The 61998-nt window shown below is 37.2% G+C and overlaps 2 protein-coding genes across 4 annotated transcripts; both read left to right on the top strand.

Moving 5' to 3' along the window:
- Positions 1–19807: 19807 nt before the first annotated feature.
- Positions 19808–45016, top strand: klhdc3 (kelch domain containing 3). Its single transcript, XM_077495607.1, has 11 exons — positions 19808–20055; positions 22109–22325; positions 22891–23067; positions 24283–24398; positions 24645–24716; positions 25611–25824; positions 25954–26040; positions 27528–27636; positions 38896–38969; positions 40793–40871; positions 42163–45016. The coding sequence occupies exons 2-11, from the start codon at positions 22172–22174 to the stop codon at positions 42227–42229; spliced, it is 1149 nt and encodes a 382-aa protein (XP_077351733.1). The 5' UTR covers positions 19808–20055; positions 22109–22171; the 3' UTR covers positions 42230–45016.
- Positions 42293–58791, top strand: npas4l (neuronal PAS domain protein 4 like). 3 transcript variants are annotated; one of them, XM_077495604.1, is made up of 10 exons: positions 42293–42431; positions 48789–48909; positions 50664–50827; positions 50896–51041; positions 51116–51218; positions 53773–54031; positions 54110–54219; positions 56194–56335; positions 56879–57981; positions 58060–58791. In XM_077495604.1, exons 1-10 carry the CDS (start codon positions 42395–42397, stop codon positions 58062–58064), a joined length of 2190 nt encoding a protein of 729 aa, XP_077351730.1. In that variant the 5' UTR covers positions 42293–42394; the 3' UTR covers positions 58065–58791. The 3 variants fall into 3 exon arrangements, with proteins under 3 accessions (XP_077351730.1, XP_077351731.1, XP_077351732.1); XM_077495605.1 differs by lacking the exon at positions 42293–42431 and adding an exon at positions 45876–45936; XM_077495606.1 differs by lacking the exon at positions 42293–42431 and adding an exon at positions 48459–48643.
- The last annotated feature ends 3207 nt before the right edge of the window (positions 58792–61998 follow it).

The following is a 61998-nucleotide window of genomic DNA, read 5'->3' as shown; positions in this document are numbered from 1 at the left end:
TAAATAATAATACTCTTTAGACCCCATCCAGTATGATGTAATCACACAACACACCAACTCTGACTCTTTCAGTTTGAGGAACTAAATCTGGGTGTAGACAAGGCTCTTCTGAAGAGAGTATCTGATGCGCTAGTGTGCTCTGTCTGCCCAGAAGTGAGAGTGAAGCCCACAGGCACCAGCCTTATTCTACCTCCATCTACAGCAAACAGTTGTCGCGCAGGTTCTCGAGCAGCATGGAGCAGAACCTCCTGTCACTCATCTCCTCGAGCCTGCGAGCGGCTGGCAGTTGCTGCACGTGTGAGGCCAATAGCAGCCAAGCAGATGCTGACCCCCCCCGATTACCACTCCGAGATGGCAGCGCACATGTCGGGCTGACTGATTGGAATGTTTGGGGTGCGGTGCTTATGTAGAAACAGCGGGGGATTACTAAGTAGGGCAGAGAGCAGAGTAAATATTTGCGGGGAGGAAAAGAGACAATCTTACAGCTGATGAAAACTTTCCAAAAAAGGAAATCTCACTTTTTGCTACTCTGCTCTCTGACTTAGCGACTTAGTCATTTGGAGGCTATCATTCAGCAAACACTGCGATTGGCTGGCAACCAGTCCCGGGTGTACCCCGCCTACTGCCCAAAGCCAGCTGAGATAGGCTCCAGCGCCCCCCGCGACCCTTGTGAGGAATAAGTGTTCAAGAAAATGGATGGATGGATGGATTCAGAAAATAAGGTGACATCAACAGAAAAACTGCCATTTTATGTTTACTTTGGGCAAAACAGTAGCCAAGAAATTAGCATGTCTGTTCTAAGGTTTAGAGTTCAAATCTTAATTTACTCCTGTGGGGCAATTTAGTTTCGATGCATATTGTCCCCGCATCATTATGTCCTTGAAATCATTTTTTTAAACTGTTATTTTGTCCAATCAATTTTTACTTTTAAAACAATCCTGAACAATTGTATACAGTCTTCCCTCGCTATAACGCGGTTCACTTTTCGCGGACTCGCTGTATCGCGGATTTTTTTTTAAGTGCAATTTTGCATATTTTTTTACAGTAATATACCCATTTTATAAAATTTATGAAGGTTTGAACATTGTCAATGTTTGAACAAGAGAGAAATGTGAGAACATGTAAATGCCTCAATGAGAAAAGTGTATAAATTGTGCGGTCGGGGATTTTTAGAGCCTTAAAACATTAATAAGAGTTGTAAAACATAAAGCTAACTACTTCGCGGATTTCATTTATTGCGGGTATTTTTTGGAACCTAACCCCAGAGGAAAACGAGGGAACACTGTAACATCACATTGTGGTTGCTGTACAACATAAGTTGGAGATTTCCGTGTTGACTGTATTCAGGTTTCCATCCACCCATTTTTATTCGAATTTTTAAGAAATGCGACAATAAAACTGAGTGGAAACGCTAGAAATTAGAAAAAGGGCGCAAAATTTGAATGAAACGTTTTGTGAATAAACGCCCGGATTCACGTCGCATGTTTTGACCGGATATTACGTCACAAGCGTTTCTAGTCTAAAAGCGAAACGGGGCGAAACAGAAGTCTTTTTTTAGAATTAACTCATTCACTCCCGGCCATTTTCACTGAAGCAACCCCTTTACTGGATTTTGACTGCTTTTGCAAGGCCCACAGAGTATTGTATTCTATTGCTATAAAACATGGAATCTACCAAAAGAAAAACTAGCATCTCTTCTTTCATCAGGGAAAAAAAAAGTTATATTTCTATCTGTTTCCGTTTTGCAGCAATTAGCATTAGAAAATAGCTAAGTTTCATCCCAAATCTGTTTAAAACAGTGGGGAAATGTTTTTTGATCTCTTATACTCTTCTGCCACCTGCTGGCTGTTTTTGTAATAACTACCATTGATTCAAGCATTTTCTTCAGTTCCGAGGCTGCATCAAAGCCTTCTGTATGATCTAGCATAAAAAACATTTTTTTTTTTTTTTAAACGTATAAATACGTCTTTGGGAGCAAATGAGTTAATTACATCATTGCACGGCACAGTCGCTTCTTCTTCATCTTCTTTAAAATAACTGGTGGATCACATCGCTATGGTGTATACCGCCACCTACAGCGGCGGAGTCCCCTCTCAATATTTGCAAAAGAAGAACAGATGGAAACGGCCATAAGTCGCATGTCCGTTTAATGCATTTTCAGTAAATTCGCTTAAAAATTTGGAAAATATTGGATGGAAACCTGACTCATGACAAGACAGTTAAAAGTGAAGAATTTTTGTGGTCCTTCACTGGTGAAATTTCCTTGCTTAGAACAGATCCTGTGAAACAACGGGAAGCACTATGTGCTCTCAAACCAGACATGGTCACGATCCCCGAAGTTTTGAAATTATAACGTTACATTATAAAGTTGCTTAGGTGCCCTAACTAGCCATACATGATCTTAATTTTATAGCAGCAAGGCTGTAGTTGATTTTAAAGTAAGTTAAAACACAAGAATGGGGACAAATACGCCTAAAACAATACTGAGGTCTAACCATGCTGTTTTTCACTATTTTTATTCATTGTTCACTAAATATTGTTTTACAACATATTATGTTTGCCTCAGGATAAAATATTAATACATTTTACATTCTTTAGCAGTAATAATAACAGTTTAAAAATAGTTTGTTTGTTTTTATTATTGGGAGAAAGCGCACATGGATTGTTCTTATATGTCACAATTTTTAAAACGGGATGTTTTTTGGGACTACCTTTAAAAAAAAAAAGTGAAATTTGAGAGTATACCCACTTCTCCAGGGACCCCTACACACTGTAGCCTACAAAGGACTACAACCATCACCCTGCAGCAGGCAGGGCACACATGACTGCTTCGCAGTGGACATGGTAACTGACGCTTTAGAAAGAGATCTGGTTTCACTATGAAGTCATCTCGGGAAGATATGGTTTGGTTGCAGATTAAAATCAGAGATGTACATTCTTCTGTGAACGGGGGGGACTTACCATTAGGTAAACACAGGCCTGAGGCCCCATATACAGTATCCATATTGCTGGTGTCAGGCCGACAACTCAGAAATCACTATTCGGAAAAATCATATTTTTCCAAAAACCTATATAGGTAATTCCGGGTGTTATTTAAATTATTTACCAATCTAAAGTATACGAAATGGCTTCCTGTCTTTGAGGATGTAATGTTAATGGTTGAACAAACACACCATTTTTGGGGTCTCCTGAAAAGTGATTTTGGAGGTTTGAAGATTTACACCTGATGTCAGCAATATACTGTAATTTGCATTACTTTCATTGGCAACATTTCCAACATGATTTTGGCAGCATTCTTTTTAATACTATTCTAATTCTAGGTAACATTTGTCTCCCGGTTAGCACATTTTCCATATAAACCTGGAAAATCTGGTTCAAGACCTGAAAGCAAACGTCATGACATTTCCTTATTTTATTGCACCGCACGCCTTGTACTTGAGCCTGTAAATATTTAGAGAGGATGGAAAGTTGTTTGCTTGCAGAGACACTGTCAGATAAGATTCGAACCAGGTGTGCTATCTCTCCCAACCAATTCCGATTAGGCTACTGTAACACCTTCCTTATGTTGTTTACTCTGGAAGTCCTCCCTCGCCACAGATCTCATTCCTATGTGGAACTCCGCAGCCTAAATTCACGAATGATAATTTAAACCTCCGCTCTGATCTGGGAGGCTTCTGTCAAGGTGCCATTTTTCTTCATTGGGGGCTTTGAACCTTTCAGCGTTGTCTGATGGCTGATATCACTGCCGCCCAAGTTGATAATAAAGTCCTGATGCGTTCTCACCACAGGCCTTGTGAGATCTTCTTCCATTTTCCTCGAGCCACTAAGTACGACTTGGAAGACATGTCCGGGGGTGATGTCACCATGACTGCCCGCATGAAAAGAGAGCGATAGCTGCGCTGCGGCTGCATGAGAGGAGAACGTGCAATGGCGCTAGTGAGGGGGTCTGTACTTTTCCACTTGCTCTATGTCATCACAAAGGCATGATCGGCCTTCTGGTCAAATTTCATCACAGATAGGAAGATCGGTCTCGGTTCATGATTAGACTAGATTTATTTTAAAACTTGTTGGAAGAAGAAGTGGGTTGTAAATTAAAAAAAAAAATGACAGTGAAAGAGCAAAACCTCGATAGTTGAAGTCTCCACACTTCAGAATTTGTCGGCTATGAGGCAGATGTGCTAACCGCTATTCCATTATGCCGCCATGCTGCATTCCATAATTTTTAATGACTGTAATATGGGAAGACCAAAACGAAAGACATTTGTTTTCCAAAGGACAAACAACGGTACATCTGAATTGTGAAGTCATGCATTTGTTCCGACGCTTATCAGTGTGTCTCAACAGCTTAAAATTCCTTAATTCTTAGCTCACACATCTCAATCCGCATCTTGACAATGACCTTTCACACGCGTTGCCTGCAGGCGGTTGTAATTCAGCTCAGATATTTACAACATGCGCTTTTATAGAATAATTGTAATATTTTGTTTTAATAGAATAACGTCAGCTGCAGTTTATGGAAAAAGGAGAACACAAAGTCATTACAAAAGTTGCACGTTTTACGATACTGTCTTTCTTTCTTGCCCACTTTAAATATATTTGCTAATGATATAACTTCTTACAAATATGCAGGCCTGAAGATGTGTCAGTATTTTTGCTCTAATGAGACTACATGATTATCAGTTGACGTTAAATCTGCACACTGGCGGTACTTTGACTATCATTGGAGTCCTGATTCACATTTCTTCAAAACATGTCCACTCTTATCGCACAAAGACTCAAGTATTGAATGACATCAGAATCTGATGTCATTCAACACTTGAATTGCATCTGATGATCAGATGCAATTCAATGCCAAGTTAGTCACTGTTTAGGAAGCAAAAACTGCCAGGATCATCTCATAGCGGGAAAAGACAAGCAGCAACAATGCAGTACTTCGACATGACGCGTACATTTATAATCGGTTCTCCTGAGTCATTCTCTAAAAAAAATTCCACATCTCTCCATCCGTTTTCTATACTGCTCATCCCGTTCAGAGAACTTCTGACTCGGGGTGAAAGGCAGACTTCAGGTCACCAGTCAATCACAGAGCACGTAAAGAAAACATTCACACTGTCATTGAGAGGTAACTGAAGCCATGTTGCCTTCACTGTAACCATTACACCATGTTTGACTGCCAAAATGTTCAACTTTCATAGCACATTTCTCCATAGCAACTTTAACCTGTTGCACATTAATACAAGTGCCAAACTGGAGAGTTTCTTTTTACATCAAGACTTACAGAGTTTACTCTGTGATGTACATTCTTCAATAATAAATTAATGTTATGGTACTAATTAGCCAGGTCATAGATGTGTATATAGTACCATTGTATTACATTATTCCTCAATTTATTCCATTTATGTTTTGTTGCCATCACTTAGACCTTTCTCTCGTGGCTTCAGAACAAAATGATGGACGCTACTAATAATAATAATTTACTTTATATGCTGGAGAACTTTTCTAGATTTGCAAAAATATGAATAAACTATATAACTAATATAATACAATTTTCCATAAAACATTGTGGTAAATAAAGGTAATTCAATTTTTGAGACAAAATTGTTTCTTCCACTTAGTGCTCTGTCTATGTCTGATTTACGAATATTAATGATCCTCAAATAACTGTTTTAAAAATGGTCATCAGACTATAGTTTGCTCTTGTTTTGGTTCTGAATGTGGAGATAGGATTGTCTAGTGGGAGATAGGACCGAGGCCATCCCAAAATCTTGAAAATCCCAAACAAGTTGCCTTGGAAAATATAGAAAATTGCTTATTTTCTTGATTTCGGTGTTTTTGTTTTGTTTTGTTTTTATACAAATTAAAATCGAAGAATTTCAACATGGGTCTTGCATCCTTCTATTTTATTATAATCAGGACAAGTGTTAAAAAAAATAAAAATAAATAAATAAATAAATTCTGACTTCGCACTCAAAAGCACTTAGGGAAAAATAATCTGAACTAGGGCTGTGCAATCACTCACAATTCAATTACAATTTCAATTACTACACTCCACAATTAGAAAGTCGGTATAATCACAAACAAAAATAAATATTATTACTACTAATTTTGAGTTGATTAAATTTATATATTTGCGCCTTTTTTATTTTAAAATGACAAATTTAATAAATCTAGTTTGGTCCAAAAGAACTTGCATAATTATAGTGTTTCAAATAAATGTATTTGTCCTGTGGGTGGCAGGTGGTGTCTGGTTGGTGCTGGATTTCACTTTGCTTCATCGTTCTTTCCTTTGATCCTTCCTCTGGTCTCCTGACAACTTCACGACTCTGACGGGACTCTGAAGTATCCGGTTAAGGTGAAGGGTATGTGATTTTTATTAGGTTTCGGGTGAATTAAAGAGCACAAACTCAAGCACGCTCACACACACGCACACACAGAGCAGTGATGATGACTGTTGAATTGGTAAGATTACCGAATGAACAATCCAGAGCTCTCTCAAAAAAAAAAAAAGAAAAAAGAAATGTCTGAATATTTTTAAGTTCAAACATTTTCTTGTTTTGCACAAAAAGACAAACAAATAATCGTCTTAATCATGATTTCAATTATTACTAAATTTGTATGTTTGCGGAATAAAAAAAATAATAATTAAAATTCGGGGGAAAAAAATATTACCAAATTAATCGTGATTAATATTTTCTTCCTAATTGAGCAGCTCTAATCTGAACAAAAGAATACAAATTGCAACTCTTTATGCACAAAGTAGATTTTTTTTTGTTTGGAAATTTACTCTCCCAATGATGCATGAACACTAAATGAATATTAAATGAGCAATAACATTGTTTTTTTCTTGGCTGTACACCAATATTATATTCTACAAAGATGATGAATAATTCCTTTTATTTGATTGATTTGCTGTAATTTGTAGGTTAAAACATCAAACAGTAACTTTTTTTTTTCTGTTTTTGGCACAAGATATGGTCTTTCAAATCAGTGTTCAGATCAGGGACATGCAGATACTTTTCTGTGAGTTTGGTTCCAAGAAAGCCTCAGGTGGCAGTTGGGCTGGCGGGATGAGGTCACACCGCCATGTAACAGCATTAGTTGCCATGGCGATGGCGCTCCAGCAGCAGGAAGCAATCTTGTCATATCAAAGGCCCGAATAACAGAAGACGGCTGTGTCTTATTTTTACTCCTCTAAAAGGTATCAATCACCTTGAGCGAGCGTCTTAACCTTTACCCTGTGATGTCATTCCAACGGAAGGTTGGCTGCCTTGAAGCCTTATTGTGGAAGTTGTGTTGACCTGCCGCAGTGTGATGAATTAATCACATGAACAGACTCTAATCTGCAACCGCGGTCTGCCTGGAGCGTATTACTTCACATCTGAGTCACTCCACTTTGCCAAGGCTCGAGGATTTTTCATGCAAAAAACAAACAAGAAAGGGTTGAAGCGGAATATATTTACATTGACAAGCATTTACACGTTCACGTATAGTCATGACATCTCTGTCCAAATAACTCATGTGAATTTGCTTTCTGCGAAAGGAAGATTAGAAGCAAGCCAAAGTACATCTTGACTTAATGTTTTCGGTGAGGTAATTCTTCTCTGTCATCTTCTGCGTATGGGGTCAAAATGAAAAATAAGTAACAATTAACACATCGTTTTGAAATGTAGTTTGTATTGGTCAACACGTGATATCTGACTGCAGACGACGACTCATCAGAGCATGCGGATTTAATTTAAAAGAGACAAATAAATGGTTGCTCCTTTAAAATACAAGGTGGCCTCTGGGGCATTACATAACACCTCGGACCCACCTGAGAGTCGGACTTTATTTGTTTGTCTCACTCATGTCACCTCCCGTTAGTGGAATGGATGAGCTCATCGTTGACAGCAGGCTGAGGAATGCGTACTTGTCGACGTGTAACTTCAAATCACATTGTGACAAATTGAGGAAAGGCTGTGACAAAGCACATTTAGTTTGAAATAAGACTTTTTATTATAGTTGTTAATAACATCTTATTACCATGTTATAGGGCTGTACAATTAATTGAAATTCAATTACAATTTCAATTCTTACACTCCACAATTACAAAATCAGCATCATTGTAAAAAAAAAGATTATTAATACTATTAGTTGTTTAAATGTATACATTTTCACCTTTTTTACATTTTAGAATAATGTATTAAATTTGGTTTCATCCAAAAGGAACTTGCATAATTATAGTGTTTCAAAGAATTGTATTTGTCTTAATATTTTTAGTTTTATTTTTTTAAATTTACATTTTCTTGTTTTTGTACCAAAAAATTAATGATTGATTCAAGTTTTTGCCAACATAAATAAATATATATTATTATAAATATATATTATTATGAATTCTGTTTGGTCCAAAAGGAACTTACATAATTTTGTGTTTCTATGCTTTAATTGGTCTTAATATTTTTAAATGCTTAAACATTTTTCTTGTATTGTACCAAAATCGTTTGACTAATCATGATTTCAGTTATTGCCAAAATAATCATGATTATTATTTTTTTCCATAATCGAGCAGCCCTACCATGTTATGACTGTTATTACCTCACCAGGTGTGCAAACGTCTTCAAGTACCCTTTTCCTCACTTAATTAATGAATATTTGTGTAACTCTGCATACAAAAAAATACAAAAAAAACAAACATGAATAAATAAATAAACCTTTTACCTTTCTTGCATTTGGTGGATGTAATAAATTTGAATTACTATGGTCAAATAAGTACTTGCTGTCTACTTTTAAGCCATTCTCTGTTTACACTCTTTTTATATACTTATTTAGAATGTGATCAAGTGGTTGGCAATCCAAGTTTTGAGGTTCGGATTTGAACGCGGTTCCAGACTTTTTTTTACTGGTGTTTTCATGTTCTCATCAGGTTTGAGTGAATTTTCTCCAGGTATGCCTGCTTACACTCACATTCCATAAACATTCTGTGTGACTGTCAGTGTGAATGTTTTTTTTATTTTAAATGTGGTTTGTGATTGGCTGGGGATGACTCCAGTCAGTTCACCTTGGACCCTAATTATGGCAAGTGCTATGAAAAAAGACATGAATTTATTCCATGCGTTTAACATTATCAAGTAGCCGGATTAGCCTGCCAACAACATAGACTAGATCTTTTTTTCAAATGTTCAAAAGAAGGCTGCATTTTCAGCAACATCATAACAAACAGATATTAAAATCAACTTTTTTTTTTCTGTGTACCCTACACAAGTCCAGCCAATGGAATGCAATTGGAATGTATCCTAAAATGCTTAGCTATGAATATTTACACTTACAGATATAAAGTAAGGTGAAGTATCATCAACAGCCGGTATGTGAAGTTGATTACAATGTTGTTTTAGTTAATGAAAACTAACGAAAAAACTAAAACTAAAATTCAAAAAACGAAAATGCTTTTCAAAAAAAGAAAACTAACTGAAACTACATTTTAGTTTTACAAAACTAACTATAATTATAGCAAAAACGTCCTTCGATTTAGTCTTTGGTAATTATCACTGCCTTTGACAAGTATACTTTGTATTTTTTAGAGCGGTGCTAAATGGGGGCGAATCTGATTATGTTCCACTGTAAATATCAAACCTGGAAACAACTTTACTGATGCCCAACCACCGGTTAATGACATCATTGCCCCATTTTATATGAAATAAACACAGTTAGTCCATGGGAGAAATGGCTGTATTTTGGCAAATCTACATTTTTCTACTGTCAATTATAAAAGAACGGGACAAGGCAAAAAGTAGGGAGTCTATTCTGTCATTTGGTAGATTCGGTTTACATATAATTATAGAATGTAATATCATGTGGGTATTGAAAATTTTAAATTTTCTAAAATGGCTGGCAGTGAATGAGTTAATTTAATGCATGAGCCTTTGGGGGTGATTTTAAATGTGATTTTAAGTCGATTTATTTTGATATTAACCTGTAAAAGGACATTTGGAAGGGTGTCACACAGAAGTGACGTCATCTAGCAGCAGCCAATAGAAAAGCACCGTCAGATGATGTCGCTCCCATGGCGTTTTTCAAATATTGCGCACAAGTAATACTCATTAAAATAAATAAATAAATAAATAAATAAAACTAATACTGAAGCTAACTAAAACTAGACTAAAACGAAGCATTTATTAAGTAACTAAAACTAATTAAAATGAACAGAACCAGCTTGTAAACTAACTAAATTTAAAAAACAAAACTCCAAACTAACTAAAATGAAAAATTCCCAAACTTTAATAACTTTGGTTGATTAGAAATGTTAACTGTCAAAGCAACACAGTTGGATGAGTCATCACACAAGGTAAGCAGTACACTTAAGACTGCAGAATACCGTACAAAGTACGATGTATATAGCGACAGAGCATAATGCGAATGTGCACACGCAAGTGTCGTTAGACGGCACGTGATAAAACAATTGGCTTTCAAACAGTTGTCACGCGATCATGGAGCAACGTCCCAACTGTTTAGGGGGAAGGAGGGTGAGGTGCGGCTGCCTTTGGGCAAAAATAGAAAGTAAGCCACATAATTAAAGTCATTCAGGAGAAAATGCTACCAGTTGTCTCTCCTGTTGCAGTCAATCTGAGAGGCTCGGGCGAGTCTTGTGTGCAAGGGTGCAGCTATAAAAATGAAATGGACCTTGAAAAGTAGAGGAAATGTAAAAACGATTATTACATGGAAAAAAGTTGTCACAGCCTGAAAGTACCGTATAATGATAATGCACGCATTATATTCAATTTGGCTTAAAAGCACTTTCTTGAGCCTATTTGCACTTTGAAATTGACACACAAAAGTATTTTTAATCTCTTAATGTTGGCTAGCGGGAGAGCCACAAAACGCACCGCATACACTAAACAACTGTTCCCAAGTATGCACATAAACTACAAAGATGACAAAACACAGAGCTGCATTTGTATGTTTAATCGTAAATGGGCTGCATTTATTATTTTCACCACAGAGAATGCTTTTGAATGTCTTACGATGTTACGTCACACATACTGTATTCATACACGGACAGGGACATTTGCAGACTACTTGCCTTGAGCTTGGTCTTGGTCCATTACTAAACTCAAACTTTCAGTCCCAGTCCATGTACAGTAATACTTAAAATTTTACATGTCAAATGTAAAATAACATGAAATCATTCATTGTAACTGTAAAAACGCACAATATTTCTGTTCTTTTACAAAAAAACTCCATTACATATAGTGATTGTTAAAGTACGTTCACAAAAGTATCGTGATTTCCGAAATATTTGTCTTATTTAAATAAATAAAATGTAAAATTCAACTTTAAAACCCAGAAAAAATGACAAAAATTATATTTACTGAGAATATCTTTATTGACAGACTTAAGTCCATTAAGAACAATAAAATAATACAACAAAATACAAAAAAGAGAAATTATTTGAGAAATTATTAGTAGTAAAAATTCACAATTTGACCATAATTTCTTTGTGAATTGACTTTTTTTTTTAAGTGAAAATAACTACAATTTCTGTAATATAAATTATATGAATTATAGATGGTAGTATCCATTGTATTAACATTTATTTTGAAAGGACATCTAATGATATGTTGGATTAATCATTTATTAAAACTCATTCGCTGGCATCCATTTTCACAAAAACCATCCCCTTCACTCCCTGCTGTTTTACTGGATTTTGACTGATTTTGCAAGGCCCACAGAATATTGTGCTCTATTGCTATAAAAACATGGAACGTATCAAAAGAAAGGTTAAAGTCAGGAAAAAAAGTATATTTCTATCTGTTTCTGTTTTGCAGCAATCAGCATTAGAATATAGCTACATTTAATCCATTTTCACAAATCTATTTAGAATTGTGAGTAATTGAGCTTTTTTTTTTTTTTTTTTTTCAACATGGCCCTGGTTGAGCTCCTTTGCTTTGCTGCCACCTGCTGGCTACTTGTGTAATAACTGCCATCTCTGCAACCGTTCTTTTTAGTTGAGAGGCTGCATCAAAGCCGTCTATGCTCTAGCATGAAAAAAACAAAACAACGTAGAAATACGTCTTTGGGACACTTAAAACATTAAAAAAAATATATATTTATAAGTTATTGGGAGCAAATGAGTTAAAAGATTTTCAGTCCATGTCCTTGAAAGACTTTCCTTATGAAGCATAGCTCGTTGGTTCATAGGTAATTTAACGCATACAAAACTGCTGCAAAGTACAAATTTCTCCTAATTCTGCACTACTTAAGTTAACCTCAAGCAAGAAAACGAGCAAACGCGCATAGCAATCTTCATCTTAAGAAACTCACAAAGAGCTGTGTTCATTAAATAAGCCGCGAATTAAAGGAAAACGCATGATTCCATCATCTGGCCGCAGAATTAGATCATGTTCTATGACATCATGCTGGACCGCTTGTAGCTGTTGACTTTATCCAGCTATTGCGGAAGTCAAATCAGAGCATTTAACATCCTGGGAATATGTCTGCACATTCACATTCTGTAGCTCCGTGTCCTTTTGTGTGATCATATAAACAGATCGTGGCCCTGACTGATACAAGCCCGACTGTGTTCCGCAGCAGGAATGCTTACCTTATTTTGGGATTATGCAATGGAAAGCCTGAACGTGGGTGAGTCGTCTCAAGAGAGGGTTGCTACATATATATATATATATATATATATATATATATATATATATATATATATATATATATATATATATATATATATATATATATATATATATATATATATATTAGATTTTGATTAATCATGATTAATCGCTTAAATATAAAAGCTTTTTTTTTCTCAACATTTTTTTCCCACCAAATTTAAAGAGCACCCGTTGCGTTATTTTTTTCGACATTTAATGTTATGATGTCTTCAAAATTGTATATCCACTGCACACGCTCATCCTCTTTTCCTAATCAGTTAATTACTTGCATAATTTAAAAATGGGGAAAAAATGACCCCAATAGTTTGACATGAACAAATATTCATACGCAAATATTTATTAAATCCTTAACTTTAATGCATGCAGTTATGATTATTGCTTGAACACAGCCTGCGCTACCTTTACCATAACCATCTTCTAATGTGTGTTAATACATGATTAATGCGGTCATTTTTTGTTATGAATTAATTAGTTAACACTTTAACTTTGACAGCACTCGTATGTATTCTTTTATTTAGTAGTTTATTTTGTACAATGGTCGTTGTGCTGCTTACAATCACAGCAGATAAAGATTAGAAGGAAAAAGTCTACACGCTATATTTTTCACTGCCACAAGGCATTGCAAAGCTCTTCCATCATGGTTTCTGCCCACAAAATACCTCACAGCAGTTGGTTTTCGCAGTTGTTGTTGACGCAGAGCTATCCTGCAGTTGGACAACTCCTGTTCACCGTGTCAGTCTCAACAACAGACACACACCACATGTGATAGCTATAAAGTTGTGAGGCACGCCATGAAGCAAATGTCAAAGCGTGTGGCACAGCGGGGTCACAAGGATGACGCAATGTGTGCAAACGCTGACAGGTGTTATGATAAGCAAAGCCTTTTAAAACTGGGAGGCAATGCATACTGATTCAACATTTGCATTTTTGAAATTGTTTGAATGGAGTGTAACAATTTATCACAAAAAAAAAGGCCAGTTTTATTCATACATACATTTTCTATACCACTTCTTAGTTTGTTATTTAAAAAATGTTTACTCTTAGTTTAGTTTTAGTTTTAGTATTAGCTTCTTTTTTTTTTTAAGTGTATTACTTGTGTGCAATGTTTAATAAACACCATGGTAAAATGAAAAAAAGTAACACAAAAGTCAAACACGCAAAATTGTCGCCTAGCAGTGACACCATCTGAAGGTGTGATTCCATTGGCTGCTGCATAATGATGTCACTTCTGCATGACACTTTCAAACGTGCTTACTCCGCTGTTGGTACCAGATGTGATCGGGCTGCCAGATTGAATTGGTGTCGCCTACCGATGATGTCACGCGACAGGATTGGCTGGAAATCGTCCGTTTGCAATTGGTCGATAAAGTTATATGGAAAAAAACTGACGGTCTATGTCAAAATATTGGAAAGCAAATATTAAATATTTCATTTAAATAAAAAAAAAATGAATGGACTAAAATTGTAAAAACGTAAATAAACCTAAGAATATAAAAGCAGGATATAATTTAAAAAAAAAATAAATAGATTGACGCACCTTCGTGCTTGCCGGTGCTAACGAAATGCGCGATTCGCTACAGGTTGGTTTCTTTTTTAGCTGTTCACAAATCACAATACATCACAAAAATAGTCTTAATGATAATAGGAACACATTAACAATCTAAACTAACAATATTTGTCACATTTCAGGGAATTAATTTCTGTATCTTTTATTCAATATATCTTGCTTTTATAGTCTTAGGTTTATTTACGTTTTTTACAATTTGAGTGTGTACATTTTGTTATTTAAATTACATCTTTAATATTCTTATTTCTTTCAAATATTTGACATCAACTGGATAATTTCCAGCTAATCCTGTGGCGTGTCATGTTCATTAGACGACCCCATTACGATCTGGCAGCCTGATCACATCTGGTACCGACAGCGGTTAATATCGAAATAAATACACTTAAAATCACATTTAAAATCAAACCCAAAGGCTCGTGTGCTAAATTAATTACCGGTAAGAAACACTAAAATCAAGGACCCTTGAGTGACTTTTATGAATTTAATTATTTTTTTAATTCTTGATTTTAAGTGTAAATATTGCTCTAAAACTGAGTCCATTTGGTCCCACTTTAAATAGAGTCAACTTTACTCTACAGAATTTACTGACTATACTACTGTTTGATATGATTGTGGCTGGTAGACACTAATAATTTGTCAAAAAGCAATTTTTGCTTCTGGGATACAAAGCAAGAATTGAATGGGAAGAAAACCAATAAATCCATTGAAAAATATTGAAAAATACAGTTGATTACAGTGAAGGGAGGAATCATAGTACTTTAATTCATTGATGAGTTATATGCTGATGTAATACTAATTATGTAGCTAGCTATTACCGCCATCACCATCCCGCCTACACTCTGCAGTGGGAACGTTAGCCAGATGACAGTTTGCTGTTCCAAACAGTCTAACAGAAAACTGAACTGAATTTTGGTGGAAAAATGGCTTTGTCCATCCATTTGATTTTGCTCTTGTCTTCATTAAGGTCACCAGCCAATTCCATCCTTCATAACATGAAAAATATAGAATCTTCATTTAACCTGACATGCATGTTTTTGGAATGTGGGAGTTACCAATTGCCTGGAAAAAATCCACACAAGCACGGGGAGAACATACAAACTCCACATTGGAGTTGAGATTTGAATCCAGAATCTCATAACTATGAAGCAGACTGGCTAACCACTATTCTTCCAGTTTTTTGTTTGTTTTGTTTGTCATTTAGAACGGGGTGTCCAAACTACGGCCCGGGGGCCATTTGCGGCCCGCCGTCCATTTTTCAGTGGCCCGCGACATATGCTAAAAATGGCATTTGATTCAGTTCAAATAAAAAAAAAGAAAAAATGTTTGGAGATGGTCAAAGTAAGAAGGGAGGGTATCGAAAAAAAGGTGCCATTAAAGGTTAGTAGTTAACTAAAACTAATAGAATAGAAAAACACCTTCAGATGACGTTGCTCCCAGTATTTTTTAAATACTGCACACAAGTAATACACATTAAAAAAATAAATACAAAAAAAATACTAATACTGAAACTACCAAACTAAACTAAAACTAAGCATTTTTTTGAAAGAACTAAGCTAATAAAAACTAACAGAACCACCCTGAAAACTAATAAAAGCTAACTAAAATGAAAAATTCCAAAACTATAATAACCCTACTGCCATATTACAAATAATTTGGTTTATATACTGTAGCATTTTTCTAAATATGCAAATATGCACAAATAAATTATTTGTACAATTTTTAGGACTAAACACAATTTCTCTTCATAACATTATGTGGCCCTTGCGTCCTTCTGATTTTCTGTATGTGGCCCTCAAATGAAAAAGTTTGGACACCCCTGATCTAGAACATCTGCAAAGTCTGTTGGAATACATTGTGGTTCTCCATGACCCTTTCAAGTTTCTTAATATACTTAAGATGAAAGTTAACAATAACAGTGTGTGAATGCCTCTGTATCAGTTCCCATATCATTAAGATAAATGAGGCTTACATGGAATAGGTCAAAAGCAAAGCAAGTGACCCAGACATGATCGTTACACTTGCCACATCCCCCAAAAATTTTGGGACTTCTTCCAGACAATAACATCATCTAAGTGCAATTGTGTAATATCAACACTGTGAGAAAGTACTGCTGTGTAGACACGTTTGGGGAAGTTTGAGTGATCGCGGTTTGTATAAGCTTCTTTGTGTGTATTTTAGCAGTCACGACTGAGAAGCCTCTTTATTTATGTAGACTCAGTCTCATTCACCTAAGATCTTTGCGGCTCTCCATCTTTCGTATGTAATCACCTATGAGTGTTCAAAGTAGCAGCTTTTGGCAGCTGTCGCTTTGCACAGTCTGGCCATTGTGCATGACATGCAGCTGGCACAAAATGCCTGCGCACAAACGCATCCATCAAAGTGCTCCTAAAGAGGATCAAACTGCGTAGTGATGCAGGTCAGTGGCAGCTGTAATATGTTTTCTCAGAGCCATAATCCTTGGACAAGTCTCTACTTTCACTGCATTGCAACATTTGAAAACAGGTTGATCAGTTTCAACCGACCCTAACGTAATCATTGCTTTGCTTATTCAAAATTAAATGCAGGGTGTGTCATATGTCTTAAGATATGGAGGACCAAAACTGAAAATTAAAAATAAATACATGGCTAATTAAATAAATGAATAAAAGTGAAAATAAAAACATATATATATATATATATATATATATATATTAGGGGTGTTAAAAAAAAATCGATTCGGCGATATATCGCGATACTACATCGCGCGATTCTCGAATCGATTCAATAATCGGCAGAATCGATTTTTTTTTTTTTTTTTTTTTTTAGGATTCACACCTTGAGCATGGAAGAATGTTATATGAACGGCACATTAAGCCTTAATATTTTTATTTTAATGCTGTTCAAATGTGAAACAGATTGCAAACTGTTTGTGTACAGTGGCTCACGGTTATAAGCCTCAAGTTTTAGATAAATATATTCATACAAATCTTACATGTACAAATTTACTGATAGTATTTTCTAAATTTGAATGGAAAAAAATTGCAACAATCGACTTATAAATTCGTATCGGGATTAATCGGTATCGAATCGTGACCATTCGTATCGGGATTAATCGGTATCGAATCGAATCGTGACCTGTGAATCGTGATACGAATCGAATATATATATATATATATATATATATATATATATATATATATATATATATATATATATATATATATATATAGTAGGGGTGTGAATTGCCTAGTACCTGACGATTCGATTCGTATCACGATTCACAGGTCACGATTCGATTCGATACGGATTAATCCCGATACGAATTTATAAGTCGATTGTTGCGATTTTTTTCATTCAAATTTAGAAAATACTAATCAGTAAGCTTGTATGTAAGATTTATATGAAAATGTATTATTTATTTATCTGAAATTTCAGACTTATAGAGGTTGTAATCTGTTTCATGTTTGAACAGCATTAAAATAAAATATTAAGGCTTAATGTTCCGTTCATATAACATTCTTCCATGCTCAAGGTGTGAATCCTATAAAAAAAAAAAAAAAAAAAAAAAAAAAAAATCGATTCTGCCGATTATTGAATCGATTCGAGAATCGCGCGATGTAGTATCGCGATATATCGCCGAATCGATTTTTTTAACACCCCTAATATATATATATATATATATATATATATATATATATATATATATATATATATATATATATATATATATATATATATATATATAAAACAACTATAACTAACTTTTTATTTACATTTCTACATATATATAAACGGATATAAAAAATCTAATTAAAAAATTCCAAACAAAAAATAAATGCAAATGGAAATATGTTATATAGTTATATATTTATATTCATTTTTTTAATTTCAAAATAAATATAAATGGAAATAAAAAATCAGTCATAGGTTTTTTTTTCATTTATATTTATTTTTTTGTATTTCATTTTTGAATTTTTTTTCTATCAGTTTTTATTCTTACTTTTATTTATTTATTTATTTATTTATTTATTTTTAATTTTGTCAGTTTTGGTCCTCCATATTCAGATGTTTTAAAGCTTAATAAAAAAAAAAAACTGTTAGTAGCAAATAAAAGTCCTACTTTATGTTAATTCTGATGAATTCACTGAACCACAACCATAAAAGGTGGACATGAATACCAAACCTAAACGTCAGTTCTTCATTTAATTAGCAATTATTAGGCATAAAGGAAAATGTATGAGGTAATGCTAGACAATGAGAGCAGTGTTAGAAAAATGCTCCATCACTGATGGGAACAAATACAGCGCATTCAATATGAACCTTCTCTGAGGTTATCATGGTTGTAAAGTCTAGAATAAACTGTACTCTGATTACTGACAGCTTCACGATTGATGCTTGGAATAGTCTATATTCCTGGCACTTATTATATTTTTATGAATAGCTGAAGTGGAATGCTCAACAGTGTGTGATCCAATTGGAGCTTCTACTTGTGTTATTTGCCCAATACTAGAAGAAGCGTTATGTTACAGCTACTCAGTAATAGTTGGAAGTGCTACCATCCTGCAAAACCTATGATCAATGATTAATTGGTGGGCGCCCTCTATTGATTGTCATGAGAAACTGCTTCTTCTCCACAACACTTTTTGCACTTGTCAATTTTTCATACTACAATTATAGAAACATTTTCGTAAGGGAAATATTATGGAAATTAAAATGCTTTTTTATTTTTAAACTGAAACTAACTGAAACTATATAAAACTATAGTGAAAATATCATTTGTTTTCAATTTTGTCAATCAGCATAATACATGTGCTGTCCAGGTTAATTTTAAAGGTGTTTATTTCAGTATTGCTGTGCCCGTAGCTACAGAAAAAGGAAGTTTTTTTTTTTTTTTTTTTTTAAGTTGACTCACATTTATTACACAATACTTTGTGACAATTTTTTTATATATCTTCCATTTGACAAATACTCCATATACAAAACAACTAATACTGAAACTAATGAAAAGGAAACTAAAACAAAACAGTTTCAAAAATATAAAAACTAACCAACTTGCTTTAAAAACTAATGAAAACCAACTGAATTTTAAAAAATTCAAAACAAAATTAAAACTATTCAAGATGCAAAAAACAAACAAACAAACAAACAAACAAACCGTAATCCATTACAGTTAAAGAAAGAAAAAAACAAAACAAAACAAAAACCTACAGGTAACTTCAGGAAAGGTTGTTTGACCAACTGAGAGTAGCCGAGGTCTTTACTGCCGTTGCTAGCTCTCTCTTTGCATAAAACATGTAATCCTGCAAAATAACAATAATCCACATTTTTATTCAATGTAACTGTAATCTGATTATTGTTATCCAAAAGTAATCAAGTTACATAACACACCCAACGCTACTACCGAAACATTTAGTCGTACTGGTTATGATGAGGTCCTTAGAATAAAAAAAATAAAAAATCTTCCATGTAGGGGGGGTCCCCGGACCAAATAAGTTTGAGAACCTCTGATACGTGTCTTATGATGACATAAACAAACAGCAAATAAGGAAATAACCACATTACATACAAACATGGGGCCTGCACATGTCCTGTTTGTTTCCCTTCCCGATGAAGTGAACAAGTCAGTCGGCAATGCACTGTGAGAGCAATTAACATTCTCAGAGGCTGTGCCTTACCAGAATAACTGTAAACCGGACGAGTAAGTAGGCAGTTTCTTGCAGTCTCAAGTCACATGAATGCCATGAGCGTGACTGCTGTGACATGAGTTAAACGACAGGAGGCGCAATGTCCCCCGCCGACAAGTCATAGCGTCCAAACACATCAGTGCACCGCCTCCGACTCTGCTCCAAGGTAGCTAAACTATACTTACTATTACTAACATTGAGCATATAATGGCTGTTTTGGCGTCCAGTGACCCTCCTTACCTCATATGCAAATAAACGCCGCTGTTGCAACTCGTGTCATTTCCTTGTCGCTTCACAGCCATGCGCTAAATAAGGTAGCGTAGATTAGCTTTAGCCTAGCTTACTCGCAAGAGTCCACATACTATCACTTGAATGTGGAACAAGATAACGATAAGCTCGTCAACCACCTGGCTGTCATTCACAGATATGACAGTAAAAACGTAATGTTAAAGCTAACTAGCTGGACACGAGGTTGTGCAAAGGTATGACTGCTCTGTGCCACTGAGTCTAATTAGCTAACAATGTCCCTAAATCAGATACATGATCTCCTGTGACATTTTGGATGGTGGACTTGTTTCACCACAATTGGTCGTTCTACATAAACATACTGTACTTGACAGCACATACTGACATGCTGTTGTGCAAATCCAGTGTTGCCTTAACTTACTATGTGCAAAGACAGATGTGTCTTTTACACAGCACTTGTACAAGTATGTGTGATGAACTCAAAGAATCGTGGCCAAGATCTAGGGCTGAAAATAGATAGGGTCGCTTAGGGATGGTGTATAAGAACAAACAAAGGTTGGAGGTCAGCAAGAAAGTGGGTCATTGAACAGGATGGGGTGAGAGTGTGGGCTGCTAAATGTTTTGCAATTCTGGGTCTCCCCTTGGGGTGGCATGCCTCACAGTCCTGAGCGAGGGGGTTCAAGCCTTCCATCCGGCCTTCCTGTCTAGCGTTTGCATGTTCTCTCCGTTGCTTGTGTGGGTTTTCTCCTGGTACTCCAGTTGGCTCCCGCATTCCAAGAACAGCCTTCTTATTTAATTCAAAATTGTCCATAAGTGTGAATTTGGGCAGAGAATCAAAAAAAGAATTGTGAAATATATATATTTGTCAAAAACACACCAATGAAACTGATCTGGAGCAAAAAAAATAAATAAATGTTGTCCTGAACGTAATATTTTGTTGCACAACCTTTTCAGGCCAACGCTGCGATCAAGCAAATCCTGTAACTCAATGAGTCTTGCACCACGAGAAGTATTTTGATCAACTTCTCGTGAGCAAACTGCTTCGGCTGTTTCACATTTTAAGGGTGTCTTTCCAAGACTGCAAGTTTCAGCACCTTCTACAGATGTTCCGGAAGAATTAGATCATAGGAAGTCACGTCAGAATTGTAACAGTAAACCACGAAAAAATGTTATTTATTTATTTATTTATTTATTTATTATTTTTTAATAAATTGCCATGCTGAATAAAATTGTATCTGATTAATTGATGGAATTAGCAATATAATATGATAAATGTATTTGATAGTGGCATCTTTATTTGCAAATATCAATTATGTGAACACTATTTAGCATCATTACTTAAAAATTGTTTCGATTTACGTTGTCATTTTTCTCGACGCAGCAGTTTGTTTATTTTGGGTCTTGCCTACCTTTCTCAAATACGCAAGAGTAAAGTAGTTCACTGTGTTGTTTTATAGTGTTCATCCTTTGTTGTACTGTTGTGTAAAAAAAATGTAATATTTTTCTATGTTCATCTTTTTCATTTAGTTTCAAAAAATGTACTTCATATGTTGATCAAATGTTGGCCTACTCTCTGCTTTATAGTTTTCAGGACAGATGCTTTAAAATTGGGAATTAAAAAAAAACAAAACAAAAAAAAAACTACTCATAACAATCTAAATTGGGCAATATAGGATTTTTTATTTTTTTGTTGTTGCCATATTGCCCTACTTCAACTTCAAATTGTATTTTACACCACACAGATCCAAGATACTCTGTGCTTGATCCAGCCCAAGCACATGACCGAGCCTCCCTATGTTTTACAGTACCCGGCAGAAAGACGAGCCTTAGGTGTACCCACATAGATAATACAGGGGCTTGAGAGCTTGTCAACAAAGCTCACAACTCCTAGTCCAATATGAGTTCTTTATTTGCCAACACTGTTGCCAGGAGTTTTTTGTTTTTTTTTTAAACTCCTCCTTTTGTGTTGACAGGTTTAATGGTGGAAATTGGCCTGATGTGAAGTGATCGACTCCACAGAGGTGCAGGCGAGGGGAATGTTGCGCTGGTCGGTCCACCTTGAAGGAGGGCCACGGAGAGTCAATCATGCCGCTGTGGCTGTGGGGCACAAGGTCTACACTTTTGGGGGATACTGCTCCGGGGAGGACTATGAGACACTGCGTCAGATTGATGTGCATGTTTTCAACACTGGTATGTAAGAGCAGCGTAACCACAAACTCTGGGCTACCGTTGGTTGCAACTTTGTGTGTTCTTTTTTTTTCTTTTTATTTATGCAAGTCGTCAAGTTTGAACTGAAATGTATTTTGAAATGGTGAAAAACAGTTTCCATCAATGAATGAGATCCACAACACTTGTCCAGTACCACGTGTGGTAAACAACCTTGGCTTTATAACTGCCTGGAGTAACTTGAGCCTTCTTGTTAGGGATGTGCTAAAATATCAGTCAGTGCTAGCAAACATTCATGAAGATGCTGTTGGCTCATTTGAATTGGAAACGAGAACATCTCAGTTATTGGTCCATTCTTTTATCAGGATGCTTGCTCTGTGAGTCTTCCCTTTGATGTCAGTTCCCACCTTCTGTCGTAGACATCTGCAATATTGTAATTGGTAAAATATACAGGAATAGAACAGCAAAGCAAACAGAAATAATACAGTTTAGTAAAAATGTACCAACTTCCATGATCTTGGAGTGTAACAGATGTCAGTCCCGCATTCTGTTACCATATTATTTAATTCTCAACTATTTTATGCCATAGTGTCCCTTCGCTGGATGAACTTACCCCCAGTGAGGCCCGTGGGACATGAACGTGCTCGTGAAGTGCCATACATGCGTTATGGTCACACGGCAGTGCTACTGGATGAGACCATCTACTTGTGGGGGGGACGGAATGACACTGAAGGGGCGTGCAATGTGCTGTATGCATTTGATGTCAGTAAGTAGATACTATTCCAAAATATATATTATATTACATTACATTACATTATATTATATTATCCATCCATTAGGGCTGGGTATCGATTTAAATTTCCTCAATCGGTTCGATTTCAATTCACAAGCGTTCAGTTGGATTTGATTTAGATTTTTTTCCGATTCCATTCACTTCAGTTCAATTTGATAATGATTAATTATGGCACATCAATTCTTCTTAAATATCAAGAACATGATTTAAAAAACAAAACAAAAAACAAACAAACAAACAAAAAAAAACCTCCACAAACATTAAATTTCAAATAAAATTTTGAAGAGGCAGTAACTGGTTAAATGATATATTTAGTAATGAAAATAACCCATGTTATATTAAGGGATACTTTATTTAGCCATTTTTGACAGTCAAACATTAATATTTTGTCTGTAATTAATTTGATACTTTCATTATTTTTCATGTACAATTAGTACCTTTAAAAACACATTTTGCAATTTGCTGTCGACTGGAAAATGACATCACTAGGGCTCAGGTAACCAATCACAGCTCAGCTTGTGAATGTCGCATAACCAAACCTAGAAAACAGGTGAGCCCTTGTGATGTAATTTTCATTCAACACAAGTTGCAAAATGTGTTTTTAAAGGTACTAATTGTACATGAAAAAATAATGAAAGTGTCAAATCAATTATAGACAAAATATTAACTTTTTATTGCTCTAATAGGCTAAAAAAGTGAAGTATCTCTTTAAGTGTACATATATGAATTAAAAAATTCTGAATTGTATTAAAGTGCAATAAGTCAGGTCTTTCATAGTGTAAGAAAATACTTTTGAATTCATGTGAACAGTAAATTTCAAGAAAGCAGTAAGATACAAAAAGAATTCTATCCATCCATCCATTTTTTTGACCGCTTATTCCTCACAAGGGTTGCGAGGGGTGCTGGAGCCTATCTCTGGGCGCTATGCGGGGGACACCCTGGACTGGTTGCCAGCCAATCGCAGAAACAGAATTCTATTTTCTTGTTAATTTATAGGTCGATTATCGATTATTCGTTGTTTTTTTGTTTTTTTTAAACCCAGCCCTACCATCCATCAATTATCTGAGCCGCTTATCCTTATATTATATTTTGGCTGACTATACACAAGTAGACCATATCTTTGCTTACTTCTTACTAGAGGTTTGACTTAAGTGCTGAAAATTAATATAAGCAATCCCTTTGTTGTAGATACCCACAGATGGTTCACACCCAAAATTTCTGGGACTGTTCCAGGGGCAAGAGATGGCCACTCTGCCTGCGTTCGTTTGAAGGCGATGTATATATTTGGAGGATACGAGCAGCTGGTGAGTCTTTTTGTCTCGCTTTGTTTTGATAACGGAAATCATCTCAAGTGAAAGGTGCTTGTACAGAAAATCGACTTGGACAAATCACATGCCACCAACATGAAGATGAAAGTTTAAATTAAAAATTACAGTATCAGTTCAGTAGGCTTATAACTTGTTGGTAAGTTGAGTTCAGTATGAATTTTGGGTGGTCACACAGGTCACAGGTGAAAATTAAAGTAATTAATTTCCTTTCCTGCTATCTAGGCTGACTGCTTCTCCAATGATATCCACAAGCTGGACACCACTACCATGCATTGGTCTTTAATTGTTGCCATGGTGAGTTAAAAAACAATCAGGTATTTTTCTATCAATAATTGAAAATCAGGGCGGCGTTAGCTCATCCGTTAGGACTTGGAATATTCAGTATAATCTTCAGTTGAATTTCCCTCTGATGAATTGTGAGTGTAAATTAAGTGCATCACAAATGATATATTTGTTTAGTTAGTGAGCACTCTGAAGAAGCCTTAAAATGCTGATTAAAGGGCATGATTATTCCGCTGGTTTTCTAGGGACCGGTCACAACTGTAAATTCCCTAAATAATGTGCATTTCTTCCTCGAGTTTTGACATACATGAGCATTCTAACGAGAGGACAATCAGCATCTTAATACCATACATCTTATCTGCAGGATGCACAGTTCAGAATTGTTAGAGTGAAGTGCTATTACACAGTACAAAATGATTTTAATATACAACTAGGCCATTCCAGATGTTACATAATATGATGAATTGATAAATAAACATGACAAGTTGACAGCATTTGTATTTATGCTGAGTGTATTTTTGAACATAGTCTTACTGTGTAATTCAGCTCACTGATTTACCATCCACACAATTTTATTCCCTTTTATTTAAAATTCTATGAAACCGGATTTAACATTATTTCAACTTCTATATTCCAGCTGCTATATACTCTTTTTTTTTTTTTTCCCAAGTCTGACTATGCAGTTTTTGTTTCTTTAATGTCCATAAGGTGGCACAATTTCCCTTCGTTTCATCCCAGTGTCGAGGAAAACTACAAGAGATGTAGTGTTCAAAGATTTAAATCAAATTTGTCAGAATTTATTTATTAGGGCCCGAGCAGTGGGCTATTGTTTTTGTAGGAATGATTAAATATTTTATTTAGTACAATTTTTCTAAGTAATATATATATATATTTTTTGCCTTCCAGGGCGTTCCAGCAACCTGGCGGGACTTCCACTCAGCAACCATCATCGGGACAAAAATGTTTGTATTTGGAGGGCGAGGAGACCACTTTGGTCCGTTCCACTCCAACAATGAGATCTACTGCAACAAGATAGAAGTGTTTGATACGCAGACCAACACCTGGCTGAGCACCCCCCCAATAGAGGTGTTACCTGATGGACGCAGAAGTCACTCAGCTTGTAAGGACTTTATTCAATGTGCCGAGAACTGGACTTCTATTTAGCTGCAAATCTTATGTTATTAATGCAAATGTTATCTTCACGTTCAATGGCTAATTTAGTTTTCTTTTCTTGTCTGTGCATATGTAGTTTGCTACAAGGGAGAGCTGTACATATTTGGAGGATACAATGCCGATTTGGACCAGCACTTCAACGATCTCTGGAAATTCAGTCCAGGTGATGCTTTTTATCGTTCTCCGACAAACACAATTCACATGTTTGTTTTTCATATACAATTGTGTGCCCTTTACAGTGAGGATTTTCAACGATGGCTTTTCAAGCTTATGTTGACCGACAGTTTCATTGTTCTTAGCTGCACAATGCATAGCAGGTTATATTCAGTGTGCTATACATACACTGGCAGTTTTGATATGAATAGAACAACTAAGGTCTTTCTTGACTAAATTACATGTCTGCTGTGGCAGTCATTAAATTTTGTATTGCACCACTAGATGGCAGTACTACTACTGTATTTCCAATCACATTTAACTTAGTAGGTCTTAATGGTCTGGTGCTATTCGACATGTGCATCAAAGTCATTGCAGCGGATATAGTGAAGACATTCATCATAAAGTGGAGAAAGTATTGCCACCAAGGGGGGTGCAAAGTGTGGGGCCAATGGTGTGGGGTGGCCCAGGCATCCACCTGAGGAGAGGAGGGCCATTCTTGTTGTTGAAATCCATGTTAGGTGTGTGTTTTTGTCTTCTTTTGCGCAGAATGAATTGCATACTGTTTGTTTTTTTTTCATTTTTTTTATTTTTTGTTTTATTTCAGTGTCAAGTTGTGATAAAGTTTATGCTATGTGATAATGTTAAGCTACTTAATGCAGTAACCTAATTTCATGTTTTGCTGAGCATGTGTGTACACTATGTTCTATCTCTCAAAGCATAGTCTCCCCCAGGATTTATTTCATCCCTAGTATGTACCAAGATGGTGAAATGTTTAGGGGTAATATATTAAAATATTCAAAAAAAAAAAAAAAAAAAGATACTTCAAACAAGCTTAAAAATATATTTATTGACATATTTTGATTGATTCATTATGCCTCTTAACCACAACTATCTTCAAAGTGAACCGTTTTAAGATGGATTGCCATTGTGTTCACTTTTGTATAGAGATTTACAATTCTAAGAACAGAAAAACAGCTAATAAAACAAAAACAAAAAACAATTTGACAGTGCACAAAATTGATTTTGTTTCAGTTACTGTTTATAGCTGTCAGAAAATAGCCCAAAATGTTCAGCATTGTTTTCCAAAGTAAAAACAGGTGGTTGCAAATGTCTTGTTTTGGAAAGAAAAAAAAAACAACACTTTGATAATCACTATTAATCAGACTCCTTTAATGGAAGACTACATAAATCTGACAATATTTACTGTTGAGAGGTTAAAATTCAGAGGATTTGGACAATTTTAAAGTAAACAGGTAATTATTAAAAGAGTTTCCGATTAATTTGATAATTGATTATTTTCCAATTTAATTGTTGCACTTCTACACCTAAGTACATTTTGAAAGTTGCATCAAAGGAAGTACAATATTTATGGTTAATGTAGGGCAGGAAGTAGAGATGTATGTGTAACGTGTCAAGACTGTCCAAACCTTTTGTTTCCCAAAATAATAATCATCATCCTCAATGTGTTCTATTTGTCATGTTTAAACTGTACAGAAGCCTTTTTATGGACGAAACTAGAACCCAAGGGGAAAGGCCCATGTCCACGGAGACGACAGTGCTGCTGCATGGTTGGAGATCGAATCATCCTCTTTGGAGGAACCAGGTAAAGCAAACATTTAAATAGTTTGTTACATACCGTAGGTAATGCTTTGCATGTCTTGACTAATCATGATTTGATATAAAACCTCTCACTGCATGAAGTAGGTGCTGTACACATCAAACTACCATATAATTTTGTAATATATTTTTTGATTAATATTTTACATTGACCAAAGCAAATCTGTATGACATTATTTTTTTTTGTAAATTATTATTATTATTATTATTATTATTATTATTATTGTAAATACAATAAGATAAAGATGAAATTACTACAGGTATCGCTGTTTTAAATATTTTATTAAACTAAAGTTAAAAAAAAAAAAATCTAAATCATGCAGAAACCTCTTTGTTTCTAATGAGTGTTTGTTTTCCTTTTCTGGAGGAATGACTGCGCTCTCTGCACTACATGCCAATGTGATGGTCTGGCTCCTGTAGACGGTAGTCTGGGACGATTTCATTGGTGGTCATAAGGCAGTAATGATAACTGCTAAGATGCCACTCTGCTTTTGCTAGACCAGTAGCCAGTGGAGTAATGAGGTAGCTAACGGCTTTTAGATGGCCCGGCATAGTCGGGACCTGGGCTATTGTTATCACAAGGCTGAGTTATCAGCCAAAACCCCACTGGGAAAATCTGATAGTGCAGATGGGGAAGGTTGTGGATAAGAGTCCTCTCAGCCCCACTACGTCTACAGGCCCAAAGTCCTTCAGACCTCAAATCATGATATCTCAGTCTAAATTGCCTTTGTATCATATGGTTTAATTACTGTACAGCTTAGATTACTTACACACAAGGACAAAATTGTTGGTACCTCTCTTTTAATGAAAGAAAACCACACAATTGTCACTGAAATATCTTGAAACTGACAAAAGGAATGATACATATAAATTTTCTGCAAATTAATGGAGAAAAAGATGAATTGGAGTTCAATAGAAGTTTTAAAAAATGATGGTACCTTTAATACAGTATTTTGTTGCGCAGTATTTTGAGGTAATCGTTTCTTTCACTTTCTGTAGCTGTAAATGAGACTTCTGCATCTGTCATCAGGTAGTTTTGGTCCACTCCTCATGAGCAAACTGCTCCAATTGTCTTGGGTTTGAGGCTCAAACTTTGAGCCCTTCTTTGGTTGAATAAAATTCACTTTGGCTCAAACAGCAGCAGATGATATGATCTGATGCTGATACATCTTGCCCTTGGAGTACTACTTTTATGGGGCGGCATGGCTCAGGTGGTAGAGTAGTAGTCCATAGGTTTTGGGTTTGATCCGACCCTTGTGACTGTGTCTTTGACCGTCGCTTGGTATCTCGGCTCTTTGGTCATTTGTGTTACATGTTTCTGGATGTTGTTTTGTTCCAAGGATGTTTCCACTCAACTAATATGAAATCTTTTTTGAATTGAGAAGAATGTTTTGTATTATATAGTGTCAAACTGTGATTTGCCTATATAGCTCTGAATATGTTTAAGCCTTGGCAAGGGTCTTGGACTCTGAGTATTGCTGTTAAAAAGAAAAAAAAAATCTGTTGTTCCAATCTTGCTTTATTGGAAAACATTGAACAATATCAGCGAAATAATACAAATGGGTTGTTTTCACTGCACATGAAGTAGTTCTCTCAAATAAAAATGAAAATCCTAGTCATCTCAGCAGAAGAGGACAGTGGCTGACTTTTTCAGACCTCTAAGGAGGGAGATGAGATTGGTTGAAAAGATCAGTTTATTTATAAGGGATCGGCTGATCCCCGATCTTCTAAAATTAAGGAAATCGGGGCCGATAAATCGGCCAGCCAATCGATCGGTGTACCCCTATTTTTAAATTGAATGAGAAATATTTTTCGCAACTAAAAACCGTTTTACGAGAAATTCTGTCCCTTGTGTGAGTAGAATGTGGGCAACTGTGTTGGAAAATTGTTTTGTTTCCTCTGGATGTCCGTGTCCCCTGGATTAGCCCACGGTGGATTTCACAAGATTCTTTAATTTCCTGTTGATACCAGATAGGGTTTAAGTGGGTAAAATAAGTTGGCCTGTGTGGTTGAAATTAGTACAACGGTGAAGGATGTTAGTAGACCAGAGGAAGCTGTCAAATGCCACAATGACTCCACAATCGTTCATTTGGTCTTCAAATCAGTGGCTTCTCATTTTGGTCACCAATATTTAGTTTATTTTATGTCTGGCGCAAGCTGTTGTTGTTACTGTACAAATAAGTGTGATCTTTACAGTCCCAAACAAGTTGACCACACAAGTTCTATTGACTGACATTGAATGTTTGTTTAGATGAGTGCCTGTAAGCTTCTTACGCACAGGAACTCCCATAAGCACGAGTACACACATAGTAAGACGCACACTAAGTGGTTTCTGACTCATTCGTTTGTTTTCGTTCTCATATATTATATTTTTTTGCCATCAAAATTGTTGTTGATTTTTTAAAAATTGTATTATTATTTGTGTTATATGGTTGTAGAAAGGTATTTCTATTTACTTAGTTAACTATTAAAACAATTCTGTTTGAAAGCGTCTTGGACCATGTTTGTCTTTACATGACCTAACAACAGGAGGGCAGTTAACAGGCCTAAAAAGTTATTGGGATCTGTCTTTATGCAGCTGACGAATGCTTGCACAGGCTCCATGAATTATGTGCCGGACACCTTGCTTGTTTTTTTTTTTTTAATTTATTTATTTTGAAGTCCCCTCATTTGGTAGGTCGACCCAAGGAAATTGTGTTCTAATTTATGGCTCACATTTTGTTTTCCTGGGTTGGTTGTGTTTTCAGACTGATCTTAAGCAGAACCCCTCTGTTGATATTTATTGTCAGTCCTAGATTTGTGTGGGCATAATTTATTACTTTAGTGAAGTATAATAAAACTCTGCAGCTCCCAAACCATACAGCTTTCAAAGGCATTTTAATGTGTGAAGTTGCGAACTGTTTAGTCCGAGCTAAATCCAGTAGGAGAGTAGTTGTATATGCTGTAATTATGATGATGATGATGACAGTGATAATTATAGAGGTAGATTTAGACCCCAAAAATCATTACCGGTAATTCAGGTTATTCTGATTCAATATGGTTTCATTTTATACTGTCCTTACTTAAAGAAATATGTGCATTGTCTCTATGAGTGACATGACTGGTGGCAATCTTTTGAGTGCCACTTACGTCAGTGTAAACAGGCATACTGAGCTCCAGAGAGGCGTGAAATTCTGCCCCATCTCTGATTTATGACCTGCGGGAGCATTCTTTCTCACGGAGTGCAATTTGATCTGCCCTCGCCACCTCTGCTACACTCATTTGCTGAGACCTGCTCATTGCCCCACGAAGGACGACCCATGCATGACTAACTCCACCTGCACTGACCTTCACCTACGAAAGCAATTAACTGCATACGGTCCAAAGTAAAACATCCGGTATTTTTAAACTCTTTGGAAGTGAATGAACGCACTCCAGCTTTTTTTTTTTTTTTTTTTTTTTAAATTAAATAGAACTTTGCGTGTCACACCTAAGTTGAGTTCACAACATGATATGGCATTGCTAAAATACAAATTATTTTAAGGCTGGGAACTGAGCATCATTTGAGGGGTACAATGGGACATGGGACAGATTGGCATACTGTGAGCAAACGATTTCAAGCTGTTTGGGGGGGGATCTGTGCTGGTCACAGTGAAATTTTGTTCCATAATTCCAATAAATCACTGACGTCGGGCCAAACAAAACCTTGTACCTCCAAAATTGTCACATTTCAGGAGACCCCCAAAACAGCAGGTTTGTTCATTCATGAACATTGCATGATCAAAGAGAGTAGGGGTGTGAATTGCCTAGTACCTGACGATTCGATTCGTATCACGATTCACAGGTCACGATTCGATTCGATACCGATTAATCCCGATACGAATGGTCACGATTCGATACCGATTAATCCCGATACGAATTTATAAGTCGATTGTTGCGATTTTTTTTCATTCATATTTAGAAAATACTAATCAGTAAGCTTGTAGAGTGTAAGATTTATATGAAAATGTATTATTTATTTATCTGAAATTTCAGTCTTATAGAGGTTGTAATCTGTTTCATGTTTGAACAGCATTAAAATAAAAATATTAAGGCTTAATGTGCCGTTCATATAACATTCTTCCATGCTCAAGGTGTGAATCCTAAAAAAAAAAAAAATCGATTCTGCCGATTATTGAATCGATTCGAGAATCGCGCGATGTAGTATCGCGATATATCGCCGAATCGATTTTTTTTTTAACACCCCTAAAAGAGAGTAAGCCATTTTCAACTCTTTCTATTGGTCAATAAGTACCGGTAAAAATAATGTGTGGACTTACCAGAAGTGTAGATTTTTTTTTTTTTTGGGGGGGGGGGGAATATATCGAATAATAATAATAATAATAATAATAATAATAGGAATTTTGCCAAATTGTGACTTAGGGTGTTTTGGCCCGACGCTAGCGACATATTGTTTTGATGTGAAATGTAAGGTATTATCTGTGCTCTTAAATCCTTCAAGATTACTACAGTCATTTGTACGTGAAGCACCCCAATCTAGGGCTGCTTGATTCTGAAGAAAATATTAATCAGTCACAATTATTTTGGTAATAAGCTAAATCATGATTAGGGCGTTCGTTTATCATAATTTTTTGGTACAAAACAAGAAAATGTTTAAACGTAAACAAATATTAAGAGAAACAAAATTCTTTGAAACATTATGCAAGTTCCTTTGGGATGAAACAATTTTTTTTATTTATTTATTTATTTATTTATTTATTTATTTATTTATTTATTTATTTATTTATTTATGTATTTATTTATTTATTTATTTATTTAATTTTTTTTACAAATATGCTCATTTTATAATTGTGGTGTGTAATAATTGAAAATGTAATTAATTACACACTACCCCAAGTGCAATGATCTGATCATCTTGTCTCAACACCTTTGGGGGAACCCACTGATGAATTGTATTTGAACAGAGTCTTTAATTGTAGCATCGGAGCAGTTTCATAGATTCCATTCTGATATTGACAAATTGATTTTATTCTTGAAGCAATTACACTAATTGTTGGCACTGAATAAGGTAAGCAGTATAGAAAATGGTTTAGACAGAACAAAGATCTTCTAGTGGTATAAAAATCTTAGCATTGTTTTCAAGTTGTTGGCTTATACGCTTCTGGTTAGAGATTCTATGTCGTTGCTGAAGAGTCAGCTCAAGGGAGACCACATAGCAGGTAATCTCACTTGTAGCCAAAACATCCCAGCACAAAACCTCTTGTTTATTCCACCAAAATCTCGCCATGATATTTAATCTGGCTGGAATTTTACTAGTGAGTTTAAAACGGCAATTTGCTGAGCCAGTGATTTCTGCCTTGTTCAGTGATCTTGTTTTGCTGATCAGGAGGTCAAAAGCCTGGTGCCTCGATATCACCGATAATACCATTTAGCACCTTATCAATGGCTGAAAGGCCTGCTGTTATGATAGTCCAGCTGGCTAAAGTGTAGCTTATCACCATTGAACCTGATAGTTCAAATTTTAGACTAAACACTACATGGGACTTAGTCAGTTGACGATTGAACCTTTTTTTTTATTTTTTATTTTTTTGTCACCAATGTATTTTATAAAATACTAATGACTCCGTGTCAAAATGTTAACTTTGAATTTAGAGTTGAACAATTCTTGGCCAATACAGCTGCACTTGTTGCTTGCTGTTTTAACATGTGCTGCTGAGACACTTGGCTCCATGAATTATCAACTCCTTAGTTATACACGTTGTCATTCGCTCTTCAGTGTCAATAGGTTGGGTTGCAGAGGTTTCCTTTTAGCAATTGTCAGTCTGCTTGTGTGTTTGTTTCATATGCCTGAGATAAAACTTGTCAAACAGCGAGGTGACCTGAGATGGATTTGGGGCATCTCGCACGTGCGGCACAAGACCTTTGGGCAGCGCAGCAACTCAGTGATTTACCCTTCAAAGACATTACCATGCTAGTATTTCATCTGCATCTTAACCCTCCTTAACCCACCAACAGCCTGTGTACATTATGGTGTCATAGGGGTGAGTGCGCCACGGCAGCTCAAATAAACAACTTGCATCGGTGACACTTTGTAATGTCATTCAAAAATGGAAGTTCATCATTTGATTTAATATTCCCTTTCACATGGCGGACAGGAAATAGTGTTGTGGGACATTCTAGATGGCCTCAAGTATGGTGCTTATTTTATGGCGTATTTAAATATTTTGTTTTGACCAATTGTGACTGTTTTGTGAAAAAGTAGAACATTTCTATAGCTCATGGTTTGAAGATATACCATAATATGGTTTGTGATAAAACCACAAATCGCAATTAGATTATTTTCCATTCTCCATTGCCCTAGTCAGCACAATGTGATTTAAAAAAAAATATACATATATATTGCAAAAAGAAGTTTAATAGATTATATGTTTGCACCTTAGTTCTATTTGAAAGGCAAATTATTTTTTTTCCTCAAGGCTTGGAATTTGACATTTAAATTTAATTAGCAACCAGCATTTTAGTCTGCCGGTAATCTGATGACGGGCATTTTCAGGAGTCAGCAGTAGTTAGTCTGTCTCACTCTCATCATGGGACTACAAGTCTTAATCCAACTTCCAGCCACCACTCAGGAGGGGGCACAGATATGTTGGTAAGACTAGGTGAGACAGAAAAGATTAAGAAAGGAAAAAAAAAAAAGAAAAGGAACGGGAATCTAACAATCAGTGATAACAAATGGATTGTTGAAACCTTGATTAACTGCTTCTCAACAGTCCAGTATGTCATTTTAAACAAGATTTGGATACAGGTTCAGACACACAAAGTTGGTACTCTCAACCAGTACATTATACATACAGGTTCAAAATGCAGTTTTATACTTTATGATGGAATAAGTAATCCAAGACTGTTAAAAAATAGCCGCTGAAACTTGCTGAAAAGCAAACAAAATAATTAAATGTGTCTGCTCACCCTGATAAGTTATTTCACAGGAAGTTGTAGTGTGGGATAAGTTCCTGTGAGTTAGATGGTACTGAAGGAGCAAAGTTCAATAGGATGTAGCAAAAGGAGCAGGATGCAGATGGTATCACTCCAAGAATGAGGATATTGGCAATGAAAGGACTCACCAACTGATTTGTCCACTGTTCACAACATTTATTTGTATTAAGAACATCAGCTCTAACTTTCACACCTAACACTTGAATTTCTTGCTGGTTGTTTTGCAGAATTGTTTGGTGTTTACATGCATGAGTTCCCAATTTAGACTACTCCTAGGCTCTGTAGTGTTCCCTCATTAGTTTTAGGACGGTAGTTGATTTTCTACTGTTTGAGAGGCCGAGTTTCCAAGGTAATGAGGTGGAGAAGTCAGTGCATTACTAGAACGGGTGGCAATTGGGTCATTAGACACTCTCATTGAGTGCTGTTTGAAATAGCAACCACTGTTTTTTTTAGTGGGGGAGTGTCACTTTAGCTTTTTTTTTTTTTGACTGGGAACCACCATTGCTGTGGGGTCGGTGGAACCACTTTGACACGTAGTGATACTTTGCTGATCGAGTAACAAAGTGAACCATCAAACACCAGGACGCCACATAAAGTCAAACACTGTGACTTTCCCGCTTCCATCAACCCCCCCTTTTTCCTTCCCCTGCTTCTAAGATCTCTTTTGGCTTGTTTTACAAAGACCAATAAAACATTAATGTGCTGCTGGATTTCACACCCAGGTTAATATTGTCCATGAGCATGTGAGAAAGTTGTCTCCCAGCAGTAAAATTGTCATTTCTCTTGCTGCTGTTCTTAAGACATCTGCTTATCTCTACTTTTTTCACGCGTCAGCATCCAAGGCTGACACGCTCTCGCTGCGTGAGTTGTTGACAAGCTACGGCGCTACATTGTTTTCGTGAGATAGTGGAGTTACTTCTGTTTCTGATGGTGTCATTCCCACTTGTTCAACTTTTCATAACCTTCAGCAACAAGTTTGAGGCAGTGGTAGGAATAAAGAAAACTCTTGGGTGGCGGTTGGAAGGAAAGTGAGCTGCCAAAAGCACATATGATGACTGTCACATTAATTGGTTTTGCTGTCTGAGCTGCTGAACGCTAAATTGCCGGCTCGTGAATATTTTTTTATTTTCCGAACCATTCCGCTTGTCTCTTGCCTTATTTGTTGCGACACGCTTGATACATGGTACACTGTCTTGAAAAGGGGTTGAATTTCCACCGTAAAGGGTATATATAATATATACGGAGACCCTTCCATTTTATACCGTTTTGACACCTCTGCACATATCCACATGTATGTTAGCCCACTGCGTCTGAGCGAACTGCTCCAGTTGTCCAGGAAGCATGTTTCAGCCCCTTCCGCTGATGTTTTGTAGGATTTAGATCAGTGCTGACTCCCAGTATTTATGGACCTGACTGTAGCCTTGATCAAGTGCATGCTTGTCTCTAATTTTCTTTTCAATCTCATGAGACAACCCTTTCCTTTGCTTTCTGTGTTCCAAGTTTAATCTGGTAAATGCCATGTCACCAAACGGCATAATGACTGCTGCGATGAGAAGACAAGTTCAACATGTCTCTATGGTCAAATTATTTTCAATATAGGAGTCCTCATTTTTCTCCATGTTTGTTTCATTAATTTGTTTCTTAAAATGATTCAGTTGAATTTCTTTTGTCAGTTCCAAGTTATTTCGGTGACCATTGCGCTGTGTTTATTTTCATTAACAGAGATGTGCCAGCAATTTTTTTCCACACGTGCTTACTCAGCAGTCTTGTCAGTAGTTTAATCCTGGGCCATAATTAAGTCCTCCGCCTGGAACTTTATTATTATTTTGTTGTTTTATACCATCATATCTGGCTTTACTTGGACCAAAAAATAAGACTTAATTATATAGTACATCATGATAGCAGTTCCAGTTTGGCAGTTTTCAACAATTTCTAATGCACAGTAATACACATTATCCACCACAGTTGTATTGAAATGCACAAAAACACAGCAGGCACATAAATAACTAAATCTGTTTATTTGCTTTACGTACAGTATTAACCTAGCAGCTAAGCTAGGTGAGAGCAACCTTTATCTGTCAGTATTGTCCTCAAGAATTCTGCACTTATTCAATTACTGTACTCTTCTGTTTGTCTTCATTGTAGTGCCCATTACATGTTTTCAGTATGTCGATTACAATTCCCTCAATCTAGTTTTTGGTGTTGTTTTCTACACCAACATTCCCACTGCACCTGAACATTTTTTTTGCATGACCTTTGAGTGATGGTGCTGCCAGTAGGCCAGTATGAAGGACGGGAAGCAGAGATAAGGGTCTCCAGTCTTCCGATGATGGGACTGTGATGGTTTGAGGGTATTCGGTTGAAGGCACCTTATAAGCCTGGGTGGATCACCTCCTGGGGGGCAGGGGGTGTAATGACTTCCACAGCTGGCCCTCTGGGACGAACGTGCTCGTGCTCTGCACCTCTCCTGGCTGCTTTAAGCCTCAAACATGTTTGTTTGGGGAAGATTAGGAACGTAAACCCCTTACAACATCCTGAACACGCAGCGAAAGGGAGCCTCGATGGCGGAGACAACGGGGAAGAGAAATGGAGATTGATGAGTAGAAGGGGTGGAGGGGATCCTGAAATAATTTAATCAACTGCCAAGTGGGGATGCACACTGATCCCACTTTGTCTATCACAATACAGACACTTCAATGTAGGGATGCGCATTATAAACGGTTTATTCAATAGAAGGTAAGAATTTGCCAGGTGATCAGGTAGCGAAATCTGACCACTACTTCTTTTGCATTCGATGCGTGAAGGTATAAGAGTAGGGAGTTATATCTAACAAAATGAAAAAAACTAAAGCTAAAAAAATAAAAAAAATTAAAACTTTAGTTTAAAAAAAAAACGAGAGTGCCTTTGAATATAAAAACCTAAAAACTAATCATAGAAAAAAAAAATTAAAAAAAAGATGAGCCCAATGCAAGAACAGCAATGTGTCGGGCCACCAAGAAAATTAATAAATTAAAATATTTTGGAAAGCCCATCCACAGCGGAAAAGTTGCCCTTCACCTTGCTGTTTTCCATTGTTTCCATTCAATTTGTAAAGGCTAATCAATCCATTGACACGAATATTTGAATGAATTATTTAAAACTAATGTAAAAGACAGTACTGATTTATTTAAAATATCAGGCAATATTACTTTACTTATTTCTGCGTTATTTGGGACAGGCGACTCACTTGAAATTTGCATAACTGTTATCCTAATTTCATGTTTGCTTTATCATTACGGAATTCATCAATTTAGCTTATCTAAGCTAATCTAATGATCTGTATAACTAACCAATTCAAAAATTATTAATTATTGAATAATTACGAAATTAAAAATATTTTATATCCAAAAAATTTATATCGTGATGCATACCCTTTCGGTGAATGGGTACCATTGATGAATTTTGGGCTATATTGCACAGGCCTACTTCAATATCAGTTCATACACAGTACAACCCATTATGGAATCAACTTTTCTGCCTGTATATGTGGATGTGAATGACTTTTTGTTTTTAGGTATAATTTAATTTAAAAATAGTGTAATGTGCTAAACGTATAGCACTGGGACGATGACAATCGCCATCGTCACAAACACCTTATCAAGCTGTCTGTGAGCAAATATTTGTATCAGACTGGTCCATCTGTTCTTATTTGGTCTCGGAATACTTGCCCATTACTTGGTTAAGGTTTTTTTTTAAAATTTTTTTTAATTTTTCTTTTATTTTATTTTTTTTATCGTAGTAAAATCATTCTCTTTTGCAATCACAATTACAATCTATTAAAATAACTTTTACAAATAGACCTTGGTCAGATATTTTGGCAGTGATGCACCTATGTGTTGCAGGTGTTTTTGCATGTGCGTGTGTGTGCGGGCGTCTTGCCATGGCAGGAAACAGATGTGTAGTGATATAAACGGCAGCACATGTCTGGGAGGCTATCTGCATGGACCAGCCTGTCTTACTGCACTGCTCGACTTCCTGTGGGCTTAAATCAAGCTGGTTGTGATAAGGAGAGCTGAATGATGTGTGGCCAGCTCACCTTTTCTTCTTTTTTAACCATCTGTGCTTTATTTTGATAATGTGGTGATCAAATATGGTAAGACGTTGGATGGAAATATACATTTTCCAATTACCTGATGCCGTTTTGGTTCAGGCTTGTCGAAGCAAAGCTAAAGCTGTGTTAATGTTTTATTTTTTGCTGATAACTACAAACTGTTGTCTTTGATCTTTTTTGCAGTCCCTGCCCTGAGCAAGGAATGGGTGATGAATTTGACCTCATGGATCATTCAGACCTCTACATTTTAGATTTCAGTGAGTATCTCTTTTCACAAAATATTGTCAAATAAAAACAGACATGATAATGCAATTGTACAGGCAGAGGCATTGTCTGTTTTTGCACATAGAAATGATGGTCGATAAATGTAGTCTTACCAATATCTTCCTTATACCTAACCTCACACCTTCTGCTACATTTACATATTTCCTTTGCAATTATGTTTTGGGCCACCTTGGACAAAACAGGATGGCTGTCACAGGACACGGAGGGGACAAGATGAAAAAAAAAAAGAACTATTATTAGTTAAAATGAACAATTAAGGTCTCATCCTTTTGAGAGCCATCACTCCCCACTGTAATAGAGCAACTGGACATGATCATCAACAACAACAGTAGAGCGAGCGGTGTTTGTGACACTTGTCAAGTTAGAAAGAGAAAAACTGGCTACCTAGTCAGCAGCTCCTTTGCAGCGGTCTTTCCGATCGTCTCACATCATAGCTCCACAGTTGCAGGTAGAACAGCTCCTCCACTGTGGTGAACGCTACGAGGTAGCTTCCTTTCAAAGCACTTTTAGAGCTGCTTGTCATTGCCATGATGGACTTTTTCTGACACCGTGACCCATTTTCTTTTCGCTTGAAAAATTCAACAGACTTTCTTTCGAGTGCTGAATGTTTGGTTTTGATATCCTGCTTGAGTTTCGAAGGTTTCAATGCGTTTTTGGATAAGGTTAAGACACACTCCACGCACTCGGCTCTGCCTCTTTACTGCCATTCACAAATGAAGTCAGGATTGTACGTGCTGCTCCTATTTCTTTTTACCGTATTTCTATATACAGGTAAATAACATTCTGAAGCTAAATTGAAACTGAGCATCTCCTTGGCAACAGCAACCGCTCATAATTGATATGCTGCCCGTGGCCCACAGGTGCAAAATTTAAATGACCGTAGGCCCACCTTGCGGCACATTTAGCTCTTACTCAACCTTTGCATCATTTTAATGTCATTTTGAAACATGGTTTACTATACATATGCAGCATTCGTCATACCATAAAAGTAGTCACATCTCGCATACTATATGTACGCCTATTCCATTGTCGGCCATGCGTGTCCATGCAAGACAGATAATGCTTCAGATCAAGAGTTATGCCTTTCGTTCTTCTTACTCTCCTCCCGCCATCATTTTAGTGCATTCTGATTCTTATCTGGCATTGTGTGAAGTGTTTGAAGTAGTTGCGGTTTGTGGTTTTACCTACCTCGTTGAGATTGTTCTTAAAGTGTTTAGATGTGTAGATAGTTTAAGTGAAGTAAGTATCCTTGCCTCTTCATTTGTGCTTGGCGGTTGTTGCTCGGCTACAGATTGGTCATTGATGTTTTATTTTATTTATTTATTTATTTATTTTTGTTTTTTTATCATATGATGGCCCTGATCACCTGAGACCTCGACGTACCACTTTTGAAGGGTAGATAATACAATTGAAAAGGAAAGTTCTTTCTGTACATACTGTACTGAAGAAACAGGCCTCACCTGACCTTGTCCACTTAGAATGAAAAACGGAGTTGTTTCTTCCTGTTCTCAGCTGTGTGTCAATTGATCATACGTCATTCAGTTGCGATGAGATGATTTTTTTCTGAATGAATGGCGTGGGAGTTTTCTGTGTAGATAGGCACATTTTATGTTAATGCATCATTCAGTTTTCACACAAGCCTCATGTTATGTGGTGAATACTGTATAAGATGTACTTGAAGATGGTGATTTTCAGAACATAATCTGCTTTTAATTATGTGACGTGGCTCTGTTCTAAATGTATTATTCACGTGTATCACTTTCCTACATGACTCATGCCCCTTTCTTTATTCCAGGTCCTAATTTGAAGACATTATGCAAAATAGCTGTAATTCAGTACAGTTTGGAGCAGTCGGGCCTCCCACATGATATCAGGTCTGACAAACATCCTGTTCTATATGCCCGTGTTGTTGTTTGTTGTTCTTTGCCAATATGTAGACGTAATGATTTACAAAAATAATGATACTTTTATCTTTTATTAATTCTCCCAAGTTTTGCTCAGGTTGTTCTGTCACTGTTGTCTTTAATAAATTTGTGAAGACAATAAGTTATGCACATCAGAAAAAAAAACCATGAGAATACTTGTTTATTGAATGATTTATGAATTAAAGCTATGATATTGTTCCTCAAGCATCTAAAATGACGGCAGTTAATTACAGGTTGTCAAAAGAGTTGATTGCATTAATGTAAATAAAACAAAAAACTGTATGACCCATCCATTTGGGATTTTGGGGTGGGTAATCAGCTCTTACATTGGAAGTGATCATAATGTTATTATGGCTGGTTTATGCATTCTTCTATACAGAAAAATAACATGGATGGATGGATGGATGTTTTAAACTATTTTTCCATGACACTACATAAGGACACATGAACATTAAAACTGAATCAACCGCTCATTTTTCTTAGATCATCACTGCCACCTTGCATAAGATCCCCTTTCGTGTTGTTTATAAATTATCGGTATAATGTTGTTGTTGTTGTTGTTGTTGGGGTTTTTTTTATGAGCATGTGTGAAAGAGAAAAGTTGTGAGGTCACAAGAGACTGATTAACTCCGATTTCCCCTCGTTGGCATCGCCTGCCCTTGTGCCAATCTCCCCTCTCCAATACATACACACTGCACAAAAAAACTAACAAAACCACTGAGTGGGCTCTGAAACCAGAGCCAGTGATAACAATCTGGAGCTCAACCTCTGACCTGTCATCAGGTCAGTACTAGACCCTGTTGTCAGCCCCTGCTCCTGGTTCTCAAGTTACATCACAGCCTTCCCTCATCCTCATCCAAATAATGTCACGCCATTACTTCATTGAGGGATGATACACTTAAACGAGTTCAATTCTTTTTGGAATGTGATGTGGTCTCATTTAATCGCGTAAAAATGTGTCAGGTTTGATGAAAACTGTATGTAGCATGTGTAATACAGTTCAACCTTTCCGTGACGCTGGTTGACATCCAAACTGTTTTTATTAAAAAATAAAAATACTGTAAATGAATAAAAAATCCTTTGAGTCTAAAGTAAAGAAAACAAATTATTTAATGACCAATTATTTAAGGGTTTAGCCGTAAACATTTTTTAACTTCTGTATGATAAAAGTAATAACACTTTTTATGTTCACCCTTTCATGATTTTAACAACCATTCAACACACTTCCTCTTCTGTCCAGGTGGGAACTGTCTGCCATGACCACCAACAGCACCATAAGCAGGCCGATTGTCTCCCCACATGGCTGACATAAAGCTGAATATGAAGCAGATTGTTTTATTTTATTTTTTTCTGTCAGATCCAGTTGATCATGGAGGGACTGTTATGTCAAATGCACATCCGTGCTGGATTTAATCTCTTTATTTATCCAAAATGTCCCGCATAGGACTTGTTTGGACTCAGTGGACTTTCTCATGCTCAGGATGTTTCACAAGAGGAAAAGAAAAATGGGTGAGACCCGCTCACCCTCTCTCTTCTTTGTTTTTTGTTTTTTTTTTCTCTTTAAAAAAATCAATCAGCCTATGATAATCATAGACTTTGAAGCACAGGAAGAAATTGGAGGGGTGGGAAAGTGAATGTTGATGTCATCAAACACAACTAAGCTTCTTTGAGAGACAAATCTGAACACAATCTCCAAATGGAGACTTAAATGGTCATAAGAATGTACATTAATTTATACACATACCATGTCCGTTTGCAGCTAATGGGTCAATAGACTAACAAATTGAAACTCACTTTATTTACTTATCCGCTCAGAATTTCATTTGCAGATTTACTCACACAAACAGCACAACCTATTGTGCACTTCATGCCATAATTACAAGAGTTAACTTATTGTTTTTGTGTTCAAGGATGTTGATTATTGGGTGCTGTACTGGTTTCAACAACAAAAAACAAAAAAACTTTGAGATGCTTAACTTTTGCTCTTGCTTTGTCACCACCCGGCGAGCACCCTACCTAACTCAACAGGCATTTATTTACTAGGCAGTTGTGACCACTTAGTCCATCTCTCCCTTTAGCTTATCTCAAAGTCTTGAATAAGACCTTCCCATGTCACTATTTAAAAATTACGTCGCTGTGCTGTTACTTACCTGCTTCCCCGCCAACCACAAGTGTGCTGTGCCAAATCTAAGAAATGAATCACAATATAATTGCTTAGTGTGTGATCTACGCACACGTGACACTTTTGTTGAATATGCATCACCAAGCTCTTGCTCTTTTTTTGACAATCCACGTGGTGTCAGACACTATCCTCATCACCTGCTTTTTGACTCCAGGAGAGCGTGCAAGTGACGTGATCCAACTGCGTAAGGGCTGCCTTAAAATTTCACTCTCTAGAACGAACGTTCGTCATCCACATTTAATTGTAGGATCATATTTTAATAACCATGATAGTTTTAGCAAGTCAGTTGAAATCACGAAACAGTTACTCGTTTGCCTTTTTAAGTCTCTGTTCTCAAGATAAGGACAAACATCTTGGGTTGTCACTCACTCTGTTTTTCATTTCAACCTTTTTCACAGCATTCATTTTGACATTGTAAACCAGTAAATAGTATACATTAAAAAAATATTACATAAATACAACAGAACACATTTTTTATTTAAAAAAAAAAACGTTTATTATATGGAACGGTGGTGCTTTTTGGTGTATTGGTATTTTTTTTTGTATTTGTTTTTATCATTATTATAATTAGATTGTTTACTATGTTAACGTTGGATCCACCCAGCCCCCAGAATTACAGTGGCACCTCCTGTCTGTGTTTGATATACTCCATGCCAGTAAGTAATTTTGCTCGCTTACTCACATTTTACAAAATAGACAGCGCTTTTCATGAGTGATTGTCACTGCTAAGACTTTTTTTGGACAGTCCTGTATGTATAAGAATGAATTCTTTCCCTACTGCCATTTTTTTTAACCTAAGAGAGACTAGACTGAAAAAATACATTTTTTGGAGACTGTTTTCTGTTGTCAATTGACAAGTCCATATTTACAGCCTCAACTCTGTGTGTTACCTTTGTTTTGGAGGTGAAGAAGTGCTGCGAGGCTTTTGTGACACAGGCAATATGATCTTTGTACTGTTTGTTTTCTTTCTAAGAGGATATAAGGGTAAAAAATAAAATAAAATAAAAAAGACCCAGCACTGGCAACCTGGGCCCTAACAGTGTAAGCTGAACTGGCCTGCACCATATATGTTTACAAATCAGTGTACGTTAAATTGCAGGTTCAAGATGGCAGATTACAGCACTAAAGCATATCAGGACAGTCAGAGAGGAGACAAGATTATGCTGATCTCTGCTCAAATGAAGACCACAAAGCAAAGATTTAATGCACTCACTCACAGAAATGCACATTCACTCATTCACATGGACACCTCACACACAATATTCCTCAGTCAGTCAGTGCTCAACAGTCACTGAAAAGAAGTCAACAAGATTTGACACCAAATGGCCACCAGTAAATTGATAATATTTCTAATTCTGTTGTGTGGTGGTGATGTTTTTTTTCCCCCTCCTTTTTTTTGTGTATAAAGACGATGGGTGATGGAACTCTTCAGGGACAAAAACACATCGATAAGGAGACAGGATTGACAATGATGCGTACAGCTCCAGTAAGGCAACCTTAATGATGCGAATGACTGGTGTGTTTGTTTAAATATTTTTGTAATGGCTGTGATTTAATCCACCCTTTAAGCTACAGTTTAAAAAGATGTTGAAGGGGTGTGCCTTGCTTTCCAAAATGGCTAACGCTGTCGGACAGTTGTACCAATGACTGTATTGTGGCCAGTCACATGGCATAGTAGTGTAATGTATCCATTTGTTTCTTCCTAACAAATCTTATAAAATAACTGAAGTATGTGTTCAATGTTCAATTATCCACATACATGCTCACCAATTTCTTATTGTTTTTTTTTTCTTTTTTCTTTTCTTTTTTTTTTTTTTTTTACGATTGTGGGGAGATTGTAATAGTTGGTCAGGACTTCCTGTGCAATATGCTTTAACTATGTCAGTAATAAATCTGAGACAATTTGACAACAGTTGGCCTATGTCTTTCTGGGTATGTGTGTGTGTGTTCGGGGTTTGAATGGAACTCTTGAAAAAAATTAAGCATGTTTCACTTAAACGTTTTACTTATGTCATTCGGACTTTTGTTTTTCATCCTTAACTCATTCACTCCCAGCCATTTTAACTGAAGCAGAATTTAGCCAAGTTTCATCAATATTCACATTCCTGGTGACAACATTGGCAAAAGAGCTTGTTGCAACAGCGCCCCGATCTCTTATGCTCTGCTGCCACCTGCTGTCTGTTTTTTTTGTAATAATGTTTTTTGGGACCAAAGGACAAAGTATTAAAAAAAAAAAAAAAAAAAAAGTGTTTAAATGTTTTTGGGTTTGAATGAGTTAATTTCCCTCATATCATTTGTTCTATTGCCATCCCTTTACTTAGCACTTTTGACTTTGATCCAAACTTAACAGGTTTTTCAACTTGACTAATTTCACAAAAAGCAACAGTTTGGCCTTCATGTTGTTTCATGCTGTTCCCAGTTTAAGTTTAGTGTCAAACTAAACATTACAGGTTTTGTATTTAAACCAAACTCAGTGCTTTGCCCCCCCACCACCTTTTTTTGTCTTTTTGTTGTCATGAGTATACTGTAGTGATTTCTTATACTATAGTGCCCGCTCCAAAAAAAATAATAATAAATTCTACCCATCCTTTTATCTAAACCGTTTATCCTGGCGAAGGTTGCAGGTAATGTTGAAATATACGCATGGTTGGGGAATCCAGGTCCAGAGAGGACAAACGCTGAAGCAGTTTGACTTTAGCCACAGGTGCTTCTACTCATCAGGTGCTTCTATGAGCTCGTTTACCTAATTAATTAGAAACACCTGTGGCTGAAGCCAATCTGTGGCAGGGTTTTTGACTTTCTGGACCTGAATTCCCCGAACCTGAATTTACGGTATTGTGATATATTTTGTTATACCACTAGTCGTGATAATGCTGAAAGATTAAATTCCTTTTTTAGCATTTTTGTCGCCATCTGAAGGTTTTAGCCAGAATTGCGGAAAGTATTTTAGATGTAGCATACAACCACCATTATGAAGTATTTTATCTTGACACGTGTTTCTTATATTGATCAGTTTTTCAGGTTATACTTTATTTGAAGATACTATCTTGTTCCATAAGGAAATGTAGAAAAACCTCTCAAAGATGGTTCTGGACTTGTTTAGGCAGAACCATAATTTATTTGGATATGTCAGAGAACAGACGGAACTTCTTTCATGTATGCAACAGACTAAAAGTCAATTTTAACTTCCTTAAGCCTGTAGCTGTCACATTGGAAATCGCCTGATAATTTCTAGTTGTATACATGAATATTATTTGCAGTAATTATTTAGTTGCCTTCTCAGCAGACATGCCACTGTCAAGGCAACGCTAATGGAACTCATCACCATTTAACATTTTTGAAAATATACCAGCAGTAAATTTAGGTAATTGAGGCAGCATATTCCTGTTTCAGCTCAATTTGTATCACTTCAAGACTTTGAAGCCCTCGTCTCTCAATTTAATGCTTCCTGTTCAACTCCAGAGCGTTGTATCCCGCACCCCCCCCCACCCCCCAAGTCGCCCTGTCTGATAGCCCTCAATGTCTACATCGGGCACCCCCACCTCACACGCCCTTAGTCGGACGCGTGCGGCTGCATTCGGGGGGTCCCCATCGTTAGTGTGTGAAACCCAGCTCCAATCGTTGCCCCTTCCTACCTGGCAGTGCGTTCCTGTCTGTCACCAGCCCTCAGCTATAAAGTCACCGTTATCTTTGCAGTTAAGTGCAGGCCACAGACGGAGGCTGAGCTCAAAGTGAGGCTGCAGAGACACCCTGTCCCGCCTGGCCCCACGCAACACAGGAAGCAGGGCATTGCCGGGTCCCTCTGTCTGGCCCCGGAGCCCTCCTCGCTCCACCACGCAGGCGTTAATGCGGGGAAAGCCTTGGCCAAATTGCGCTCTAATTTCCCTTCGGGGCTCACGCGATCCCATCGGTCCTCGAGAATCCGACTGAGGATTTGCTCTGAGTGGTTTGTTTTGTCTTGTCCCGCTCCGATGCCATCGCTCAAGTTCTAGTTTTCGGCTCACGGACGCTAAATTGGGGGATTTTGTGAAAAAGAGGTATTTAAGGAGCCCCGAGAGGATCGAAGCTGGAGCTTGAATAAATATCACGTTTCAAGGAAGGGCCACATAAAATGACATGGCTGCACATTTTAAGCATCCAAGGTGTTTTTTAGTCATATTGGAGTTTGATGCTCAAAATCTCTTAAAGGATCTCATTTAATGAGACTAGGCCCAATGTGTTCCACATTCAAAACCTTGAGTTTGCATCAGGGGATTAATTGAGTGACTAATGCACCCTCTGATGACAGACTGACACAGATTGGCTCACACGACTCCTCACAAATCAATGATGTATCTGCATGCTCTTGACTAATAATGTTGTAGTATCTCAAACCAAATGTTTATGATGGCAAAGGGTCGAAAACAAACATCAGAGGAGTTAGGCTCAGAAAAACATTGCAGGCACCACTTTGCGGAAGGATTTGTAAATTTTTAACATCAGCTCTAAATTCTTCATAAACATTTGTGAAACGTACATATACGTCAATAGTTTATCAGTGTTTTATTAGTTCCTGCCACATTACCAATTATACTTTAAATGCCAAAAGGGACCCAAAAATACAATTAGTGTAGTTACAAGCGTTTTGCTTATCAAATGACTCACTGGTTTATTAAATCTTGGAAAAAGATTTTCTCCCTTTCTCTGTGTTTCAGTTCTTCCTGTCAAAGGGGTGTTTTTCATTGTCTTGCTGATGTTTGCTTCAGCTGGTATCCTTCAATGTGTGAAGAGCGTGCTCTTAATATCTGCTATATAGAAAGTGTCATAAGATAACTTTTATTGCAAATTGGCAGAATAACAATGAAATTAATTTGACTTTTTACCAAACCAAACAAACATGAGTCAGTATTTCTCACATCTTTTGTAGCCATCCGTTTTCTTTTCTGCTTGCCATATGACTTCCAATACAAGAACTGTATCAAATGTTTGCATTTACAAAGTCCATTTTTATTGCTGTTGGTGCTGCATCTTATTGAGAGCTGTTATGTATAAGGCATATCAATTAGTTACATGAGAAACTAAAAAAAGATTGACCAGCTCTCAATATGTTGCACTGCTATTTTACACATATGCAATAAACATTACTAATTGACAGTAACATTCAAAAGTGAGCATTATTGTTTTTATGGAGATGTATTTCACAGCTGCATTATATTGCATAAGTGGTCTTCATAATATTGAGGCTGGTTTGGTGTACAGTATTTGTATACCTCTCTGACAGCATCAATCAAAACTGAACATTTGTGTCAAAAAAATCAAACTTAACTTCCTCATTAAATTCAGTTTAATTTTTGGGCAAGAGTTGCAATCTATGCAGTTTATTTTAGGGGTTTCTCCACTAAATATAACCCTCTTGTGCGGTTTGCCATCGTCACAACAAGTAACTCTATCCCACTTTGTTTTTTTGCCCTCCCCTTTTTTGGATGCGAGGGTTCTGTTTTGAGCCTATAAAAAAAGGGAGTCACGCACACAGGTGGCTGACACTCATCAGACCGCAAAGGTAGGAGATGAAGAGCACTGTTTAGGTCATATCTAATCGGAATATCTAAAATAGTAAATGTCAAATTGAATAGCTGATATTTTGATGCTTTGATTTGTGTGTTTAAAAAGGAAATGTGTGTATGTTTGTGTTTTTATTTCCTCAGGTGGCAATTTCAGTATCAACATGACAACTTGGTGCAACACCTGCAAACGTGACGTGAACGCACCGTGCGTCTCGCACCGTGTGCGTGTTGATGACAAGCACGCCGTCTGCCGGAGGTTCAGGTCAGCCAACTGTATTATTGTATATGATTGATACATTTATTGATTGATTGATGCTGGGGCAGCACGTAGGCCTTGTGATTAGCACGACTGCATCACAGTAAAGAATTTCCTGTATGGGTAGTGCTGTCCCTTTCGAATATTTTTAGAATAGATTAATCTATCAATTATTCAACCGATTAACTCATTAACTCCCAGCTATTTTCACTGAAGCAACTGGATTTTGACTGATTTTGTAAGGCCCACAGAATATTGTGTTCTATTGCTATAAAAACATGGAAACTACCAAAAGAAAGATGAGAAAAAAAAGTGTTTCTATTTTGCAGCAACTATCAGTAGAATATAGCTAAGTTTCATCATTATTTACAAACCTGTTGAAAACACTGGGAAAAAAAGAGCTTGTTTTAACATGGCCCTGGTTGATCTCTTATACTCTGCTGCCACCTGCTGGCCTCCTTTTTTTTTTTTTTTTTTTTTTTTTTTGGTCATAACTACCATTGCTTTAAGTGACCTCTTCAGGTCAGAAGCTGCATCAAAGCCTTCTGTGTGCTCTAGCATAGAAAAAACGTATAAATAAGTTATGGTCGGGAAGGACAAAGTTCATTTCATAGTTTCATCCGTTTTTGGGTTTGAATGAGTTAATTGACTAATGTGATTAATTTTAATTTTGCATTCAAGTGTATTGCAAAAGTATTTTTTCCCTGATTACTTTTTATTAACCAGTGGTTGGTGTTTATTCCATACTTTGTATTCGTACAGTGTTTAAAATAAATAAATAAAGAAAGAAATAAGTAATGGTGTTGTACTATGTTACCGGTTCGGTCATTGTTTTCCAAAGTAAAAATATATATTTTTTTGAAATTGCAAACACAGAAGATAATCTAGTCTTCTTTTATGAAGAACTACACACAGTAGTGAACAATTACTGTTGATATTCTCAAATCAGATGATTTGAACAATTTTAAATAAAAAAAAATAGCTTCAAACAATTACTCTATTATTAAAATACTTGGTTAATTTGATAATCGATTACCTGGTGATTAATTGATTCATTTTGACAGCTCTATATGGAACGTAGCTCGTCTATAAGGGAGTTGAGCTTCAAAACCAGAAGGTCACAGTTCAACTCCTGCTGTACACAAAATGTGAAAATAGCAATAAGTTATTAGAGAGATGCTACTCTGCTTCTGAGCTATCCTTGAGCAAGGCACTAATATTGACTGTAAAATGAGTATTATACATGTTAATGGCGCTTTTTACATACAGCTCTCTTGACCCTCATTTGATGAAATTGAGGCGAGATAGCATTGATTTGTGAAAACTTCTGCTTTACTACAGAAGCAGCCCAAAGTGAACATGTTTCTCCTTTTGTGATGTGGGGTGCCCTCTCCCATTGTAGTCTCTTCATACAACACAAGCCCAGCCTCCACTTTTGAGTGTGACGCCCCCACACCGAAGCCCCCGGCAGCTATAAAAAGGCTCAGGACAGATAATGATCACACGCGCACACAACACACGCAGCAAGTCCAGTGAGAGCCTTCATCCTCCACTGCAGACACGACAGCTTCTCATCACAGCAGTTGCCATAGGAACCATTTATGTTCCAAGTCTAATTCTTTGGAAAAAAGTGGTAGCCAAGCCAGTCAGTGCTCTTTTCTATGATGAACGCAGACATCGTTTTTGGGGTGCGAGTGAGCCACTGGTGAGTTTGCCCGTTTTTGGTTTTCCTTCAACTTGGCCGCCATGGTTCCTCACAGATCCACCAAAGGCGCATCCAAAGCACGGCGGGACCACATCAATCACGAGATCAGGAATATGCGAGCTCTGCTCCCCACCCCGCTGGCGGACCAGGAGCGCCTCTCTTACCTGCACTCAATGGCCGCCGTGTGCACCTACATCAGGAAGTCGGTTTTCTTGCAAGGTGAGTGCTGAATAGCTCTCACTTTTGTAAACGTTGAATCGAGAATGAACTCGCGTTTCTTCCTTTAGGGCTTCCCACTGTAGAGGCTCACCCCTGCTCTTTCGCCTATGAGGCCTTTCTCCAAGCCTTGCATGGTTTCATCCTCGTCACTACTGTCCAAGGGAGGCTGGTCTACGTGTCCGAAAATGTAGACGAATATCTCGGCCTTACCATGGTGAGACTCAGCTTTAAAAAGACAAACTGAATCTTTTATTCAGAAATGAGTAAAACTTTTTATTCCATTCTCAGGTAGACGTGCTTCAAGGAGACACCATATATGACATGGTGGAACGTGAGGACAGTGATGTTATTGAGACCATCCTGAAGGGACATAATGAAAAGATATCATCAGGTAATACAAAATTTATTGGAGTTTTGCGAAAAATCAACCAATTGTCTGCTGCAAAGTTTTGTGTAAGGCAAAAAATACATCTTATGTGTATTGACAATGTGCAGTGCTTCAGATCTCAAAATGGTATCCTCATATTGAGGAAAAATTTAATGACTCTGGAACCTTTCTTGACATATGGGGGCTAATAATTTAAATCTATGATGTAAAAAGCACACGCTATAGGAAATGTTTTAAAGTGATTTATTTTTGGGGTTCAGATTACTAACAGACTATGACAAGGATTATGTAGATATATTCATATTGCAAAAAAAAAAAAAAAACAGGATATTGTGGTCATCTATGTAAATGCATATTGCTGGTGTCGGGCTGAAACTTCCTATGTCACAATTTAGCAAATTTTTTTCAAAAATCTATACTTTTGGTCAGTCCACATGTGGGTGCCATTTTTGCCAATTACTGACCAATCTAAAGTGTTGAAAATGGTTCCTTCTCTTTGATGATGCAATCTTAATTGTTGAACAAACATCCCATTTTTGGGGTATCGTGAAAAGTGATGATTTTTGGAAATACTTTGTAAGGTTTTGGCCTAATGCCAGCAATATCTTTTTTCCCAACTTTGAAACTTCATTTTTAATGTCACTTTTGATGAATATCAAAACTGAACATACTGCTGTGTATCCAATTTGTTTGTGTGTGTGTGTATTTTGTTGACAACATTTGGAGCTACAGTAGATATAAAAGTCTACACACACTAGGGGTGTGAATTGCCTAGTACCTCACGATTCGATTCGTATCACGATTCACAGGTCACAATTCGATTCGATACCGATTAATCTCGATACGAATTTATACGTCGATTGTTGCAATTTTTTTCATTCAAATTTAGAAAATACTAATCAGTAAACTTGTACAGTGTAAGATTTGTATGAAAATGTATTGTTTATTTATCTGAAACTTCAGTCTTATAGAGGTTGTAATCTGTTTCATGTTTGAACAGCATTAAAATAAAATATTAAGGCTTAATGTTCCGTTCATATAACATTCTTCCATGCTTAAGGTGTGAACCGTAACCCGAAGTAAGACGTTTTGTTGAATATTTTCCCATTAAAAATGGAAGTTTCAGCCGCCTATTGAATCGATTCGAGAATTGTGCGATGTTGTATCGTGATATATTGCCGAATCGATTTTTTTTAACACCCCTAACACACACCTATTCAAATGCCAGTATTTGTGACAAAAAAAATAGACTAATATAAACGATTTCAAACTTTTTCCACATAACATGCAGAACTTTTAAGTCTAAGTCAAAACAAAACAATTTAGATTTGCTTGCACACCCTCTTATAACTGAACATGTGGCCTATGTTCAGAATTAATAGTCACATTCAAACTCATGTTAAATGGGAGCACACAGCTGTCACTGGTGAAAGTGCCTCTGATTACACCCAAATAAATTTCAAATTCTCTAGTAGGCTTTTCCTGACAATTTGGTTTTCTGGCAGAAGCTCAGATGCTTTTGTGTTAACACCAACTGGTATTTGGAGTACTTCATAATTACCCCCACCTTGACTAAGGAACCAACCGCTGAAGAATAACAAACGGCGCCAAAGGACTATGCTGCCACTACCATGCTTAACTCATTCACGCCCGGCCATTTTCACTGAAGCAACACCCTTTCCTGGATTTTGACTGCTTTTACAAGGCTACATAATATACAGAATACAAAAGAAAGATTAGCATCTCTTCTTTCAAAAAAGAAGTAGATTTCTATCTGTTTCCGTTTTGCAGCAATTAGAATTAGAATATAGCTGGGTTTCATCACAAATCTGTTTTAAAAAGTGGGGGGGAAAAAAGAAGAGTTTTTTGCAACATGGTCCTGGTTGATCTCTTATACTCTGCTGCCACCTGCTGGCCGTTTTTGTAATAACTACCATTGCTTCAAGCGTTTTCTTCAGTTCAGAGGCCTTCTGTGTGCTCTAGCATAAAAACAAAACAAAAATAAAACATAGAAATATGTCTTTGGGAGTATGGTGTTTTTTTGCAGATTTATGTTTGGCCCAAAAATATACCTTTTTGGAATTTCAAGTTCAACCATAACACATTTTCCTATATGCATTTGTGAGAATTCTGTTTTTGAAAAATGTTGAAACTGAAGATTAACATTTTGGCCCAAAAAAATAATTCCAAAAGGGATGTTTGGCACAAACAGCACTTTCACAGTTGATGTGTATAGGTTATACGACACATTAATTGTGGGAAATGTTTTTAAATTATTTTATTTTTTATTTCGTCATTAAATATCACAAAATCCTGCCATTTAAAAAGGGATGTGTTGACTTTTTTTTTTTTTTTTTTTTTTTTTTTTAAATATATATATCCACTGTATATGTTTTTCATTTGACTTATCACATATTTTTTTAATATTTAAAACAAAAACAAAAAAGATAAAAGCTAAAACTAATGTAAATATTTCCAAAAAAGTAGTTTATGGACATAGAAATGTGACTGATATTTTGCACTTTACCACACTATGATTTCTGTTGTTTTCTTGTAGAGCAGAGTTTTGTATGCAACATGCAGACCTCCAAGAGCTTCAGGCAACAGCATAGCAGCTGCTCGATGCTGGTCCGAGGCAGCTTCCAGTCTTTTGCGGCGCCTTGTCAATTCTCCGCCATGCGTACCGTTGACGAGACCCTCTTTGTGGCCCTTTGCACCCCCACAGTGGACCGCCTCAGGGGTGTGGAGTCACACTTGTGCCCCAGGTTCGACAGCGTGCATGCGCTTGACATGAGCTTTACTCGCCTATCAGACAGGTACAAGCAGGACACGGAATGAATATTATTAACTTGTGGTATTGTTTTACTCACCAATATTGTGCTTATTTCTTTCAGTGTTTTATATTTCATGGGGTACTCGGCAGAAGAAATGGTTGGGCAGTCATGGTACAGCTTCGTCCACCCTGAAGATCTCTCTTTAAGTGCGAATCATCACAGATGTTTATGTAAGTAACAGTCACACATGACCCAAGATGTTGTTATTAATTATTCATAATGCTCTAATGAGACAGCTACAGATATAATTCAGTAAATTTCCATATTGTAGAAAAGTTCATTTTTGTAGGAGTTGAATTGAAAAATTGAAACATAAATTTATTAAACACATAGGGAAATAGTTTAAATATTTTACAAAAGGTCTTTCTTTTAGTATTCTAATTCTTTCTTGGTCCTGAATTTTGTATTTTATTTGAGTTATTTTTTTGTTGGGGGGTAAACTATTAAAAAATAAAATTCAATTAAAAAAATTGATGATGATAATAATAATAACAATAATAATAATAATAATAATAATAATAATAATAATAATAATAATAATAATAATGAAAAGTCAGGGGCGGCACAGTGGTTGACTGGTTAGCACGTCCGCCTCCCAGTTCTGAGGACTTGATGATGATAATAATAATGATAATAATGATGATGATGATGATGATAATAATAATAATTATGATAATAATTATGATGATGATGATGATGATGATGAAAAGTCAGGGGCGGCACAGTGGTTGACTGGTTAGCACGTCCGCCTCCCAGTTCTGAGGACTTGATGATAATAATGATAATAATGATGATGATGATGATGATAATAATAATAATTATGATAATAATTATGTCTCCGGTTCGAGTCCAGGCTCGGACCTTCCTGGGTGGAGTTTGCATGTTCTCCCCGTGCCCGCGTGGGTCTTCTCCGGGTACTCCAGTCTCCTCCCACATTCCAAAGACATGCATGGCAGGTTAATTGGGCGCTCCGAATTGTCCCTAGGTGTGCGTGTGAGTGTGGATGGTTGTTCGTCTCTGTGTGCCCTGCGATTGGTTGGCAACCAGTCCAGGGTGTCCCCCGCCTACTGCCCAGAGCCAGCTGAGATAGGCGCCAGCACCCCCGCGACCCTTGTGAGGAATAAGCGGTCAAGAAAATGGATGGATGGATGATAATAATTATGATGATGATGATGATGAAAAGTCAGGGGCGGCACAGTGGTTGACTGGTTAGCACGTCCGCCTCCCAGTTCTGAGGACTCCGGTTCGAGTCCAGGCTCCGGCCTTCCTGGGTGGAGTTTGCATGTTCTCCCTGTGCCTGCGTGAGTCTTCTCCGGGTACTCTGGTCTCCTACCACATTCCAAAGACATGCATGGCAGGTTGATTGGGCGCTCCGATTGTCCCTAGGGTGTGCTTGTGAGTGTGGATGGTTGTTCGTCTCTGTGTGCCCTGCGATTGGCTGGCAACCAGTTGAGGGTGTACACCGCCAGCTGAGATAGGCTCCAGCACCGCCGCGACCCTTGTGACGAATAAGCTGTCAAGAAAATTGATGGATGGATGGATGAAAAGTCATGAAAAGTTCATATTTATGTAGTGAATCTATAGAATGTGAGATTCTACTGAAAGGAAATACGTTTTACCCTCACACTCCCTCACATGTCCCATACAAAAGCCCCCTTATAGCCAATTAAAACATCATGTTTATTCATGAAGACATGAGGTGTGGGGGTGCATTTTTTTAATGCAACTATGTACTACCAATAATTAAATCTAAAATGTTGCTAAAAAGTTCCGTAAGCAACAGCAACAACAGCATTGTTGTTTTGCTGTTGTATTTGTTAATAATGAATTAGCTTTTCTTGGATCTAGCATGTGTAATTGTATAATTATGAATAGAGCAATGTACTTTTGTGCCGTACTCCATTTGGGTGTGCGTGACATGGTATTACATTACTTTTCAAACAAGCCAAGAAAGAATTCAAGCTTAATTTGTTTTGCATACAACTTGTATCATACAAGTGATCTAATTATGTTAATTTTGCCTCCTTAGCTGTAATTTACCGTACTTCATTCAAACAGCTCAACTGTGAATTTGAGCAGAATGAAGTTTGTGACTGTGCATGATAAAAAAATAAAATAAAATAATGTGCCTCGTGTTTCTCCAGTACAAGCAGACGAGAGCCTGCAGGTCCAGATGGTGATGAGACTTCAGTGCAAAGATCTGTCATGGGCCTGGAGCTACATTTGTGCTCGCAAAGAGTCTCAGTGCCAGGCTGCATATATCTGCTGCACTAACTTCATCGTCAGGTCTGACAAATGTTTCCACTTCTATTAAAAGACAATGCATTGTTTAAAACAGCCTTTTTTTTGCACCACTTTCAGTTAAAGACAAAGTCAACCTAAAAAATTTTGTTACAATAATATGGTGGATGTTCGCCAACTAGTCTAAAGAGTGCATTCTTATTAGTATTGTGTTTGTGGAATATGTGTTAAGCAGCAAGATATACCCGTTTTTATCCATCTCGGGGTCGGCCATCTTGTTACTTGCTGTCGACTGAAAATGACATCACAGTCGTTCAGGGTTCAGTAAACGACCAATCACGACACAGCTTTGGAATACAGGTGAGCCGTGAATGGTCACAACTTGGTGACTTAGCGAATTGGCGATGCGAGCTACTCAGCTAACAGTACACTATTCAAAATAGTGTGCTACTTTTTAAAAACTGTTGACCAAAGAAAGCATGAAATAACCTGAATGTGTTTCATTTTTGACTCATGTTGTGCATTTGAAGGGGTATACATATATTGTGTGTTTTTCTGAAAATCAAAACTGATCCTGTGATCCTTTAGTGAAACAGAGGCCAAGTTTCAGCAAAGAAGAATGAGCGACGATGCTTCCTCGACAGACGCTAATCCCCACAGAAGCTGTAAGTGGCAAGGGACTCCAAACAGCCCAAGTGAGGAAACGTGTTCTGAATCCAGGTTGGAGTGTGATGAAGACCACCACGCCGATAGCTCACCCCTTCCTATAGGGGGCAGCCCTGCGTTCTTCACCCCTCCCTACAGCCCTGCGTCCTCTAGCTCAACTGTGCAGCGGGAGGAGCTGAGCCTCCTCCGCCACGTGGATGCGCACAGATACGCCGATCAGCTGCTGTCCTCCCCGGAGGCTTCCCCTTCCTACTACTCCTACCCGGAGACAGCGCTCGCCTGCCACCTTTCACCTCACCGCTCCCTCCCTTCGCCAAACACCTTTGATCAGAGAGTCTTCATCACTTTGAATCCTCTCTCTCCAACCTCCCCCTCAGCTCCAGCCTATGATTTCCCAGCTTGTGCATCCGATGCCAGATTAGTTCCAGACGGCCTGGCAATGTCTGACATGAGTGAGGGCTGTGGGGATTGTGCCCTGCATCAAGATGACGTGAGCGTTTTGGAGCAGCCACAAGAGGGCAGCCTCCGCCAAGTGCACCGGGTTCCCCAGTACGTTTTACCTTCTAGTCTCGGCCAGTCCCCTGTAAACATGACGTCTGAGCAGTACAGCCAGATGGAGCAGGCGGAGATCAGCGTTCTGGCGCAGCAGATCTCCTCGTTGGCTTCCACTTTTGACATGTTTGGCCCCCTCCATCTGCAAAGTGACTGCATGCCATCCTCCTCCTGTCAGTGGGCCAGCCAGGCTGCTCTCCCCTCTGCCCTACATACTAAACTGTTGAATGACTGCGCGTACGACAGCCTCCTGTATGATCTTGAGTCGGTCACAAAGAGAGGCGCGGACATTCCCGACTTGAGCTACCCTCAGGAAAGCACGTCCACCTGCCAACACTTCGGTCTCAGCACGACCTCCGCAGAGAACTCACTACCTCCTAACAACGTCGCCTTCACATTGCAGTTGGGACTCCATGACCCAAACAGTGAGTTGCATCAACTCAACCACTCACTGCAGAGTAGCCTGCAGCAAGGTAACTTCTATCAAGGGCACTCGTGAAGACTCATTGTTCGTCTAATTGGCTAATGTTGATTTCTGCTTTTTTTTTCAGAGTGACTTGCTGAGGAAAACCTGTATTGAAATAAGTCTGTGACTTACGACTTCTGCTCTTTGTATGACATATTGTCAGGAAATTTGTCCTTGGGCGGATTCAAAGAACAGTATGACAAGAGGTTTAAAGGATATATTGTACTATAACACTATTTTCACCTATTGTGCATCTCAGAATGTCAAGTCTCAACACACAGTTGAGATTTGTCTTTATTTCTGCAAAATACTGTCAACTCTCTTTAGTTCCAGCAAGTCTTTCTTTTTTTTCTTTTTTTTTAATGAAAAGGGTACTTGTGAATGTCTGACTACAATAATAATAAAAAACTTAGAATGGAAATATTTTCTCCTAAGTGGCTACACTTCACTGTTGAGCACTTTATCAATGTCATTGCCACAAGAGTTTGAAAGGAAAGTGTTCAATGGACTATTTTTTTATGTTGTCCCTTTTAGCAGAGAGCATCTATTGTCATGAAGTTTGTGCAAAACTGACAGTTACTAATGTTCCAAAAATGACTGTTTCTGCAACCTACCTCAGCGGTACTTCTCACTACATTCCAATTCCAGATTTAAAATAAAAACAATTGTATTATTATTATTATTTTCATTTACTGCCTTGTAACTATGTAAAGGTATTTTTCAATTACATTCCGAAGCATGATATGATTAATGTATTTCGTTTCCCATGTCTTAAACGGTACTATGAATGAGTGGTCACTATCTTCATGCTTCATCTTTTCACATATTTTAAATCTCAATAAAACAAACTAAAAACAAATTGTATTGATCTATAATTGATTTATTTTACTGAGAGTTATGTGAACTAGTTTTACTGTGACATCATGCACCTTTCAACATGGCCGCAGCCTCCTTGGCTATTTGCATTGTTTTGTTTCAGTAGGTATTGGCTGTTTGAATAAAAAATAATTACTATGCGGTGTTTGGAAGCAACGATACAGGTGGTGGGAGGGACGAAATCTCATTTCACAATTTTACCAGCATCAATTTTGAATCAGGGCGAGAAGACAGAATATTTTTCAGTGTGTGGCAGAGTGATACTTATGCAGCAGTCGTATCGCATCCGACTGTCTCCAAGATCAATGAACTGTGAACATAATGCGATAACGACAGAGGAGTAAACACACAACAAGCCTCATTTGTAATCATGTAAGGAGTAAAGCTTTATTTTGACTGAGAAAAAAAAAAAAGGATGACTAGTGTGAGGGGGTTGTGACAAGAAGACAACAGTCACATCCCTATCTAACATGTAATGCAGTAACACTACATTGTAGAACGATTTGAGAGCTAGCTTGCTAATCTTAAAAGCTAATCTCACTCTGGCTGCTGGGAAGATACCCAGTTCCTATTTCTGTAGTTGTTAATTGAATGTAAACTTCGACACTTAGCAAAGTTAGAAAAGACATGTTACGTGCTTTACATATACAGTCCATAGCTCCATCATGGATTGTATATAGCTACAAAACACAGTAGGCTAATGACCACTCTGTCGTGGGGCTACCTTCCAGCCTAGGCATGTTTGATAGCTTTTACAACACTTAAACATTTTAAATTTATTATTACTTGTTTTCTTTCAAGGGGTTGTAGCAACACTTTTGTCCACTAGTGTACAAACTCAAATGGTCAACTCAACGAGTCAATATAAAATGGCCACCAGGTGGCGTAAAGTGCCAAAAGTTTACCATATCAACCATTTGCTTCAATTTCCGACTGCTTTATCTCATTGGGGTCGCGGGTGATTTGCAGCCTGTCCCAGCTGCTTTTGGGTGTGTTTTTAGTGTGTGTGTGGGTGAGCATTCCGTATCAAGACACATGATTGAGTCAACTGATGAGGCAACAGTCCAGCAGCCCGCTCGCATCCATGGAGAGCTAATTAGGAGTGATGTCCTGTGAAGGGTAAAATAGCAAATAAACTTCCCAACGAGCGTCCACATCTGTTGCTTCAGTCACTATGGGGATTCCTCCGAGGCACTGGGATGCAGTCTTAATGGACGCAGCTCAGTGCACACACAAACACACGTAAGGATCATTACAAATACACTCTCCACCTGGCAGGTTTAAGATTAGGCATCAAAATAAAAAGGACACTGCATGATGAAAATTACGGCTGGCATTGCTGTTTAGTGTTTCCATGTTCTCACTAAGCTCATAATATCAATTTTGGATAGTATGATCAGTGGTTTGATCGTTCTTGAAAAGCAGAAATGGTCAAACAAATTCAAGAGCTGCATCAAACATTCTGCTCACCTAGATTGACACTGTCACAGATACATGTAATATTGTATTTGTGTTGTGAGAATAGATTTGAATATCAAAACCGGAAATAAACTGACAGAATCTACTGCATCATTTCCCAACTTTAATGGAGACAAAGCCCCCTCTTTTCTACATTATTTTGAAAAATATCACCAAAAGAATGATAGCGAAATTAATGATCTTGTCTCAATGGACTCGGAAATTGACTTACTCAATGTGAAATCTGCGCCTGTTCAAATGAACACAAAGCTGGCAGAAAGCCATGAATTATAGTTTTATATGAAAGGCAACAGATATACAGGTTTATTGTTAATTCTGTCATCTAATGGAAGTGTTTAATTATTCTGTCCTTCACTATTCATCACTGGCATAAAGAAGGTGGATGAAAAAAAGATATGTTATGAATAATCATTTTCGCGGTGAAAAATTGTGTGAATATGTTCGAAATGTGTTTACGACAAATAAAAAATGACTGCGAACATCTTACAAATCCTGATGAAAACCCCAAATTCGCTACGTTCGCAAGTATCCCCTGCTCAGTGAGCTTTATCGGTCTTCAGATTCAAAACATGGCCGATGCCGATATTTGTCAAAATGCCAAATGCCGATTATCGGTCTATCCCTAGAGTAGTCTTTTGTTTTTGCTAACTTTTCATTTGTACAACTAAAAGTGTGTTGAAGTTATATCTAAGGACTGTTATTTATGTTTATTTGTTTGTTTACTGTATAGCTCTTACGGTGTGTCAAAGAACTGAACAAGGAAGGAATAAACAACTTTAAGGAACACCAGTACGCTTCACCATTTTCTGGCTGGGTTTGCTACAGTCTATACATGTTTTTTGTTTTTTTTTACCCTCGAAAAACAAGCTATTGTCTTTCCGTAATCACTCACACGTCCGCGCCTATGATGCTTCTGCCCCACTTCTCAAGCCGCATGGCCGCTGTCGCTTCAGCCGGTGCATGCAGACGTTCTAATTGGGTTAAACACAAAGACCCAAAATAGGCGGCAGCCTCTTCCTGCAGGATCCTGCCAGTTCCTCCTGTCGTCATGCCTGAAAGCGCAGCTCCCATTTAACACCGGATTGTAGTTGTGCAGAGTCAACACTTCCCGTTTGCGGGAGGGAGATGAAAACAAACAGCCGAGGAATGGTTCTTACCTGCGCATGAATGTTTGATGTCTGTTGTGGGCTTGCAGCTCGATGTAAAGCTTCTCATAAACATTATTCCCGTCAAAATAATTATTCTGTACTCAAACACAGTGGTACCTTGACTACATTATTTTTCGTTTTATGTGCATTACTGTAAAATGAGTATGCAAGGCGAGGATCATGTACATAAAGCTGTCGTTAGCTAGGGGGCGCTGTTTCAGACAGCCCACTGCCCCTCCATAAATTCTGTTGCAATTGTCCCAGGACTTCATGCTTTTCAATGTTCTTAATGGTACAACTGTAAGCATTTCAAAATAAAGGATTTGATATACATGTGTAACGGAGTGATATATTCAGTATTAAATTATGGCGGAAGTGACGCAATGGCACGCAGTGGGACTTGGAGGGCGGCCCCGTAGCGTTTGCTCAGAGCTACGAGGAGTGTTGGCGTGGTGAGTCGCATCTCGTGGGCGTCCGGATTAATTAATAATTATACTGTATTAATTTTGATTTGTTGTACT

This window comes from Festucalex cinctus, chromosome 14, assembly GCF_051991245.1.
Source record: "Festucalex cinctus isolate MCC-2025b chromosome 14, RoL_Fcin_1.0, whole genome shotgun sequence".
NCBI classification, from domain to species: domain Eukaryota; kingdom Metazoa; phylum Chordata; class Actinopteri; order Syngnathiformes; family Syngnathidae; genus Festucalex; species Festucalex cinctus.
The sequence above is the reverse complement of the archived record's forward strand: the minus strand, read 5'-3'. Positions and strand labels throughout refer to the sequence as shown.

Bases quoted from the DNA above. Each gene is read 5' to 3' on its own strand.
- klhdc3 (XM_077495607.1), top strand. From the start codon at position 22,172: ATGTTGCGCTGGTCGGTCCACCTTGAAGGAGGGCCACGGAGAGTCAAT. The intron at 24,399-24,644 runs GTGAGTCTTTTT...CCTGCTATCTAG, and splicing joins TTGGAGGATACGAGCAGCTG to GCTGACTGCTTCTCCAATGA. The intron at 40,872-42,162 runs GTCTGACAAACA...TCTTCTGTCCAG, and splicing joins GGCCTCCCACATGATATCAG to GTGGGAACTGTCTGCCATGA.
- npas4l (XM_077495604.1), top strand. From the start codon at position 42,395: ATGCTCAGGATGTTTCACAAGAGGAAAAGAAAAATGG. The intron at 48,910-50,663 runs GTCAGCCAACTG...GGTTCCTCACAG, and splicing joins GCCGTCTGCCGGAGGTTCAG to ATCCACCAAAGGCGCATCCA. The intron at 56,336-56,878 runs GTCTGACAAATG...GTGATCCTTTAG, and splicing joins TGCACTAACTTCATCGTCAG to TGAAACAGAGGCCAAGTTTC.